The sequence below is a fragment of the Nicotiana tomentosiformis genome, chromosome 4 (genome assembly GCF_000390325.3).
Source record: "Nicotiana tomentosiformis chromosome 4, ASM39032v3, whole genome shotgun sequence".
Lineage (NCBI taxonomy): Eukaryota > Viridiplantae > Streptophyta > Magnoliopsida > Solanales > Solanaceae > Nicotiana > Nicotiana tomentosiformis.
In genome coordinates this window covers 84,890,110-84,962,198 of record NC_090815.1, presented here as the reverse complement: position 1 = coordinate 84,962,198, position 72,089 = coordinate 84,890,110, and the positions used below count along the sequence as shown (strand labels likewise).

At 39.5% G+C, this 72,089-nt stretch overlaps 1 protein-coding gene and 1 long non-coding RNA gene across 12 annotated transcripts; both read right to left on the bottom strand.

Moving 5' to 3' along the window:
• Positions 1 to 2,040: 2,040 nt before the first annotated feature.
• LOC104094880 (probable GTP-binding protein OBGM, mitochondrial) lies at positions 2,041 to 8,069 on the bottom strand. Of its 11 annotated transcripts, XM_070199959.1 has the most exons (7): positions 7,912 to 8,052; positions 6,618 to 6,691; positions 6,088 to 6,326; positions 5,155 to 5,363; positions 4,943 to 5,051; positions 3,251 to 3,322; positions 2,212 to 2,318 (listed from the first exon to the last, which is right to left on the bottom strand). In XM_070199959.1, the coding sequence occupies exons 4-6, from the start codon at positions 5,278 to 5,280 to the stop codon at positions 3,255 to 3,257; spliced, it is 303 nt and encodes a 100-aa protein (XP_070056060.1). In that variant the 5' UTR covers positions 5,281 to 5,363; positions 6,088 to 6,326; positions 6,618 to 6,691; positions 7,912 to 8,052; the 3' UTR covers positions 2,212 to 2,318; positions 3,251 to 3,254. The 11 variants fall into 11 exon arrangements, with proteins under 11 accessions (XP_070056052.1, XP_070056060.1, XP_070056059.1 ...); XM_070199951.1 differs by lacking the exon at positions 6,618 to 6,691 and having other exon boundaries at positions 2,041 to 2,318; positions 6,088 to 6,427; positions 7,912 to 8,014; XM_070199958.1 differs by lacking the exon at positions 6,618 to 6,691 and having other exon boundaries at positions 7,912 to 8,069.
• Positions 8,070 to 17,294: 9,225 nt separating this feature from the next.
• Positions 17,295 to 56,817, bottom strand: LOC138910655 (uncharacterized). The gene is made up of 3 exons (XR_011415798.1): positions 56,607 to 56,817; positions 17,932 to 18,090; positions 17,295 to 17,659 (listed from the first exon to the last, which is right to left on the bottom strand). It is a non-coding gene; the product is annotated as an uncharacterized lncRNA (long non-coding RNA).
• Between the last annotated feature and the right edge of the window lie 15,272 nt (positions 56,818 to 72,089).

Sequence of the window (72,089 nt, the reverse complement as noted above, 5' to 3'; positions counted from 1 at the left end):
TATCGTTCGGGTTTACACATGAAAACTTATAAGCTTTCATAAATGTGTATCATCAATCTCTAAATCGAGACATGGATTACATCAACTAACTATTACTTCGCCAATGTACATTATTATTATTATTATCCAATTTACCAAGCATATTGACCCAGAAAGGATCTCGCCTTTTAATAAATCAAAAGACACAGACTAATATATGATCTATTTAAAACTTTATTAAAACTGAATAAATAATTATTTTATAATAAATACTATATCTAAACCAAATCCATGATTAATAGTATATATCCCAACAAAAAAATATTACTTTATGGAACGATTGATTTGGTGTGGTAGCGTCGTTATCTTATCCTTTTCTCTCATCGTGTCCTTCTATATTATTAAATAATTCTATTTTATTATTTTCCCTACCTTTTTATATAATAATTCTATCTTGTAGCTTACTTTTTCCTTGTAATATTACAATTTTATTCTTCATACTGTTGATACATGACATCATGAAATAACGGCAAACAAAACAATTTATCCAAACATTACATATATCAAAACGATATAATACAATACAATACAATATATTGTGAAACGATACATAACAACCAATCCAAATAAACTGTTAGTAGTTCGGGTCAGTCAATTAAGATATTTCTAAGCGGAAAAGTTCGACTTCACTTCATCTAATTATGAGCACTCTTACTATATATAGTACTAACAAATATGGCTGGGAAAGGGTTATGATCTATAGCTTTCAATATATACTCGAACTAACAGAATACACCTAAGGATCCACGTAGCTTACGCAAGCAATGTAGAAATCACAATACGATGAATAATAACCACAGGATGATAGAGTAATATGTATATTCTTTATGAATAGTTGGCTCATTGTAATCAAATTAGATATACACTGTGCAAGCTGTTTCCAATATTAACACTATTACTCAATGAAGGATGTCAGAAATGAAGTTTTTGTCATTTCTGCTTAGTAAATTAAATGCGAATTTGTACTTTCTCAAATTAACTTTTGTGTGATATAAAAAATAAAAATAAAAAAGATATTCGTTTTTCTAAAGGAAAAAAAAATCATTAAAGCCAAAGCTATCATGTTTTTATTTCAAAAAAAAATTATTTTAAGTAATTAAAGTAAGGAGCCTTAATTTAAGGGTAAGATGACTAAATTGATTTAAACGGTAATTGTTTTCGGGCATTTGTATTACTAAGGTAAATGTTCTTATTTTACGTTATTTATATTGAAAACAAAATTAGTAGCCAAACATCTGATCTCAACCTAATAATACGTAGTTACATATACAAGGGTGCATAAAGCTACCGCGCGAGAGTTCATGTGCCCCTTTGGCCCAAGCAAATCTTTACCCTTGCATGCTAAGAAAATTAATAATGTTAACGGTGTATAATTTTTGAATAAAAATAACTAGCGAATGCATATTATATATATAACTGTGTATATTCAATGTATAATCAATGTATACCGACTATAAAAAGTAAATATAAAAAATTTGGCCGGCTATTTGTGTAACAATCCCGAAAAAGAAAAATGTTACAGTTCTCATTTAATTGGTTGCAAGATTGGGTCCATTTGAAACTTGTTCAGCTGGAATGCTATGAAAAAAATGAATCATTTAAGTGTCTCTCTCTATGTTGATGATAAAATTGTTCTATTTCTCATAATTTAGGGGTATTTTTTTATCCCTTATCCTTTGTGTATTTTTTTAACCTTTACCCTTTAGAAAAGTATGAGATAGACAAATCCCCTCTAGAAAAGACAGCACGGGAACATGAGTCGTGATTTATTTGCAAATTCCACAAATGAATAGTTAAATGTATCGTGTTTAGATGATTGATGAACCAAAAGTACAATCATCCATGGCCGGTATAGCAGAGAGACTAAAGCAAATTAATTTTCGCGTCCAATATAGCACTTAGTTTTAATATATAACCAAGTATAAAAATTTAATGAGCAGATGGAAAATATATAAATTAAGGTGCGAAAGAAATAGAGTAAGAGACTTCACAGGCAATTAATAAAGACACAAACAAACTTATATAGTATATTGACAACAAACAGAAAAGCCACGTCACAGCAGCAACACACAAACCTAAGAACTGATCATGATCTGTTCCATGGTTGTAGTTTTATTGTTATTAATTACAATAACTTTTAGAAAACACATTTAATACAGAGACACAATGCAGTTTTTGGAGTGGGATTATCTTAACAATTGCAAGGGTCACAGGTGCAGTTTGATCCACACTTGCACCCATTTCCTCCTTCTGCTGCTTTCTCTCCTGATTCCACAAAGCTGCAATATATATTTCAAGTAATCTTTTTTAGTATTGTAGTCTGAGTTTAATTTAATTAATTCTATACACTAAGCAACAGGGACAGACGGTAGAAGCCACAAGTTTGGTCTAACCTAATAGTTTTTGTTCAAACCATGGGCGCATTTATAGGAGAGATTTATGGGGCAAGTGAACTCATGGTCTCTCATCAAAATTAGATATTTTCTAAAATTAGTATAATATTAACTGTTGACACTCATGCTCCAAGAAGGTTGAATGGTACACTTGGCTAAATGTTGAGTTATTTACCAAGAGGAAGAAGGATCAATTCCCGCTTAATACATTTATTCCTCCTTATTCCCATGTACTGAAAATCCTAGATCCGCCTATGACTCAAATAATGTATTTGTGTCAAGAAATTTATTAAATATATACACATGTTAAAAGGTATTAATATTTGAAATCATCATTCTAAAATCCAAATGTCATCAAGTTGATATTGTGGCTCTGCTAAGCAGATAACTTTGTAGGTGTTTGGACATAAACATTGTAATTTTTGAAAAAAGTAGTATTTGGAGTTAAATTGAAAAATTATATTTGAAATTTGAAATTATGTTTGGACATGTATTTCACTTGAAAAAATATTGTAATTTTGTGAGTGGGAAAAAAAATTCTGAAAATTTTGATTTTGAAAAACTCATTTTCGAAAAATTTTCAAAAACTAGCAAAATTTCATGGACATAAACATTTTTGATTTATGGACAAACGGGGCCTTAAAGAAGATGCAGATAAATGAAATCAATGCATTGAGAATAAGTTAAGCAATCTACAATAACATGTTAAATTATAAGCTAAAACCTCCTAATTTCAAATTTTAATAACTTTTTCGACCTTATTTTCACCTCAAACTACTAATATATCTAAACCAAAGGAAAAATAAAATTAGACGTACTTGTTCATGGGAGCAACACCCTCAATGGTGGTAAAGGTAGTGGACTTCTCCAAGTCTGGGTACATCCCACATCTACAATATCATAAAAACACAAGTCACAATTTTTTTTTACTATAACTTTAATCAAGTATTATACATACGAGGCGACTCATCGGTATTTCAAATATTAAAGTTTAGATACTGAGAAGTAAATCAGTATTTGCAGATGAACTTTAGTATTTGCCATATTGACACAAAATCTATATTCAAAACACTTACCCTCCGCCACTGCCGCATTTGCAGCCAGATCCACAGCCACAGTTTCCTCCGCAGCAAGACATGTTTAATTTTCTTAATTTGTTGTTGGGAGATTTGTTGAAAAAGAAAGTTTAATCACTAAAGTAAGTTCTTGTTGTAGTTGTGTTGAAAAGTGAATCATAGGGTGGGGTTTTTTTATAGAGGGAAAAGGAGGACAAAATAGGTAACTGTTTGCGTGACAAGTTGACAAAATCATGGTAGAATTTGTAAATAAGTGTTTAATAATGTCTGAAATATCTCTTTAGAGGAGAAAGGCATGAAGCTAGTTGCCATTGAGTTTATTTTATTTTTTTAGTCTTAATCTTAATTAAGGAAATGAGAATTGATCATCCTACAATAGTTGACATTTCTAAGGTATTGATTAAATTATGTAAAGGATAAAGTAAACGTGCATCCCTTAATTAATTTTGGATGCAATAACTATTAATTAGTCCTTTAGCTACGTTTAGGAATAAATATGACTTTCAACATAGTAATGTTTGGGATTCAGTTAGGTACCCTTATATGTTCTTTTATGTTCGTTAAGTACCGCTAATGTTGAAGAGCATTTTAGTTATTTTAACTAAAATTATAAGGATTTATAGGAATTCGGATTATCTTTTTAAGGTGAAATTTTCAACTCTCAACAACGACATAATCTAGGATTTATAGACTTTTCTCCCTCTAACATATTAAAAACATTATCCAATTGGTATCTTTTTTTGGGAAACTTGTCCAAAGTGACTTTTTAACATATTTTTATCTGATGCTATTTGCGTTTGAATAGGATAAAACAATTATTTTATTCGATTGAATAATTGCTCAAAGGCATCGACAAGAACATATCAATTTTCCGTCTCAATCATTCCAAAGTATTGCGTTTTAGAGATTTTAGAGTCTTGAAATTTACGCAAAAAATAACCAGAGGGAAAGCGTCTTTGTTATATTCTTCAATATCATCTCATTTGATAGTAGTATGAGCTTAACAAAGAGTTTCTAGATTTTAACGATTACATAAACTTAAACGAATTATTAATTTGACATAATTACTCAGTGATTGCTATTACGATCAAATACTTAAAAAATATAACAAAGTGACCTTGCTACTTCAGCTATTTGTCGCTTCGATCCAATAACAAAAATACTTACAAGAGCTTGAACACAAAATAGTATGCATTAAAAAGAGGGGTAAAAGACTCTTGAGATGACTATGAGATACCCATAATAGATTTCCTTACATCAATGAAGCGATGCGGCGTGAGGGTAATTGTTTCAGGAGTGAAGTCCAAGGGGAACACACAAAGATGGAGGATGGCAGAAGTGAAGTGAAATTATGAAAAGATGGAAGATGAGAGTCAACTAGTTACATATTGCCTCCCCACCACCCATGAGGTATGAACTGATTAGAGAACATACCGTCAGGTGTGCCACGGCGATCATGTCGACTACGACGAATACTGGTACAACCGCTGCCACCATCACCTCCTTTGGCCCATATGCGAAAGCGATCAATCATTCTCCTTTCCTGTAAGGAAACTTGTATAAACGGACAAATGGATACTGGGATATAAGAGTATGTATATCTAAAGCAGTAATTGTAGAGGGAGAGAAGTGGAAGCATGAAGAACCTGTAGAGGAGCAAGCTTTGTTTTCTTGTGAACAATGTCTGAGAAAGAATAAGTTTGGGTTAACCATGGAGACCGCAAGCATCTTTGCAAAGTCGTTAAGTAGAGGACCTTCTGGCTAAATGACATATCCCTGTTTTACTCTGTAATCGTCCAAGTTTCCGAGGTTCCACACTATGAAAAAGTCAGTTCTGGTTCTATGATTTCGTCACCTGCTAGCATGAGCGACAGCAAAATGCAAGAAATATCTAAAATTTATGCAAGTGATAGATTTAACCTCCAATCAAGATAATAAAGAGAAACTCAAGGCAGCTCAGCTTAGGTATTCAAAGAAGATAAAATAATCCATCTCCATTCAAAAAAGAAAGGGGGGTGGGGGGGTGGGGGTGGATGCAACACACATGAAATTTGGCAAAAATGAATGTCTTCATCGAATAAACTATTTCTGTAACTTTTTCAAGAAGCCAAATCGAAACTAAATATAATTAGCAAATGAGTGATAGACACCCTGATACTTTGGTGTGAGAGCCGCTAAATATGCAGTTCCTAATGAATATATGACAACAAACTGCATAAAATGTAGACTGTTCAAGCCAGAGCATAGGAAAGATCTTCTAAACCATTCTAGAGCTAAGTGTTCCGTCTTCCATTTATGTAGAAAATATTTATGCCATAGTTATTAACTTTAAAGTAGTCAATTCAATTGCATGAATAATTCAACAATACTCATTTTGCTTTTATTTAGTTTTACACAGAAGAACCCATGTTGTTTCTAAACCACATGGACATGGGGAACCTAGAATATTAAGAGAAGATCCCAATTTCTTTCGAGAATTTCATCAAACATGTACCAAACAATGATGTTTTAACTAAGGAGTAGGTATTAACAATACCAAATTAAAAGCGGCAAAAAGAATGGACATAAACAAAAGTTACCTTCACTTAAAAACATGGATTATCCACCCAGTTCAGCACGAGTTGGAACTACAGGTACAAGAAAATTCCCAAAAGGAGAATCAAAGATCCTAAAATTGCCAGTGCAGCCGTCTTGTTGTGCTTGAGCTAGTGCTGAATTCTTAGCCTGTTGTAGCCTGAGATTAGTGAAGCTGCTTGTTTGTTCTGCAATCACCACGCTAGAGGTTGTTGCTTTTCTCTTAGGTGGTGGAATGATAGCCCTGCGTGGAGGTTCACCGTCAATTTTCCTTCGCTTCGGTTCAAAAGACATGCTCCTCGCTTCTGTCAAATCTTAGCCCTACCAGGTCTCTAAATTTTGGGGCTAAGTGCACCAATAGCCATTTTTAGAGCTGGTATTTAAAACATATTATTCAGTATTTAAAGTAGCCACTTCTAGGGCTGTTATTTAAAACATATCTAATATTAAAAGTTTGGTCAGAGCATAAATTACGCATAGCGGGAGTTTAGTGCACCGGACTACCCTTTTTTTAGTTAGAGAATAAATTACGCACAGATGCTGCTTTTTCGTCTTCTTGCTACTCTGCAAGTTCTTATTCTTCTCCCAATTGCAGTAGTTGAACGCAATCTGATTACAGCAGCTAACTTATATGAGCTCAAAGCATAATTGGTCTACTGTTTGCTTCTATTCATCATGGTCTATTAATCAATTGTATTTATGATTTAACTTTTATGCAATAGGGAAAGGAACTGTATTTTATTTTAAAGAATAAGCAGACAATTAGCAACCAATAATATGTCTTTCAAATTTACTATATATGTAGCCTCCAAAGATAGTCACAGTTTCAAGGACTTTCAGGCAACCCGTCCCATTGGCATTCGAAATCAGCTTCAAAAAACTTTCATCTTTCTTTCCATTTCAGATAAAACATTATCATCTAAGTAAGTTAAAATATTCATCACAAGCCTCTTGAATCCAACTTCCCTCAAAAATAACATTTCTAACAATGGATTCTCTTTTAAAACAATAAAATCAGATTTTGCAGGTTCTTTGGACAGAGTTTTAACATCACAACTATCGAAAATAAGCAAGCAACAATTCCTCCATTTAGCAGTGCAAACCAGAATCTTGTAGCCAAAGAAAAAAAAATTCAGCCTAAAGAAGAAAATGTTCGACTCTTAAGACGCACAAGAACAGAGACTTGCAAAAAATAAACCCATTTCTCCTGCACAACCATCTACATTCAGACTACCTTCTATTCCATTTTCATGGGTTGATGTAATTTTCTTTTTCAACTAAGAATATTCAGCAGCTACAGATAGTAAGCGAGGGCACAATTTGACAGCTAATGTAACTCGAAAATTGAAGCGCGACAACAGTTGATCAAGACACAAGTCAGCACCAATTAAAGCTTTCCCACACATCATTTTCGGTCAATGTAGAACAATTCAACGTCAAAAGACTCCCTATCACAGTCCTGGCTCAAGAAAGCTGACCAAGCAGCCCATATAGTACCTAGAAACCCCAAACTTACTCCTAATCAACTCCTAATAGCGCTCGGTTACTCAAGACTTCACCGGAAAATAAAATCCTCTCTCAGACAATTCAATCGAACAGGTTGCAGGCGGAACTTTAACCAAGCTCTTTGAATACAGTAAATAATTGAACTACACTCCCAACTTAATGGAATTATAGTTTAAATGATCATACTTGCATATCAATCAGCCAACAACAACTGCACAGTTTGTGCTCTCAACTCCACATAAAAGAACCATAGAAAAAGAAAACAAAAGTACTACAAGGGAGAGGAAGAGAAGAGGAGAAGAGAGAACTAGATAAAAGCATACCTGATCTCATGAGAATGATGGTTGGAGAAGAAATAATTTTTTTTTTTTGGCGCTGGCAGGTTGCGCAGCAACTGCGTTTTTGTGTCCCTTTATGTGACTTGTGTGTGCGGGTGTGTTGTGTGAGGTGTTGAGTGAGTGTGAAGTGCGTTTGTGTTGTGTGTTAGTGACGTAAGAGAGTGAAGTTGATAATTCCTCCCTTTGAAAAACGACTTCATATGCGAAATCGAAATCTTTGATTAATAATAAAGGAGTATATTTGATTGTATTTAAAAAGCCTAACAAGAAGAGGAAATTATCAATATTACGAAAAAGTATAACGGAGAAGAAGGGGAATGTAAATAATAATAAATAATGAGTTTAACAAGTTATTTACTAATTTTATAAGATCTATTTGTATAAGATGTCGGGTGAATACCTTATATATATTAAGTTGCGCATCAAAATCGCAGAATGACTTTATTACTAGTCCTTTCTTTGTTCATTATCACCTAGAATAATCAAATAAAAATGCGTAAGTTCTTTTTCTGAAACCAAATTATCCAAATTTGTTAGGCAGGCTAGGAAGGTGCGGGCTATAACTTTTTCAGTAGACATAAAAGGTAAGGAATAAAGCAATGGGTTATACGGGTGATCGCATTTATTTGTGCAATTGTGTCATGAAGAAATAATGTAACTCTAGTCAAAATGATGGTGTGACGTCAACAACCAATAAATAAATAAATTATATTATGAATGAATTCCAAAAAAATCTCTTTCAACCACCAGCAAATAAGTAATGAAAAACTGATCTATATTGTACCAAAGCATTGCTGAGATGTGAAGCAATAAAGTTAAATCAATGATTTAATGTAGTGTTATATAAATACTATTAATACTTTGTGTGTAACATTTTAGTAACTGGCCAGCATTAACATTGCGGAGTGTCAGGCGCGATCGCGTAGGCCGTTTTGGGCGGCAGAATGCTTTTTCTTCGCAATCGCGAGTCTTTGGACCGCGATTACGATAGGTGACGTCTGGGCAGTGTATAAGTTAGCAAATCGGGAATTTGCTCATTTTTATCTCTTTTCTCTAATTGGAGCCGATTTAGGGGCGATTTTCGAGAGGCATTTTCATTATCTATCACAAGGTGAGTGATTCTCACTCATTGTGAGTTAAATATATGGATTGTATATGGATTTGAACATGAAATTTTTTAGAAATTGCGATATTTTGGAAGTAAACCTAGAAATGATATTTTTGCGTTTTGACCACGAAATTGAAAATGAAATTGGGAATAAATTATATAATTGAGTTTGTGGTGTTATGGGTAGTATTTATGTTCAAGAATGTTTGGAATCCGGGAGAGTGGGCCTGAGGGTTGACTTTGTTGACTTTTCGTGTAGAGTTGGAAATTATTTCTAATTGTCAAATTACGAGTCTTTGAGCATATTTTAATTGGTTTGCATGTTATTTTGACTAGTTTTAGATCGTTTGGCATTGGTTTGAGGTGTTAGAGAGGCATTGGAGCCGGTTATCGAATTTCGAAGCGAGGTAAGTCTCTTGTCTAACCTTGTGGGGAGAATTTACCCCATAGATGCTATATTTGTTATATGCTACATGTTATGGGAGTTACGCATGTATTAGGTGATGAGTGTTTGTGCGTATGCTAGAATTCCTTATTATGTTCGGGTAGTTTAAGATGCACGCCATATTTTAATTGTATTAATTGAATTGTTCTTGCGTGTTTATATGCTTTAATTATTGTTTTTAGCTTGAGACTGGACTTGTATATAGTATCGAACCTTGCTATTTTAGATACTTGTAGAGTTACTTAATTAGTCGCAAAAATTATACTTCTTTTTATGGGTTTCTCCCACGTTATGCGTATTCGTCCGAAAATTTCTTGAATTACATAACTCACACGTATATTCGTGAGTGGGGCTAGTGACCCGTCAAAGTTTCATATTCTTATGGGATCGGGCTGAACGCCTCAACAGTATTTTTATGGGATCGGGTTGAACCCCTTAACAGTATTCTTATGGGATCGGGTTGTTCGCCTCGACAGTATTATGTGACACACTCTTATGGGATCAGGTCATTTATCTCGGTAGTATCATGTAATATATTCTTATGGGATCAGGCCATACGCCACAGCATGATATTGTATCACTATCGGGTCGTTCGCCTCGACAGAATCGTGTGTAATTCTTGATAAGGAGTCTGTGTACTTATGGATGTGACATTTAATTCTGTATTGATCATTATATATTCAATGAGAGGTAGTATTCGGTATTTGAGGACTTAGTATTTACTCTTCTGTTGAGGATCGTGTTATACATATACATCTGTTTTGTTGCTTTTACTTGCTATGCTTCGTACATGTCTACTTTCATTGTACTTGATTATTGGATTACTAGTAAGTGTCGATATCGATCCCTCGTTATTACTTCTCAGAGGTTAGGCTAGATACTTATGAAAGTACAAGAGGGAAAGTGAATTGTAACCTATTTAAAAATCTTAGTTGACTATGTAGGAAATTAGTCGACTAGACTTTATACAGTGATTGATCGCAACAGAAATAAACAGAGGAGACAGAAAAGTAAAGGAGGCACAATATTTTTTATACTGGTTTAGTACCGGTGTGGTAACTACATCCAATTCCCTTGGGTCACAAGGGTTCTCTTAGATCTTTAGTAAGTGTTTATAACAGTGATGGTTTTAGTACGTTCACCACCAACGATATACAACAATAATGTTTCTTTCTAATATTGACACAACTCTCATTTTATTTTCTAACTCTTCCTATCTTTTGCGACACTTGTACACTCAAGAATACAGTATTTGTACTAAGAATTAGAAAGGCGTAGAAACAGATGATGTAGTTGAGTGTCTTTGGATGTCTTCTAATTCTTCATTATAGCTCGATGAGTCTTCTGTTTCCTTGTCTTCTGAGATTGTATGGCAGTAATTATTGGAGACCTTTCCTTGTGAGGCATATACATCTAAGAGTGAGACCCAAGGGTAGCCTCATGAATCTAGCTTGAAAGGGTAGCTAGATTCATCCTTAATCTTGAAGAATTACTTCCTCCATTTTTCCTTGATTAGAGCTTCCGCAGATTGATCTAGATTTGGTCTCTAGACGTGATTAGCTCTCTTTCTGTTCTTGCGGGCTTGAGGAGCTTTGACAAGGTTGATTGATTGATTGATTCTTTTTCCATGTGAAGCAAAGTTCAAAATACATAGCCGTTAAGTATGATCTTTTTTCCTTTCATCAACGTCGTTGCTCTCCAAATCTGCATACAATGAGATGTCATTAGTCAAGGCTTCTTTAGATTATTGAACATTATTAAAATTCTAAACTTAACAATCTCCCCCTTTTTGATGATGACAATAATCTAAAAAGAGTTCGACTAATTTAGGGGGTACTTTCCTTTTCCGAGTGTACTTTTTCTCTCCCCATGTCTTGGAGCTCTTCCTTGTCTTCCTTGTTTGTTGCTCCCCCTGTCTTTGTACTCTTTTTTCTTCTCCCCCTTTGACATCAATCAAAAAGAGCAAGAAGAACAATAGCTAATAATAGTACTAGTTAAGCAGGCAAACAATATATACAACTAGCAGTTATGCTGGGCATAGTCGACTGACATGCACATCTAGACACAACCAAAAGAAACAATTTTAATATCCACCATATAAAATAAAAAATAAAAAGATTGTCTAAATATCCCAGACACTTAATTACTTCCAAGGAAATACTTAAGGGTATTGATCACTTTGGTGTAGAAACTGTCATAGGAGGTATCAATATCTTTGGTGACTTTGGTCATCTTCTCAGTTACATCCTGCATAGCCTTGATTCCTTGCCTCTTTGTGGCTTGGATAATGATCCTTAGCCGAGCCACATCTGCTCCAGTTTCTTTGGTTACTGCCTTAATCTTGTCCACCTGTTCCTGTATAGAGGTTAGCAATTCCTTGATGTTTGCAATGTTTTGCTGTATTAGCAGCAGCTGATCTGAGGAAGAAGATTTGCTGGCTTCAGATTTAATCCCTCCAGAGATGAGGGATGAATTCAGGTGCTTTGTCTTTCTTAAACCATGTTCCCTCAAGCAAGGTATATCCCATCATGGCAAAGGCAGTTTTGTCATATATGCTGGAGATGGTTTTAGGAGTATAGAGAGACAGATCCACTTTCATAACTTTCAAGAGATTAATAAACCATAGGGCAAATTGTTCGTAGAAGATGAAACATCCATGATCCTTTCAAGCATGTACTGACGTACCAGGGAAAACCAATTAATGGCCTTCCCATTTACCAAACAGTACAAAACAAACACATCTCTGAGAGACAGAGTACTAAGTGAACCAGTACGGGGTAGCAAAGTGGTAGCAATAATGTGGTCTAGTACACAGTGTTCAAATTTCAAGTTTTTTGAACCAATATCAGGGGGGTTTCAGACAACACACTTTTGTCTTCCTCAAACGACACTTCAAAATTATCTGGCCAAGAATGTTGCACAAAAAAACTATACCCAACAAATTTTGTTGCAAAGATTTTCTCAAACTAATAAGCGTCAAGAATAATACGAGTTCCTAAAACCATAGATTCTAGATCATCTTTATCATTCACAAACAGATTTGCGTAAAACATACGCACATGCTTTTCATAGACAGTATCACCAACAGTAGCAAATACAGAGACAAGTTTTTGAGTTTCAAACATAGAGATAACATCACAGTGAGAGTTTTGCATAGATTTCAAACTTACAATGTGACCAAAAGCAATCAACTTTCCTTTGAAAGCAATAAACCTAGCTTTCTCTTCGGGGCCATAGAAATTCATCTTGTCTTCCGGATCAAACTATATACATTCATTTTCCCCTCTTTTCTGAGAAGATAGTTTGAGGATGGAATCCATTGGATGTTTCCCGCCCTCTTTTGGGAGATGAGAATATCTTCTTGAGAATCACTGAAATCATCCTCAGTCAATAGATTATTTGTGCTTTCTGAGGATTCTACAATAACAGGATCATCAGTTTGAAGGTTGTTCTTGAAGAGATGGCTTCTTCTGGGCATGGAGGAGGAATGAGAGGGTTTGGTTTTAGACATAAGTAAAAGAGAACAGAAAGATAGAGACTGATTTTCTTTGAGAGAATGGGAGATATGATCGAGGGGGAAGGGGTTAAAAATGAGTTTGAATGGACGCCTCGATTCTTGGAGAGACGTGTGAAGAGCAACTGAAAAGTTGCCTTCTGCAAGCTCGCCGTCAGTTCACAATTAAAGCATGTACAGACTAATCAAGTACTAAAATATTATTTTGCAAAAATTACGAAGAATATTATAGAAAACACTTAGCACAGTTATATGGGAATTGTACAAATACCAATTTTGTTACGAAGGAAACAAAATCTTTCTTCAAGCAATAGTTTTGTAAAAATATCCGCTAACTAATTTTTAGTATTGACAAATTCTTACATAATATCACCTTTGGCAACATGATCACATATAAAATGATGCTTAATCTCAATATGCTTAGCCCTAGAATGATGCACAAAATTTTTTGATAGACAAATAACACTAGTGTTATCACACATAATAGGAACGCAGTTAAGGCGTAAATCATAATCTAATAGTTGATGCATAATCCATAGGAATTATGTGCAGTAGTTGCCTACAGTCAAATATCCTGCTTCAGTAATAGATATGGCTACACAACTTTATTTCTTGTTGTGCCAAGATATAAGAGATTTTCCAAGTAATTGGCACATTCCACTCGTGCTTTTCCTGTCAATTTTATCTCCTGCAAAATCTGCATCTGAAAAACCTTTGAGATTAAAGATATCTAAACTTCCGTACCATAATTCATAGTCGACTATCCCTATCAAATATCTGATAATACATTTAACAGCAGTCAGGAGGGACTCTTTGGGAGCTAACTGATATCTTGTACATTTGCAAACAGTAAACATAATATCTGGTCGACTAGCTGTAAGATAGAGTAGAGAACCCATCATACCTCGATACATTGTTTCATCGACACTCTTACCATCTTTATCTTTATCCAAGGTAGTTGACAAACTCATAGGAGTTCCTATGGCCTTTGCATTAGACATGCCATATTTTTTTATTGAGCTCTTTTGTGTACTTTATTTGACTAATGAAAATCCCTTTTTGTACTTGCTTGATTTGAAGCCCAAGGAAGAAAGTTAATTTTCCCATCAAACTCATTTCAAATTCTACTTTCATGATGTTTGAAAAGTCCTTGCATAAAACAGGATTAGTGTTGCCAAATATATTATCATTTACGTAGATTTGTACAATTAAATTACCTTGAGACGATCGTTTGATAAAAAGAGTAGTATCAATATTACCTCTGTCAAACCCATGTTCGACTAAGAATGAGCTCAGCCTTTCATACCAAGCTCTAGGAGCTTGCTTTAGACCGTACCGTGCTTTGGACAGTTTGTAGACATGATTTGGAAAGGATTCATTTACAAATCCTAGAGGTTGCTTAACAAATACTTCCTCAAAGTTGAACCCATTTAAGAAAGTATTTTTCACATCCATCTGATATAGTCTGAAACATTTGTGAGCAGCATAGGCTAATAGAATGTGAATAGATTCTAACCTGACAACATGGGCGAAGGTCTCCTCGTAATCAATTCCTTCTTTCTATGAATAGCCTTGAGCGGACAATCTAGCTTTATTTCGTACTACTTGTCCATATTCATTAAACTTATTTCTGTACACCCATTTTGTTCCAACAATGGATGTATTTGGTGGTTTAGGAATGAGTTCCCATACCTTGTTTTCTCAAATTGATCAAGATCTTCCTTCATTGCAGCTATCCAGCTTTTGTCCCCAAGGGCCTCATCCACTTTTTTTGGTTCGAACTGGGATATGACAGCAATATTTGATGTCTTTTTTTAGAGATCTTCTAGTTTTCATTCCTTCCTGAGGGTCTCCAATAATGTACTTATGTGGATATCCAGTCTCACTTTTTCATTAATTTGGAACAACTGATACTGGCTTCTTTTCAACAGGATTTGACTGATCAACTGTAGAAGGTTCCTGATTTTCTATAGGACTGTTAGTCGATTGATCTTGTTGATCAGCCACCTCATCATGAGTGTTTTCACATGTATTGATAAACTTTGGAACTATGAAAATTTTCTCATCTTCAGGAAGTTTCTCATTCCTTAAGCGAGGGTTAGTGTTCACAAAAATAACATGTATGGACTCTTCAATAGAAAGAGTACGCTTATTAAAAACTCTATATGCCCTACTAGAGGGAGAGTATCCGAGAAAAATACATTCATCGCTTTTGGGATCAAACTTACCAAGATTGTCTTTTTCATTGCTGTGAATGAAGCATTTGCAGCCAAAAGGATGAAAATAAATGATGTTAGGTCTTTTACCTCTCCATAGTTCATATGGAGTCTTCTTGAGAATAGGTCAAATTAAGCATTTGTTGATGATGTGACATGTTGTGCTTATAGCTTCTTCCTAGAAGTGGTGTGGAAGTGAATTTTCCACAATCATAGTTCTTGTCATATCTTGCAATGTTCTATTTTTGCGTTCTACCATTTCATTTTGTTGCGGTGATCTTAGAGATGAAAAATTATGAGAGATCCCTTGATCATTGCAGAAGTTTTCAAATGCTTAGCTTTCAAATTCTCCTCCATGATCACTTCTTATGGAAGATATGTAGTAACCTTTTTCCCGTTGCACCTTCTTGCAGAAGACTTCAAAGTTACTTAATGCCTCATCGTTATGACTTAGAAAGATAACCCAAGTAAATTGAGAAAACTCATCTACTATAACAAAGGCATATTTTCTACCACCTATGCTAGTAGTTCTAGTTGGACCAAAAAGGTCCATATGCAGGAGTTGAAGAGGTTTTGTAGTAGAAACACTGTTTTTAACCTTAAAAGAGGACCTGGTTTATTTTCCTAGTTGACATGCATCACAGATTTGATCTTTTGAAAAATCTAGTTTTGGAAGACCAATGACAAGATCATTTTTGGAAAGTTTATGAATAGTATGCATACTGGCATGACCAAGTTTTCTATGTCATACCCAAGGATCATCAATCTAGAGGCTAGACAAATTTGATTACCAAGATTATCTATGTTACTGATGGTATAGACATTCATGTCTCTATTTCCAGAAAGAATAACTTTATCTGATTCGTCTTCAATAAACCAACCATGCTTTTTAAAATGAACCTCATAGTCATTGTCACATAGTTGACTGATACTGAAAAAGTTGTAGCCAAGTTCATCAACCAGGTATACCTCGTCTACATCACATGTTGAGTTGAGGGGAACTCTTCCAACTCCAATTATATTTCCTTTTGATTTGTCTCCAAAAGTGACTATTCCTCTATCTAGTTTGGTGATAGTTTTGAACAGTTATTTGTCACCAGTCATATGTCTGGAACACGCGCTATCAAGGTACCATTTTTCTTTTCGATTCTTCTTGCGGTGTTCCTGCAAAAACAAAAGATTACTTATTTTTAGGTACCTAAGCCTGCTTGGGTCCTGAATGGTTAGTGTTCTGCGTATTAGCTTGACTAGAGGGCTTGGGTTGCCAGATCCATCTCCTGTTATTCTTAAACCTTCAATGATTAGAGGTATAACCGAGTTTTCTGCAATAAAAGTAGGAGGGGTTATTAGAATTTTCAAAGACTTTTTCTTCTCTGATTCTAAGCCTGCAGTGGTTAGTGTTGTGACCATTTCAGTCAAGAGGAACTAAAGGAGGTTGAATAAAAGTTGAAAAAGGCCTTTGTTGAGTTCTATCAGAAACTTCGCAGCCTAAATCAGTACAGGTTCTAACTCTAAGATACAGTTTGGATTCCCTTTCTATATCAAAGAAATGTCCATGTTATCTAAACCAAAATTAAATCAGTTAAGATGGTTCTCTTGTTTTAGTGAATTTATATTCCATAAAATTACTAACTAAAGGAGGATCGCAAACCTGTCCTCATGTTATTTTTTGACTCTCAGAAAAGGTAGAAAAAAGAAGTAGCAACACACAATATCATCTATCGGGAAATCTGCAATCCAATAAGCATAAACTTGCAGAAAATTGATCTCAAATCATCTTAAATCTTGTAAAAAGAAACTGAGTCACATTTGAATTCAGTTCTGAGATCCACAAAGAATCCATTCAAATCATAAGCTCAAGACATGAATATATTGAATCAAGTATAATAGTAAATTCACTACAATTGGCTAAATTTTTTTAGCATTACTGAATTTTTTTAAATAAGTAGAATGTTTTAAACTTACTTTGTATCCATAACAATGATTTGTCGACATTTATTGTCGTGGACGCCAGCGATCTTTATGGCACTGCAACTTGTAATAATTGTAACGATGTCTGTTATAGGGGTATTGTAAATATTATTTTGCGATACAACATATATAAGACCTAAAATAATATGATATAATGATATTGTTGTATTACCTGTTACAGTTTACACAAAATATTACTTACCAAACTCAGCATTTCATAGTTATTGGTCCAGATTCGCCAAAGATACTATGTTTAATCTCGTTGGAGCTGGCAATGGCGGATCGTCCATGTTGTCTTTTTTTATTCGCTCAACAATTATAAATCTATCCAGAACCCATTCAAATCTATTGACAAGAATTCCATACGTTAAAGGTGCTCTAACTTTTGCAGTTGATATCAGATATGTGCAGAAGGGAGTGAGCTTATTTTAATATTTTTCTATGTCATCCCCGTACAAAGCAACAACAACTTGTTCTTCCTGCAGTTGTTATTGTAATCAGTTAAATAGTCTACAATATTTAACTGAATATATTTTATTTTTCGAGTATATATAAATCCTATTGCACAATTCAAAATAAAGTGCCAAATCACAATTTGTTTTTCAATGTCAAGATAACTTTATTTTCTTCATTTCATCTAAAAGGAAAATTTTTGTCTTCTTTCATATTTTATGTAATATTTATTGTAGAAAAAATGAGAGTATTTATATAATATTGGAATAGGAACTACGCATTGTAGCGGCTAGATTACAGTCTCATCTTGCACAATCGCAATTTGAAATCTGGTTCTCCCATCCTTACTCTGCCTTACTCTAGCTTTCTCAATAACCTGGACCTTACAGGTCCACTCATTAGTTTATGGAGTTATGTCACTAATATTAAGTCTATACTCCATACTTTGTAGTAGTCACTGCCAGGGAGGAAAAGAGTAAAAAATGATATGATTAGTATGTTGAACAGTAAACATGTAAAGAATTATAAAACAGGAAAAGAGCAAAGCAATACTTGGCCGCGCTATATCAACTTTGCAAAATAGCTTTTTGAATGATTTCATCGTAAACTACATTATATGTAGAGTGGTCATCATGGTTAGCAGCTATTGGTGGTCGGATTAGCATTTTCACACAATTTGAGCTCTCTTCTCTTGATAAAGCAACATAAAGTTGATCATGCGAAAAAATAGGTTCTCGCAAATAAATTCCAACAAAGTCTAATGTTTGACCTTGTGCTTTGTTTATAGTTATACCAAAACATAACCGTATAGGAAATTGGGTCCTCTTAAATGGAATAGGAAATTTTCCATCTTGAGATGATAATAATGGTATTCTTAGTATAAACACATGCGTATCTTTAAAATCACCTGATGAAATTTTAGCACTTTTAACATGTGTTTTAAAGTCGCAGCAAGTCAACCGTGTACCATTACATAAGCCCTCACATGGATTTAAATTTCTTAATAATATAATCGGATAATTCTCTTTCAAAAATAAATTATACGGTGGCAAACCAGCGGGATTAAAAGTATGCAATAGGTCCTCAAATTGTACTTGATCATTAGGTTCATTGGTTTCATCAATACCAACAAAATCCTTTAGTGTCCCTTGAAATCGATCTATAAGCATATCGTTCATTTCATTGACGAAATCATTTTTCATTGTCAGAATAACGCGAGAACTTGAGTAAGACGATGCCGAAAAGAATGTGTGCATATTTGGGTATGTTACTGTGAATAATCTTTCTAATGATTCTCTTTCAGTGGTAAATGGAATAGTTAAAGTATCTGGTATGTCAATTTTATTTGTAGAGTTTATTTTTTATTGTCCATTTCCAATTCTCATTAAATAATCACAGAATGGAGAATCTACCTTTGCTTTCATATTTTCAGATAATGGCAATCTTTCAAGTTCTTCCCAAATATCAGAGTATAATAAACTTTCATTAATAAAATCTTCTTTCTTCCCATTATGAACAACGGGAAGCGTTTGTCTAAAGTCACCTCCAAACACCACTACTTTTCCACCAAAAAGTGTATTTGCACCCATAAGGTATTTTGAGAGCAAATCAAAAGCTCGAATTGTTCTTTTATACTTCATCCCATACAATCAATTTTTCTTCTCGAATTAAGCATGCAAGTGCGCTTTTGTTTTCTAATGTTGCAACTGAAATTATCATCAATCTATTTTGGGATTTTGAACCGTGAATGTGCAGTTCGTCCACCATGAAAAATGGAAGCTGCTACACCAGAAGTAGTCGTTGCCAATGCTATAAATCCTTTAGACTGTATAGTTGTAAGTAAAGTACGAAATAAGAATATTTTTCTGTTCCTCTTGGACCATCAATGAAAAATGCTCCTTCTCTACATGAGAATATTCTTTCAATAATTGTATTATATGCTTTAAGTTGGTCTCTATTTAACTTCTTCTATAATGATATGTCTTGTTCACTGACAATAATCATCCTCTCAAAATGAACTACCTTTGCTTCCTTTGCAATTGTCGAAGGCCTGATTATTTCTTGAACAATTTTGTATTCATTTATGTCAGCATCCATAGAATGCAATATCTCATTAATATGGTTCAAAACTTGAAACCGGATCTCATTTCTTCCAATGTTGGCTGGTAGCTTATGATCTTCAGACATTGGTTCCTTAAATCGTTCCCACAATTCTCTTGGATTCACAGGATTATAATATACTAATAATGTAGCGAACAAGCATCTTAAACTGTGTGGCATTTGATAACTTGTTGCTTCTGACATGCATTCAATCAAACTGTTATCACATTGTAACATTCCTCGTTTTTCAACAGATTTTCTAAAGGTATTACATGGTTCTCCATTGACATATCATAAATCTTTATATGATTTTGGACCTCTAACGTTCATTAATAACAACCTGAGATAGTACTGCTCGCCTTCTATCGGATAACATGTCACAACACGACCAATTGTACATCTTTTTTGTCGGCATGTCCAGGTTCGATCCTTAGCAGACCATACAAAATATTCAGGAAATTCCTGATATAACAACTTTAGTTCTTTAGCATCCTTGTCTATTCTATTCATGTAAAAGAATTCTGTTAGCATAGTTCGTTTATTCATTGGATTATTTACAATAGTACGTATATCTGCAATGCTTTTAAATGAAATAAATTATTGTCCTTCAAGATGAATCTGAAGAGAACATACACTCGGCTATATTCCACTAATAGAAAAACCAAACAAGCGCCATGTAGCTTTTAATGCGACACCTGTCACAACCCAAAATCCGCTATAGGTCGTGATGACGCCTAACGCCGCCGTTAGGCAAGCCAACAGTGATCGATCAACTTAATTACTCGTTTTTATTACTTTAAAATCATAATTTCTATTAATTAAATAGTATGAAATAGAATTTACAGGGTAAAATGATAATAATTATGTGAAGTACCATACCAACCATCCAGTAGAAGCCCCCAAAACCTGGTGTCACAAGTGCATAAGCATCAACTAGGAAATATAATAAAATACAACATCTGTTTGGAATACAAGTTAGACAGGAGATTATAAATAACTCTGATGGAGACTCTGTATGTTGCGGATCTTAACATGGAATGCCGCTCACGGTAAAGTCCCCGCAATAGTCGCGCCTTTGCGCCCAAAAGACCACCAGACATATATGTACCTGCACAATAAGTACAACAAGTGCAACATGAGTACATAAATCAATGCATACCTAGTAAGTATCTAGCCTAACCACAGAGAAGTAGTGACGAGGGATCGACATCGACACTTACTAGTGGTCCAATAAATCAAATACAGTAAGAAGTAAACAGATGTGAGGCAGCATAAATAAACGAAATAACAAGTATAAATGCGTGGTATAATCCTCCTCTCAATAATAAAATCACGCTCTCAGTTAGTAGTTACCTCCTCAATCGGAGTATATATATAATGGACCTCACCAGATACGTCATCAAAGTTAAAATCAGAAAAACTCACAGATACACTAGCTTTTTGTTAAATAATACGCACGATTCCATAAGAGTATTTTATAGAAATGTCAAGGCGTACTGCCCAATCCCATCATAATATGTGCACTGCCGAGATTCGAACGACATGAACCATAGATAAATCTATTATATTATCGAGGCGAATGACCCGCTCCCATGAAAGGGTGATACATAATCCTGCCGAGGCGAACGACCCGATCCTATCATAATGTGCGCACTGCCTAGGGTCGAACGGCACAAAACATAGATGTATCTATTATATTGCCGAGGTGAATGGCCCGATCTCATTAGAATAAGAAGCTTTAATGGGTCCTTGACCCAGTTCACCAATAAACGTGCGAGTTATGAACTTTAAGGATGCTTTTCGATGAAAACGCATAACGCGGGAGTAATTTGTAAAGGAGCACAATTATTCCGCGGCTAAATCAAGTAGCTCACCACATCTCTACAATAGCGAGTCTATCACCCTATGCAAGTCTAGTCTCAAGTCGTAACGTGAAATAAAGGAATTTAAACGAGCAAAGATAACTCAAATAGTACAATTAGAGCATGGCGTGAGCCTAAGTCTACCCGGACATAATCGGGAATTCTAGCATATGCACGGACATTCGTCACCTCGTACGTGCGTAGCTCCTACAATATGTAGCACATAAGAATATAACACATATGGGGTAATTTTCCCCTCACACGGTTAGATAAGAGATTACCTCGTTCGAAAGTTCCATAACCGGCTCCAACGCCACTCAAACACCTTAATCCGATGTCCGTCTCTCCAAAACTAGTCAAAAGTGTGCAAACCAATCAAAATATACCCCAATACGTATAATTTAACAATTTATAATGATTCCCAACTTCGCTCAAAAGCTAACAAAGTCAGCCCTCAAGCTCACGCGCCCGAATTCCGAAAATATTCGAAGATAAACCTTACCCTTAACATTACGAACTCAAATACATAATTTATTCCTAATTCCATTTCCAAAATCGTGGTCAAAAACCAAAATTATAAATTCTAGGTCTTCTACCAAAATACCACAATTTTCCTACATTTTCCTCCTTAAATTCACATATAAACCTTACATTTAGTTCACAACAAGTGGGGAATTACTTACCTTGTGTTGCATGATGAAAATTCCTCAAGAATGCCCAAGAACTGAGCTCCTAAAATCCCAAATGAAAATGACGAAATGACCAAATTCGATCCCTTATGTTCTGCCCAGTTTTCGCTTCTGCGGACAAAATCTTCGCATCTGCGAAGTCGCTTCCGCGACCACAAATGCGCATCTGCGAAGTCCACTGGTCAACAGTCCCATCGCACCTGCAGACTCCTTCCCGCTTCTGTGCAACCGCCGGTGCGAAACCATAGCCGCCTCTGTGCTCCAGCTCGCTTATGCGACCACTCTGTCATTTCTGCGAAGCCGCAGAATCGTTCCATTTTTCCTTCTGTGAAGCCTTCCCCAGCCAGCTTTCCTCACTTTTGCGGTGCGATCCTCGCTTCTGCGATGTCCTTTCTGCGACCCAGCTTCCGCAGAAGCGATCGCACTAGTAACAAGAAAAATCCCAGCATTTCCTTATCCCAAAAATCGATCCGTTAACTATCCGGAATCCACCCGAGGCCCTCGGGACCTTAATCAAATATACCAACATGTCCCAAAATGCATTAAAAACTTAGTCGAAGCCTCAAATCATGCCAAATAATGTTGAAATTACGAATCGTGCCTCGAATCAACTTATAAATTTTCAAATTTCCAAATTCTATATCTTGTGCCGAAACATACTAAATCAATCCGAAATGACTTCAAATTTTACGCACAAGTCATAAATCACGGTACGAACCTATTCCAACGCTCAGAACCTCAAACGGACATCGATAACGTCAAAATCCACTTCAAACCAAACTTATGAAATTCTTAAACCTTCAAAAAGCCAACCTTCTATAATAAGTGCCGAAATGCTTCTGAACCACCCGATACTCAACCCGAACATACGCCCAAGTCCGAAATCACCATACAAACCTATTGGGACCTTCAAATCCCGATTCCGAGGTCGTTTACTCAAAAGTCAAACCTTAGTCAATTCTTCCATTTAAAAGCTTCCGAAATTAGAATTTTCTTTCCAAATCAACTCCGAACTTCCCGAAATTCAATTCCGACCACATGTACAAGTCATAATACCTGAAGTGAAGCAACTCAAGACATCAAACTGTCGGACGACATGTAAGAGCTCAAAACAACCGGTCGAGTCATTACATTCTTCCCCACTTAAACACACGCTCGTCCTCGAACGTGCTAAGGACTGTTCCTGAGTTGTCCAAAATCACTGTTTAATACCTCGTGCACCTACCTGTTCCACCACAACCCAGTTGAACACATTAGCTCGAGCCAGACTGAAGATCCTCCCCTTTATTAGTCAATAAGCCTTAGAACCAAATTCCAGCTTCCGAATTTCTCTACAAGACATGATTCTAACATACGAACACCGTACCAGTCACTACACATTGTACCAAAACATGATCATGCACCCATGCTAACATCACACAACGCGCCGCATAACTCATTTGCCCAAGGCAACCTCATCCAAGCACAACAGCTAAAATTTCACTAACCCGAAGCCCGTAGTATACCTCATAACACATATAAGCCATATTCCAACTCTCACGATACTGCCACGATAGAAGATATGTGTAGTAACTCAGAACCACCTAACCAAATCAATAAATCATAGAGTCTATCCTCCTTACAGGAACCATTACCTCATTCTGAACCGAATAACAATATTTGCTCTTTAATATACCCTTCATAACTCCGATCGCACTGATCCCGGGTCCAATAACCTCGTCCCACCCAGTACAAGCTACTCAGGCAGTAAGACATCTCAATCACTGCCAAAAATCTCATATGATGCCCTCAATGCGCCAACTAGCTACAAACTCGAATGTGATACATAAGGAAACACGAACTCTGGGAAAGAACTACCCAGCCCGCGTAACGAATAAAATGACCGAACAGATGCTATGAACCTTTCTCAAAGAATGAGAAACCAAATACACAGGAATAGATATAGGGAACCGTACTCAACATCTCATTGTTGCGGCATGCAACCCGATCCACACATGATACCATTGTGGTGTGCAACCCGATCCAAACATGATATCGTTGCGACGTGCAACCCAATCCAAACAACGTACCCGTGGCGGCGTGCCACCCGATACACACATAGAAATAAATAAGTAAATACACATCAAGCCATAATTCTTATACCTATGAAATACCGAATATCGACCACAAGCACGCCAAGTGCGAAAATACCACCCTGGGGAGATGGATAGCGCCATACGTTACAAAACCTAAGCACGGCTAAGGTGAAATTAATGACCTGCATCTCGAGAGCCATCCTGCTCATATAATACCACAAGCTACACGGGACCACAACACATGTGCGAATAATCAAGTTGTCTCAATCCGGAACAAACTCCCACATTTCACAACCAAAGGACTAGAGCGCTTTCCCGGCATAAACTCTCACATTAGCGACAGTACTAGAATCTCCATTCTTGGTTTCAATCTCTAACAATCAAGTGACTAATAGGTCACACTTATACAATTTTCCTGTGGGATACGCTCCCACGACCTTCCGCACCAGGTAGCAAGGTCTGCACCTCCATACCACCAACACTACTATATCTGTAAAGCCAACCAAGAGTCCGCAAATCAATACACAAAGCCTCTTACACAGGACATCATTCTCAGGTGACACTAAAGAAAATGCCAGCTTACTCTGAACATCTGAATTCTTCCCTGCTAATCCGAGCTTATGACATTCTTGTCAATACCGAACCGCAACCTTGATCCTCAACTTCTAATTCCCATGCCGCTCATTGCACCTATCGCGCCGCTACGCGAGAGTACTAGAATTCCTCATAACCCATGAACTACTAGTAGAATAAACACTTCATTGGCTAGAATCCCTTTTACTCAACTCATTTCAGAAGAACCATTGCAATACGCAACTAAATTCCCATAACCGTAGAGAATACAAACCTCGAGTCATGGTCTAAACCGTCATAACTATTCCAGGATCTATATACACATAACAAGGCCATTAGAATCAAATACCTCCCCAAATCAATAAAATTACAGCGGCTGTCAAGCCCGAACGTACCGCCACATATCATATGTATAACACTAGCACGCCGAAGGAACTGATCATTGCCTCAATCACGTTGATTCAAACCATTACCAACCGACCCAACACTCTGTTATCACATGAACACTCCCAAAGAAGCAACCAGATGAATTCCTTTCCTTGTACATCACATCCACAAGAAGCATAAACTCTGAGTCTTCCCAAAACCTGTACCTGAATCGATAAGGCGAAGTATAGCACATATTCATCAAGTTCTTTGCTCGAATTACCCCTGATGTTTTTTTTCTTAGTCATAATAACCCACCATCGCACCGATAACCATTAAAAGCACAAGCAGACAACCACGCGATCCAATCATAGACAGTGGGCTCCCCCACTTAGCCTTAAGCTACCATCACATAATATAGAACCCACAAAGATTCCAACCTCTCATTTACCATGATCTCGCACTATCAACCCGCAAGATCTCTCAAAACCTCTTGTTAGACTCTTCATAAAACATCCCAAATTATCAGCCACAATCGCGTACTCGATCTCCAGCCGGGTAGTAAGTATAATTCTTCGTAGAAAGTTCATCAACATCACGCAACCGCCAACCTGTTCACAGGAGCTAACCCACCTATGAAAATTCCATACCGACATCTTCAAATGACGCTGCATTGGGTACAACTACCGCGAATTCAGTAAACCCTCTGAAGCCCATACTCGTCCGCCAGCTGTAAAAGTCGATTCATTCCCTATAGACATCAACTGAAAGTCCGACAATACATTCCAAACTCGAAGTCACGTTGCATCCAAAAATGATAATCAAGTCTTCACACCCCTTTTCATTTCAAGCGAACTCCTCTTTGCCATATTCAATCTCCCTCGTTACAGTAGCCTCCATTCTAAATAAAATTCGTAGACCAAATCACCTTCCATTACGATTCCCAATCACCCTAAACGTCCTCAAAGTACGTGGCTATCCTACCACAGAATCCATACGCTACTCTACCACTCTCATTTCGGTTAGCCCATCTCCTTAGGCAACTTCTCAACCTCTGCTGTGTATACTTGACCTGCTAATAATTCAATCACTGCGAGACACCTCCCACCATGTCCCTCCTCATCCTTAGCTACCCAAAGGTTGCATCAAATAAAAATCCATCTATGTAGCACCTGGACTAATAGATTGCTACCAAGTCTAAGCCTCCTCAAAGATCATCTCTCTGTCGAGCCATCAACATTCGAAACATCGATTCGATTCTGAAACCACTACACACCACCATCTCTGACAACTATTTCTTAGACACTATTTCACCACACCCTGCCCCAAAGGGAAATCAAAGAAGACCATAACACCGGCGAACCTTAATGCATTCAAACAAGGACGACGACACCGCATCACAATGAAAACTCCACCACGCTCAAAAATATCAAGTCTCGTTACTCCATCAACCAAAGTCTGAACATCCATAGTCCTATTGCCTTTCCTCTGCTGGAATTAAATGCTGAACCTATAAATCATGCATTGAGAAATCCTCATTTCAAGTCACTCACTGCCTCGACACATAAACAAGCACCCTACCATTACACCAACACCGTGCGATAACAACGCATGAACATCATAGCAATCTGTGCATAGTCTCAGAACCATCGGAAATATAGATACTGAGCTGAAACGACAGAACATCCTTCTACAAGGAGACAATAATAGCCTGCCCGAACACGCAGGGAAAAATATCTGGCACCACGTCTGCAGTACCACTATAAATCCTCGATGCCCAAGTGATAACAAGCTCTTCACGTCACATAAGATTGAGTAGGAAGGAAATAAGAGTATAAGCCTCAAAAGAATCAAATCGCACGATGAGGAATCAAGAAGGGATGTGCTCCTAACAACCTCATAGCCTCTCGAAGATAAGTACAGGCGTCTGCGTACCGAACCGTCAGACTCTACTAGACTTGCTCATGACTTGTGAGACCTAAGTTAACCTAACACTCTGATACCAAGCTGTCACGACCCAAAATCTAATATAGGTCGGGATGACGCCTAACGCCGCCGTCAGGCAAGCCAACGGCGATCGATCAACTTAGTTACTCATTTTTATTATTTTGAAATCATAATTTCCATTAATTAAATATTATGAAATAAAATTTACAGGGTAAAATGATAATAATTACGTGAACTACCATACCAACCATCCAGTAGAAGCCCCCAAAACCCGATGTCACAAATGCATGAGCATCAACTAGGAAATATAATAAAATACAACATCTGTCTGGAATACAAGTTAGATAGGGAAATATAAGTAACTCTGATGGAGACTCTGTATGCAGCAGATCATAACATGGAATTCAGCTCACAGTAAAGTCCCCGAAGTAGCCGCTCCTTTGCGCCCAAAATACCACCAGACATATATGTACCTGCACAATAAGTGCAACAATTGCAGCATGAGTATGTAAATCAACGCGTACCCAGTAAGTATCTAGCCTAACCCCAAAGAAGTACAAATGAGGGTTGACATCGACACTTTTTAGTGGTCCAATAAATCAAATACAGTAAGAAGTAAATAGATGTGAGGTAGCATAAATAAATGAAATAACAGGTATAAATACGTGGTACAATCCTCCTCTCAACAATAAACTCGTGCTTTCAGTTAGTAGTTACCTCCTCAATCGGAGTATATATATAATGGACCTCACCAGATAGGTCGTCACAGTTCAAATCAAGAAGATTCACAGATACACTAGCTTTTTGTCAAATAATACGCACGATTCCATAAGAGTATTTTATAGAAATGTGGAGGCATACGACCCGATCCCATCATAATATGTGCACTGTCGAGGGTCGAATGACACGAACCATAGATACATCTATTATATTGCCGAGGCGAATTGCCCGCTCGTATGAGAGTGTGATACATAATCCTGTCGAAGAGAACGACCCGATCCCATCATAATGTGCGCACTGCCGAGGGTCGAACTAAATGAACCATAGATGTATCTATTATACTACTGAGGCGAACGACCCGATCCCATTAGAATAAGAAGCTTTAATAGGTCCTTGACCTCGTTCACGAACAAACGTGCGAGTTATGAACTTTAAGGAAGCTTTTCGATGAAAACGCATAACACGTGAGAAATTCCTAATGGGAGCATAATTATTCCGCGGCTAAATCAAGTAGCTTGTCACATCTCTACAATAGCGAGTCTATCACCCTATGTAAGTCCAATCTCAAGTCATAATGCGAAATAAAGGAATTTAAACGAGCAAAGATAACTCAAATAGTACAATTATAGCATGGCGTGAGCCTAAGTCTACCCGGACATAATCAAGAATTCTAGCATACACAGGGACACTCGTCACCTCATACGTGCTTAGCTCCCACAACATGTAGCACATAAGAATATAACACATACGGGGTAATTTCCCTCTCACAAGGTAAGACATGAGACTTACCTCGCTCCGAAGTTCCATAACTGGCTCCAACGCCAATCAAACACCTCAAACCGATGCCCGTCTCTCCAAAACTAGTCAAACAATGTGCAAACCAATCAAAATATAACCCAATAAGTATAATTTAACAATTTTCCCCAACTTCGCTTAAAATCCAACAAAGTCAACCATCGGGCACATGCGCCCGGATTCCAAAAATATTCGAAGATAGACCTTACCCATAACATTACGAACTCAAATATATAATTTATTCCTAATTCCATTTCCAAAATCATGGTCAAAATCCAAAATTATCAATTCTAGGTCTTCTACCAAAATCCCACAATTTTCCTTACCTTGTGTTGCATGATGAAAACTCCTCAAAATCACCCAAGAACCGAGCTCCAAAAATCTTAAATAAAAATGACGAAATGACCAAGTTCGATCCCTTATGTTCTACCTAGTTTTCGCTTATGCGGATAAAATCTTTGCATCTGCGAAGTCGCTTCTACGACCACAAATGCCCATCTACAAAGTCCACTAGTCAGCAGTCCCATTGCACATGCGGACTCCTTCCCGCTTCTATGCAACCGTCGGTGTGAAGCCATAGCCGCCTCTGCGCTCTAGCTCTCTTATGCGACCACTCTATCACTTTTGTGAAGCCGCAGAAGCGTTCCATTTTCCACTTCTGTGAAGCTTCCCCATATAGCCTTCCTCGCTTTTGTGATGTCACTTCTACGACCCAGCTTCCGCAGAAGCGATCGCACCAGCAACCAGAAAATCCCAGCATTGACTTAGTACAAAAATCGATCCGTTAACCATCCTGAATTCACCTGAGGCACTCGAGACCTTAACCAAATATACCAACACGTCCCAAAATGCAATACGAACTTAGTTGAGGCCTCAAATCATGCCAAACAACGTTGAAATTACGAATCGTGCCTCGAATCAACTTATAAATTTTCAAATTTCAAAATTCTGTATCTTGTGCTGAAATGTACCAAATCAATTTGGAATGACTTCAAATTTTATGCACAAGTCACAAATCATGATACGAACCTATTCCAAGGCTCGGAACCTCAAAAGGACATCGTTAACATCAAAATACACTTCAAACTAAACTTATGAAATTCTTAAACCTTCAAAATGTCAACCTTTCATAATAGCGCGGAAATGCTTCTGGACCACCCGATACTCAACCCGAACATATGCCTAAGTCCAAAATTACCATATGAACCTATTGGGATCTTCAAATCCCAATTCTGAGGTCGTTTACTCAAAAGTCAAACCTTAGTCAATTCTTCTAACTTAAAGCTTCCGAAATTATAATTTTTTTTCCAAATCAACTTCGAACTTCCCGAAATTCAATTCCGACCACACGTACAAGTCATAATATCTGAAGTGAAACTACTCAAGGCCTCAAACCATCGGACGACGCACTAGATCTCAAAACGACCGATTGGGTCGTTACAACTCCCATCTAGCAGATTGATATTCCTTTATTTCATCTATTCCTACATTTGTTGCATTGGTATGCATATAAAATGCAATCTCATCATGTCCTTTACATATATACTTGTAAAGATACTTAACGACCTTAATATCAGAGCATACTTCAACATTCATATGATAATCAAATTTACCAAGCAAAAAAGGGTTGTATGGAACAACCCAAGAGTTGTCCAAAAACTGTTCTCTTATTAAAATCTTTACTCCTGTATTTCGTCTTTTGTAAATTGGATAAGAATTAACTCCTTTTGAAGTGTGATTAGAAAAGCTTTTTGGGTATTTAAACTTACAACTGTCGTCTGTTTTCATACAAGAATTTGTAGGGTTAAGATTACCACAAGGACCATGTATCATGTGTCGAATAACGAGTGAGTATAAATCCGATTCTATATCTTCATCAGGTATTTCAGCACTAATAATATTGTCGTAATCTTCTAGCGTTAGCAACTTGTATTCATTAGGATAACCGATTTTAATTCTTCTATTTTTGCTCTAAACACTCGGCTAATGAGATCAAGTCTATTTTGTGCTTCATCCACTGATGCTAAATGTTCCTTTATTTCTAGCCAAGATGGATTACATGTCATGGTCATAAGTAAATCAGGTTTACCAAAGTGCCGAACTAGCGCGATAGCATCCATATACTGTTGACACATATCTATAGGCCCACCAATAAAAGAATTTGAAAGAAATTTATTTTTCCCGATATTTGAAGCGTCTCTTTCACCAAATTTCAAAATATCAATGAGTCCCTGCAATACACCTGTTCTGAATAAATCCTGATTAAACCAAATAAAATCCAACCTTTATGTTTCAAGTTTTATATATTCGTCGACCGTATATTGTTGAAATATTCTTCTAGTGTGTAAGATTTCATCTTCTTCATCTTCTCTCATTTGAGGTTCTAACAATAATATTCACGGACATACACTGTTTTCCTTTTTCGCTTTCCTTTCTGTAGAATTTCAGCCTCCATTTCAAGATATCTGTCAAGAGAGCAAACATTTCTTATATTTGATTTCTCTTCATTTTCAAAAGTTCTGGGATATCTAGAAATGTTTTTTGTCCTATAAATCTTCTTAATACCACAATGCCACCCACTTTGACCATACGGAAAAAACAACGGGTATTGTAAAGCATCATAACATCCATAGTTTCACGACCCAAAATCCTAACCTGTCGTGATGGCTCCTAACATGGTACTAGAAAAGCAGATTTCTCCTAAATCTTTCCAACACTTTTAGAAAGAATGAATTTAAAGCAGTTTTAGTAGTAAAAGTTCGCATAGCCGGTATCGAAAACCCAAAATAAAATGCGGAATTCCCAACTATCGAAGTGTCATAGAGTACATGAGCATCTATATATCACAAGTCTGAAAAATACGGTCTATAATATTTTGAGACAAAATACAATAATCAAGAAGGTAAGTAAGGAGAGACAAGGTCTGCGAAACACCAGCAGCTACCTCAGAATCTCCGGATAATCAACTGTGCGAAGAAATCAACACCCATTGTGTCCGGGAACACCTGGATCTGCACACAAAGTGCAGGGTGTAGTATGAGGACAACCAACTCAGCAAGTAACAATAATAAATAAAGAACTGAAAGTAGTGACGAGCTTCACAGTTAAGTCCAATTACAGTAATTTCCAACATAACAAGGTAGGCATGCTTTCAAGTTCAACATTTAAGGCCAAAATAGTAATTTCATGTCATGTTCAACTGAAATATTTTATAATATCTCTCAAAAAAATTTAAAACAGTGATATATGATAGCTGAAGTGCAAGAATAATGAAATTAAATGCATCCTCTCTGGACCATAGTTACTCAGCCCTTCCACTAACTCAGCACTCAGCACCCGCACTCAGTAGGTACCTGCGCTCACTAGGGGTGTGTACAAGCTCCGGAGGGGCTCCTTTAGCCCAAGCGCTATAATCCGCACGGACAACTCACATTCTGCACAGGCAACTTACGTGCTATAGTATCAATAGCTGGATCCGCACGGACAACTCACGTGCTGCACAGACAACTCACGTGCTATAGTATAATATTTGGATCCGCACGGACAACTCACGTGTTGCACGGACAACTCACGTGCTATAGTATAATATATCACAATCAGGCCTTCGGACCCACTCAGTCATAAATCTCTCTAGTCTCTCGGGCTCTCAATAACCATGAAACTCAACCCAAACAACAATGATATGATGCATCAAAAATGAACAATAGAGACTGAGATAAAATAAATAAGTAACTTGTGACTGAGTAAAAAAATAACAATTTAGCAGAGAGTTCAACATGTACACGGCCTTTGTGGGTCCTACAGTGCCAACACATAATCCAAACATGATTTGTGGTTCAATTTTCCTACTACAAGAAGAATGTACAGATAACAACAGATTATTCAACTACACAGTTCCATGGAATTTGACCAAGTCACAATTCCTACGGTACACACCTACACGCACGTCACCTAGAAAGTGTGTCACCTCAAAACCGATCACATAACAAAAAATTCGGGGTTTCATACCCTCAGTACCAAATTTAGAGCTGTTACTTACCTCATACTGTGTAATTCTTTATTCTATGCCTTTGCCTCGCGAATCGGTCCCCAAATGCCTCGAATCCAGTCACAAATAATTCGATTCAGTCAATATAAATTATAGGAATTAATTCCATATGAAAATACTAATTTTCCAACAAAATCCGAAATTGCACTCAAAAATCACCTGTGGGGCCCACGTCTCGAAACCCAACAAAAGTTACAAAATATGAACGCCCATTCAACCACGAGTCCAACCATACCAATTTTACCAAATTCCGACATCAACTCGACCTCCAAATCTTAATTTCTTATTTTCAAATCCCTAGGCCCAAATCCTCTAATTTCATCTCAAAAACACGTAATCTAGTCGAAATACTCAAGGATAATCCAATATTATTGACTAACAATGATCACAAGTGACTTACCTCAAGTTTTCCGTGAATTCCCTTTCAAAATCGCCCCAAAACCGTGCTTGAAAGTCCAAAAATGAGAAAAACTCTCGGACCCTTCGTTTATATCCTGCCCAGGCATTTTTCGCATCTGAGATGCACTTAGCCGCATCTGCGATCTCGCAGATGCGAGGGCCTTCATGCTTCTGCGGTCTGAGGCGCTTCTGCGGACTCGCTTATGTGATGAGGCTTGGCCCTTCCCTTTTCCGCTTCTGCGATAAGGAGTGCGCATCTGTGGTCACTGCCCTTCCTAGTCCAGGACGCATCTACGACCATTTTGTCCCTTTTGCGGTCGCGCACCTGCGACCATTTCCATCGCAGGTGCGATTACATCAGAACTGGAAAAATTTCGGAATTACTCCAAGTCCAAATTTGGTCCGTTTAAGCATCCGAAACTCACCCGAGGCCCCCAGGACCTCAACCAAATACACTAATCAGTCCTAAAACATCACACGAACTTATTTGAAGCCTCAAATCACATCAAACAGCGCTAAAACCACGAATCATACCCCAATTCAAACTTAATGAAACTAAGAACTTTCAACCTCTACATTCAACGCCGAAACCTATCAAATGAAGTCCGATTGACCTCAAATTTTGTACACAAGTCATAAATGACATAACGAACCTATTCCAATTTCAGATTCGGATTCCGGCCCCGATATCAAAAAGTCAACTCCCCGGTCAAACTTCCAACTTAAATTTTTATTTTTGCCATTTCAAGCCTAATTTAGCTACGAGATTCCAAATAATTTTTCGGACACGCTCATAAGTCCAAAATCACCATACAGAGCTATTGGAATGATCAAAACTCTATTCCAGGGTTGTTTACACATAAGTCGACATCCGGTCACTATTTTAACTTAAGCTTTAAACCTTGGAACCAAGTGTTCCAATTCATTCCAAAACCTCACCGGACCCGAACCAATCACCCTGCCAAGTCACATAACAACTGTAAAGCATAATTTGAGTAGTAAATGGGGGAACGAGGTTGTAATACTCAAAATGACCGGCCGGGTCGTTACATTCTTCCCCTCTTAAACAAACGTTCGTTCTCGAACTGGTTTAGAATTTTACCTGGAGTCTCAAATAGGTGTGGATATTTGCTCTGTATCTCTCGCTCAATCTCCCAGGTAGCTTCTGCGATTGATTGGCCTCTCTATTATACTTTCACTGAAGCTATGTTCTTCGATCTCAACTTTCGACCCTGTCGGTCTAATATAGCCACCGGCTCAATATCATAAGTCAAATTACCATCCAACTGCACTGTGCTGAAATCCAGAACATGAGACGGATCCCCAACATACTTCCAGAGCATAGATACATGAAACACTGGATAAACACTCGATAGACTAGGTGGCAATTCAAGTTCATAAGCCATCTCTCTAATCTTCTTAAGTACCTCAAACGGCCCAATGTACCGAGGGCTCAACTTTCCCTTCTTCCAGAACCTCAACGCACCTTTCATGGGTGAAATCTTGAGCAAAACCTTATACCCAACCATGGAAGCAACATCACGGACCTTCCGGTCGGCATAACTCTTCTGTCTAGACTGCGCCGTGCGAAGCCGCTCCTGAATCAATTTAACCTTCTCCAAAGCATCTTGATCCAAATTAGTACCCAATAGCCTAGTCTCACCCGGCTCAAACCAACCCACCAGAGACCGACATCGTCTCCCATATAAATCCTCATACAGAGCCATCTGAATGCTCGATTGGTAACTGTTATTGTAAGCAAACTCTGCCAGTGGCAGAAATTGATCCCAAGAACCCCCAAAATTAAGGACACAAGCGCGTAGCATATCCTCCAAAATTTGAATAGTGCACTCGGACTGTCCGTCCATTTGAGGGTGAAATGTTGTACTCAGTTGAACTTGTGTACCTAATTCTCGCTACACTGCTCTCCAAAACTGTGATGTGAACTATGTGCCCCGATCTGAAATGATGTACACTGGTACACCGTGTAGTCGAACAACCTCGCATATATAAATCTCAGCCAACAGCTCCGAAGAATAAGTAATACCAACTGGAATAAAATACGCGGACTTGGTCAGCCTATCCACAATCATCCAAATAGCATCGAACCTCTTCTGCGTTCTTGGAAGCCCAATAATAAAATCCATAGTAATTCATTCCCATTTCCACTCTGAAATTTCTAGCTTCTGAAGTAATCCGCCCGGTCTCTGGTGCTCGTACTTCACCTGCTAGCAATTTAGGCACCGAGCTACATATTCCACTATGTCGTTCTTCATCATCCTCCACCAATAGTGTTGTCTCAAGTCCTGATACATCTTTGCAGCACCCGTATGAATGGAGTACCGCGAACTGTGAGCCTCCTAGAGAATCAACTCACACAAACTATCTACATTGGGTACACATAGCCTACCCTATATCTATAATACACCCTCATCTCCAATAGTGACTTCCTTGGCATCATCGTGTTGAACTGTGTCCTTAAGGACAAGCAGATGGGGGTCATCATACTGGCGCTCTCTGATACGATCATAAAGAGAAGACTGAGAAATCACACAAGCCAAAACTCGGCTCGGCTCGGATCGAAAACATCCAATCTAACAAACTGGTTGTCCAAGGCCTGAACATCCAAGGCTAACGGCCTTTCTGCTACCGGTAAGTATGCTAAGCTGCTCAAACTCTCCGCCTTACGACTCAAGGCATCGGCCAACACATTGGCCTTTCTGGGATGATAGAGAATGGTGATATCATAATCCTTAAGCAACTCCAACTACCTTCGCTGCAGCAAATTAAGATCTTTTTATTTAAACAGATGTTGTAGACTCCGGTGATCAGTATAAACCTCACAATGGACACCGTACAAATAATGCTGCCAAATCTTCAAGGCATGGACTATAGATGCTAACTCAAGGTCGTGGACCAGATAATTCTTCTCATGTACCTTTAATTTTCTGGATGTATAAGCAATCACCCTTCCGTCTTGCATCAGAAATGCGTCGAGACCAACATGCGATACATCACAATACACAGTATAAGACCCTGAACCTGTAGGCAACACCAATACTGGGGCTGTAGTCAAAGCTGTCTTGAGCTTCTGAAAGCTCTCTTCAGACTCATCTGACCACCTGAACGGAGCACCTTTCTGGGTCAAATTAGTCATAGGCGTCACAATAAACGAGAAACCCTCCACGAAGCGACGATAATAACCGGCCAAGCCGAGAAAACTCTAAATCTCAGTAGCTGAAGATGGACTGTGCCAACTCTGAACTGCCTCTATCTTCTTTGGATCCACCGTAATTCCTTCACTGGACACTATGCGTCCCAAGAATGCCATCGAACTAAGCCAGAACTCATACTTAGAGAATTTGGCATAAAGCCTCTCCTCTCTAAGCCTCTGTAATACAATACCCAAGTGTTGTACATGCTCCTTCTAGCTACGTGAGTATACCAAGATATTATCAATAAATACTACGACAAATAAATCAAGATATGGATGGAATATACTATTCATCAAGTGCATAAATGCTGCTGGGGCATTGTTCAACCCAAAAGATATCACGAAAAATTCATAGTGACCATAGCGGGTCCTAAATGCCGTCTTTAGAATATTCGAGTCCCGAATTTTAAACTGGTGATACATGGATCTCAGATCAATTTTGGAGAATACCTTCGCTCCCTGAAGCTGGTCAAATAAATCATCAATACGCGGTAAATGATACTTATTCTTGATTGTAACTTTGTTCAACTGCCTGTAGTCGATACACATACGTATAGTACCATCTTTCTTTTTCACAAATAGAACCGGTGCACCCCAAGGCGACACACTAGACCTAATAAACCCCTTATCAAGAAGTTCCTGAAGTTTCTCTTTCAATTATTTTAACTCAGCTGGTGCCATACGATATGGAGGAATAGAAATGGGCTGAGTGCCCGACACCAAGTCAATATCGAAATCAATATCCCTGTCGGGTGGCATACACAACAGGTCTGCAGGAAATACATCCGAAAAGTCTCGCACTACCGGTACTGAATCAATGGTAGGAGTATCTGCATCAACATCTCTCACAAAGGCCAAATATGACAAACACCCCTTTCCAACCATACGTTGGGCCTTCGAATAAGAAATTACCCTGTTGGGAACATAATCTAGAGACCCTCTCCATTCGACCTTCGACAAACCCGGCATCGCCAATGTTACGATTTTTGTGTGACAGTCCAGAATAGCATGACATGGAGACAACCAATCCATACCCAAGATTACATCAAAATCAACCATACTAAGCAATAAGAGATCAACTCTAGTCTCCAGTCCCCCAATAGTTACCACACATGACCAATACACACAATCCACAATAATAGTATCGCCCACCGGCATAGATACATGAATAAGTGAAGCTAAGGACCCACGGGGCATATCCAGATGATGAGTAAAGTACTATGATACATACGAATAAGTAAAACCAGGGTCAAATAATATAGAAGCTTCCATGTGGAACACTGATACAATACCTGTGATTACTGCATCTGAAGCAACGCCATCTGGCCTGGCAGGAAAGGCATAGAATCGGGCCTGACCACCACTTGATCGGCCTCCCCCTATTAGGCGACCCCTAACTAGCTGAGCTCTACCCCGAGCTGGCTGGGCAGGTGGTGTAACTATTGGTGCTGGTACCGTCGATTGAGAACTCTACTGTGGAGCCCCACTCAACATCCTATGACAATCTCTCTTGAAATGACCAAATTCTCCGCACTCGAAACAACCCTTCCTCTGATGGAACTGCTGCTCTTGATAACCCGAGGAATTATTTGTAGAAGCCTGAGCGGATGAGGCATGGTGAGAACTTTGCACTGGTAGTGCACTAAATAAAGACTGGCCTGAGTGAGCACTGTAAGAACCGTGGCTAGCTGATGCACAACGATGAGCTGGACGAGTCGTCTGAGCGGGCATATAAGGGCGACCCCTACTGTGGTAGGACTGTCTCCAAGAAGGTACCCCACTGAAACTGCCCGAACCTGGAGGCCTCTTGGTCTCTCTCTCACCACACTCCTGGCTATGGACCACCTCTATCTGCCGATCAATGTCAACCACCTCGTCAAAAGTGGCACCAGATACCCTCTCCCTAGTCATAAGCAACTGCAACTGATACATGAGGACATCAATAAACCTCTTAATCCTCTCCCTATCAGTGGGAACCAACCAAACTGCATGATGAGCCAACTCAGAAAACCTCATCTCGTACTGGGTCACAAATATGCCATCCTGCCGAAGCTTCTCAATTTGTCTGCACAGCTCCACTCTACGAGACTGCAGTACGAACTTCTCCAAAAAGATAATATAGAACTCTTTCCATGTAAGTGGTACTGCACCGACTGGCCTGCGCCTCTTGTAAGCCTCCCACCATCTGAAGGCAACCCCAGAAAACTAAAAAGTAGTGAATGAGACCCCAATGGTCTCCAGAATACCCGTTGTCCGAAGTATCCGCTGGCACTTATCCAGTAAACCCTCACCATTATCTGACTCAGCACAGGCAACAGGGGTATGAGTACCTCCCCCAGCCTGAGAAGTGGATGGTTCGGCCTGAGCCGAAACCACCTGAGCAAGGCCAGTGCAAACTGTCAATATCTGGGACAAAGCCTCCTGAAGGCCTGGAATTACAATAGGCACAGCTGGTGCCAAAGCTGGTCACGCCGGCTTGATGTTGCCCAAATTCACACCACTGATTGGGATTGTGAAGCGGTCGATGCAATTATAATTTCCCAACATTGAGTCGGGGTCGATTCCTCAAAGATCTTATATTGAATTAGGTATGTACTTAGACTAAGTGTATGACGTGCCTAAAATGCACTTCCACAAACTATGTTTTGATTCTTTCTACTTCTAAAATTTATGCTATTGTTTGTAAATGTAAAGTTATAGAACGATATTTTTGTTGTTGTTGTTTTTTCAAGTTTATAAAAGATCTAGGGATGTGACTTCCACCTAGGTAGTTACCTAATGGGTTGTAGGCTTTAGGGCATCTTTCATTGGTCGGGGTGTAATATAGAAATCAACACGTGATTACCCACTCGATACCTCTCGGTAGTTATAGTGGTTTTGCCTAATTTGGCTTTCTCAAGTCCAAATGGGTAATTCACAAAATCGTTGATATATGCTCAAGTCGGGTCTTACTATCTCTAGATTCAACCCTTTAATTGGGGCTATCAGTTTCTTGAGTTCACTCCAATTTCTTGTTAGCCAAGTATTCCTAGACTTAGTCTCTCTTTCTTAAGTAGAGACTAAGTCAATTAGGCATGAATCAATGTATGGAACCATTAATTCCTAAATTCAAGCAAGAACTAGGCTAAATATCATACACCCAACCTTACACAAGCCCTAAATCAATTACCCATTAGGTACCCATACTAGGGTTGGGTCACAACCTTAGCTAGGGATTTAGCTACTCATAGGCAAAAATGAAGAAACTAAGATTAAACTCATAATAGATGATAAAGGGATGAAAATCCAATGTTAAAATGATAAACTAATACAAAGTTTCCCAAAACAGTATAGGAAAATCGGCTATCTACTTTCTGGAGTTCAAAACTTAACCTAAATTTGATTAAAAAAACTATTTATACAAAGCTGAAATTATCGAACAAAATTGCCCCTGCGGAGGTTCTGCGGCAGCACAATTCTATGTGTGGTCCGCACTTTGAAGCTGGGCTTGACAGTATGGACTTCTGCGGCCGCACAATTCTGGGTTGTGGCCGCACGTCTTCATATTCTGCGGCCCGCGCATTTCTGAGTGCGGCCGCACTCTTGAATTTGAGCTTGACAGGAGGGACTTCTGCGGACCGCACATTTCTAAGTGCAACCGAACTCTTGAATTCTGTGGCCGCACAATAATAGTGCAGTCCGCACTTCTTCATGGACTCAGAACTCCATCTCTCTGAACCTTATCTTTTGCGACCGCACAATAATTTTGCGGTCCTCACTTTGCAAAGGAATTATGTCAGAGGTCCTTCATAGTCTGCGGCTGCACTTAATATTGTGCGGTCCGCACTTTTCTCTTTTTGCTTGGTTTTTGTCCTTGTCAAAAAATATTCCTTCTTGAGTTGAATTTCATCGTTTTGGCTCTTTTTCCAATGCTCCTGCAAGTAAGTACATTTTATCATTTTTCGGGAATACCTTTAAGCATGTTTGAGCTAAAACTAAAGTAAAAGAGTGAAAATAAGTAGTCAAGATCCCTACTTATCAATTCCCCCAAACTTAAGCTTTTGCTTGTCCTCAAGCAAATAAGATAATTCCCACCTCCACAAGAAAAGAGCTATTTCAGCTGGCCTACGTTGCATCAAACACACATCAATTGGGACTAACAATTACCCATACACTCATGAATTATCTACAAGGCCATGTGTTTGAATGTTAAAGCACAAATAGCTCTAATGTGACACTTGAGCATCAAGAGTTGACTTTACTCATCAAGGAAGTTCGCACTTTCATGTAGGTTACTGTGGATCCCTAACTCCTCCTCCTATACTCTCCGTAAGCTCATCTCACTCAAGAATATAGCACTCAATTCAATGATTCGTGAAAGGTTCGCTCATCACTCTCAAAAGAATATCATAAGAACAGCTCTAAGTACCATATGCTTGCCCCTCATATAAATCACCACTAATGTAAGCTTACTCACCTTGAAATCACGTAGGGCTTTTTCGGCGTGTAATGAAGGCTTTGGGGTTAAGGAGGGAAACGTTAGAATGGAACGGGTTCATCTTTCCTTTAGCACTCCATTTTCTCTTTTTGGCTCATACTTTGCCGACTCTTTGAGTCATTTTCTTTTTCCTTAGGGGAACTAGAGAGACTTGACATCACTCTTTCTTGGTCATGATATTCATATTCGCCTTTTTTGTTTTCTCCACACTTTGCACTTTTGCTTTATTTTGAATCCTTTCAACCCTTCAAATTATTCACTTTCTTTTTGTGTTTTTCTTTTGTTCTTTCTTTCTTTTTCTTTGCCTTTCCTTTTCTTTATTTCTTTTCTCATCTTGTGTCTTGCTACCACTTTCAAACTCCTCATCTCTCCCCCAAACTTATGTTTTCACCATTTGTTTCTCGTGAGTGCTAAGGAAAGCTCGGGTGCCAAGAGATGGTCACTATAGGACGAGTAAAGGCTTGTAACATGGTTATCGAATGAAAAAAGCTTTAGGCTCAAAAGGGTTGACTAAGGATAACATCATTGCTGGGCCATGGAAGGTTTCAAAACGGGTTAAGGAGAGCCTACAATCACTTCTCAAGCCAAGCAAACTTAGAATTTTGCCTAGAAACACATTTGGGGCAAGTTCTAAACCATTCGCACGGGTACTTGGACTTGTAACAAAATATCTCACCTCTGACACAACCGGATTGTCAAAGAGGATAGAGTCGAGGGCCCACAACAACCTTATTCAAGATTGAAGATCGCTAATGGTTCGACTAAACCACCCGATGATTGCCTAAGTCAAGACAAGAGTCACTAACAAGAGATATTTCTTTCCAAGAGCTTATTTTTAACCATAAGTGTGTAGTTAAGCGTGTTGGTACCAAGTGAAGCATGCTTGACCCTTTTGTATTCATTAACACTACTGTTTCTACCTAAACATCAAAAACGGACTCAATCCCTTAAGAAGGTTGTCACGTCATCCATCGTTGGGAAGAGCCACCAAGTTCACACAAAACCCACCTTTGGAAAGAACCGTGGCATTAAGAAAACCAAAGGTTTATTACTCACTTAAACATAAAAAGAAGCTACCGAATCAAAAAGAAGCTATTAATATAAATAAGAAGCTAGACTACTGAGAAAATAAAATAAAGAAGCTATGAAATAAACTACTGAAAGTAAGACAAATGAATATACAAACCGAGGGGAATAGAATATATACATCAAAAGAGAGGGAGGAATATATACATAATGAAAGAAAAAATAAAGATAAAAGAAAAAATAATATTAAAGTTATTACAGGCCAATGTCATCAAATCAAACCAACCAAAATAGACCACCCCCTGAATAAAAATAAGCATTGTCCTCAATGCTTAGCAAAATCAAAATAAGTGAGGGTAGAGAGTAAAGAAAACTCCCTATGTGGTCTCAGGTTCCATGGCAGCATCACCACCCTCAAGCTTCTCCAACTGGATCTCATCATCCTCTGCCCGGGGAACAACGAGATTGGTGAACATCTGAAGCACCTCCTCGGCAGTACGGGTTGCAAGGTCTGGCTCGTCAGACTGGCCAGCTGGTGCCTCTGCTGATGGTGATGCTGGGTCTGCTGGTACTGATGGATCTGTCTCCATCAGTATGTCAAATGGTAAATCACCAGCTACTGCAATATTTGTCACCTCTTTTCTCAATCTCTCCACTGATTTCTTCGAGGCCTGGGATTTCCTCATCTTCTTCGCCTGTTTGCCCAACTCCTCAATAGCTCTCCCATGTGCCACCAGTGTATCCACAATGGTCTTCTGGTTATCCAGGATCTTCTTCAATGTTTCCTCCACTGACAGAGGAACCTGTGGTGCTGCTGGTGTAGAAGACTGTGATGCAACAACACTGGATATGTCAGACAGCTTTGAAGTAGTTGTCTGCATCCAGCTGTTGAGACTCGCCAATGTCTGGGAGACTCGTAGCGCAGTGAGTGGATATGTGGATGAGGCAGGAACTGGTACTGATGCTGATGGTCTAGAAGATGAAAGTGGTGCCATATCAGCTGTCTCGGTGGAAGGACCGGCTGCTGTGGAAGGCGTGGGAGCTGTAGATGGCTCTGCAGCAGAATCTATAACCATCACCGATGTCTCATCAGACTGGCCAACAGTGGTAGTTTCCTTATCCTTGAACTTTGGGTTTCCCAGACCTTGCAAGGAGTACCATGAAAAGGGCTTCTTGGCCCGCACTTTTGTATCAAACCTCCTCGGCTCCACCTTTGCATCTGTGAAATGTTCTGTGAGGGTGTTGGGATATGGGTAGGAGCTTTCACCTTTTTGGACAACCACTGACATGTTGGCCGACATGATGGCACCCACATTGATTGGGTGCTTGTCCATAATAGATGCCACCAAAATTGCTCGAGGAATAGTAAGATTGTTCTCATTCTGGCTTGAGTCAATACGGCTGCACAAAAACGTTTTCCACCCCTTTGCTTCAAAGTTGAGGGTAGCCCGTGCAATGGGAACCCCCGCTGTGATCCACGGTGGTAGTGGTCCTGTGTTGGCAACATCTCTGCTAGCCAAGGGCGAGCTGCATCACCCATAGCAAGCTTCTCCAAGTACTGGATTGCCTCTACCTCCTCGAACCCTAAGTAAGTGTTCAGAGTGATTTGGTCAAATATGACTTTCAAGTTCCTCACCTTGGTCACTTTGGTACCCTTCTTGATGTGTACCACATTGGCATAGAACTCCCGTACCAAATGCTCCTTGGCATCTATAACACTCTGGGTGAACCACATTTTCCACCCCTTGTGCTCACTAAACTGTCTAAGCACATTTGGATTGTATCGATCCAAATCCTTCAATAAGAACTGTCGCTCAAGTGTGAGCGATCTCTGGGGCCACCATTCTCTGAACTGTGTGAAGGCTGTCAAGCTCACAAACCTATCTTCCCATGCCTCCTTCTTCTTCGACCTCTCTAGGCCACTCAATCTAGTATCACCTCCCCTACCATCATCAGGAACATCATCATCATCTACTACAACTGGTGCAGTGGGAGTGTGTGTAGAGGAAGACCCTGAACCCTGGCTACCGGCATCGGATCCCTCAAAAGAACTTGTTGTGGTGGAGGGTTCGTTACGCAGTTGGTATCTCCCAGTGAATTGTGGTGGTTGGGACTGGGCCTTAGGTTGTACCTCCACTGAGTAACCCTCGGAGGCTTCCCTATATGGGATATACGAGCTTGATTCTAAGGGATCTGCGGCCCTACCTCTCCCAGTGGTTTGCTTCTTGGCTATTGCTTTCGTCTGTACTGCGAGAGGTTGAGTACCCTTGCCTCGGCCTCGGGAGGGTTCACCCCTCCCTTTAGAAGTATCACATCTACCTCTTGATCGAACCATTGTCTGCAATACAAAGCAACATGAGTCAGTTAAAGTCCAGAAGCAGTGTGTTAACAGTTGCAAGAGAAACAGTATGCATAGGTGAAAGTGCGGTCCGCACAATATTGAGTGCAGCCACAGACTGCCTTGTGCGGACCGCATAATTTCAAAGTGCGGTCGCACATTCTGATGTAGGGACCGTAAAATTTTGAATGTGGCCACACAAAACTAGGTTCAGACTACTGGTTCTATGAAGTTCCAAAGTGTGTTCGCATACATTTTTCAGCGGACCGCACAATTTTCTGTGGTCTGTACAATTTTGAGTGCGGTCACGCATTTCATGCTTAACATTTTGCCCTAATTGAGAATCTGCGGACCGCACAATTTCATGTACGGCCGCACAATTTGAACTCAAACGGCACTGACTTTAGGATTTTCACAGTTTTGCACAATTTAGACATGGTATTTGCAAAATAAATATGATGAATGATCTACCCAGTCCATAATGAGCACACATGACATTACCCACACAATTTCAAGCACACATGGAGAACATTTGATATTTTAGGCCTAAAAATAACTATACTAATTAAGAACAAAAACTAAAAAATTGAAAAATCTAAACATGAATTGAACATACCAGTGATGTAGGATGCATGTAAGAATCTACACTAATGAAATGAATGTGGAGTGTGAGGTACTTTGTGTGCACTGTGCTTGCTTAGGTCTCAAAAGTTCAGAGTGTGTAAAGTTGTGAATAGTGCAATGAGGTCCTATTTATAGGTTGACCAAAGTCGGTCAAAATTGAAGCTGAGTGTGGTCCGCACTCTTTACCTGAACCTTGCTGAAGTTCTGCGGTCCGCACGATAGTTAGTGCGGCCGCAAAAATTTGTGCGCTCTGCACAATTTTGTGTGCGGCCGCAGAATGGCCTTTTCTCTGCAATTCAAAACTTCAGAGAGTTGGATTTTTGGGTCTCCAGTTGTGTGGCCGCAGATTCTTCTCTGCTGTGGCATACAAAATTGTGCGGTCCACATTTTTTCAACACTTGAAATGGCTAGATGTTGCTCATTGAGGAAGGAGTCATTAATCTCAAGGCTGTCATGTGGCCTCCCCTCCTCCTCCAAATGAGACAAGTAGTCTGCCACTTGATTTTCACTACCCTTGCAGTCTTGAATCTCTAGATCAAACTCTTGCAATAGAAGCACCCACAGCATTAACCTTGCCTTTGAATCCTTTTTGTTCATTAAGTACCGAAGCGCTGCATGATCGGTATGGACAATCACCTTTGTACCCATCAAGTGCGGGCGGAACTTCTCCATAGCAAAGACAATAGCAAGTAGCTCTTTTTTGGTCACTGTGTAATTGACTTGGGCATCATTCATGGTCTTGCTAGCATAGTAGACCGGATGGAAGATTTTGTTGATACGTTGCCCCAAAACTGCTCCAATCGCCACATCATTTGCATCACACATGAGCTCGAAAGGCAAGCTCCAATCCGGTGTGGTGATAATAGGAGTAGTACTTAATTGGAAATTGAGCAATTCGAATGCCATAATACAGTCCTCGTTGAAATGGAACTTGGAATCCTTCTCTAACAGTTTACACAAGAGGTTCACCACTTTGGAAAAATCCTTGATGAATCGGCGATAGAACCCCGTATGACCCAAGAATCTCCCCACTCCCTTCATGGATGTTGGGGGTGGGAGTTTAGAGATCACCTATATTTTGTCCTTGTCGACCTCAATACCATGCTTTGAAATTTTGTGGCCGAGGATAATGCCTTCCTAGACCATGAAGTGACATTTCTCCCAATTCAAAACCAAGTTTGTGTCCTCACATCTTTCCAAGACCTTATCCAAGTTGTTCAAGTAATCATCAAAAGAATTTCCGACCACGGAAAAGTCATCCATGAAGACCTTAAGAAAATCCTCCACCATGTCGGTGAAGATGGCCATCATACACCGTTGAAAAGTCGCTGGTGCATTGTATAACCCAAATGGCATTCGCGAGAATGTGAAAGTACCATAGGGACAAGTGAAAGTAGTCTTCTCTTGGTCATCCGGAGCAATAATAATTTGATTGTAGCTGGAATATCCATCAAGGAAACAATAGAAAGATCGACCGGCCAACCTATCAAGCATTTGGTCAAGAAATGGGAGTGGGAAATGATCTTTCCGAGTGACTTTGTTGAGCTTCCAATAGTCCATACATACTCTCCACCCGGTCACCGTTCTTGTGGGTATCAACTCGTTCTTGTCATTTGTGACCACAGTCATGCCCTCTTCTTTAGGACACATTGCACCGGAGAAGTCCACGAGCTATCGGAAATGGGGTAAACAACCCCGGCATCCAACCATTTTATGATCTCCTTCTTCACAACCTCTTGCATTGCTTCATTTAATCTTCTTTAATGTTTAACGGAGGGTTCAGCATCCTCCTCCAAAATAATCTTGTGCATGCAGAAGGCGGGGATTATACCCTGAATATCCGCCAATGTCTATCTGATAGCTTTCTTTCTCTTTTGTAGCACCGCCAAAGTAGCATCTACATGCACATTAGGCAATCAAGAGGAAAGAATAACCGGTAAAGTATAACATGGGCCAAAGAATTCATACCTGAGATGTGGAGGCAATGGCTTTAACTCCAAAGTGGGAGGCTCCTCGATTGAGGGCTTTGTTGGAGGAGTCTTCCGGTTTTCAAGATCTAAGGACAATTTGCGGGGTTCATATGTGTACGACCCCATTCCTTGCAATGAATTCACACATTCCACATAGCCATCCTTCTCATCATCATCATGATTAAGCAATATGGCCTCCAAAGTATCATCAACATTCATCATGGCACTAGCATCATCAACAATCACCTCGGTCACTAAGTCCACAAACGAACAAACTTCATTGCTATTCGGTTGCCTCATAGATTTGCACACATGTAAAACCACCTTTTCATCACCCACCCGGAAGGTGAGATCACCGGCTTCCACATCAACAAGATCCTTCCATTAGCAAGGAAAGGTCTACCCAAGATAATAGGCACCTCATAGTCCACTTCGTAATCAAGAATCACAAAGTCCGTCGGGAGGATGAACTTATCAACACGAACCAACACATCATCAATAATACCCAATGGTCTCTTCATATTACGATTCGCCATTTGTAACCTCATATATGTGGGTCTTGGTTGCCCAATTCCCAAAGTTTTGAACACCGAGTAGGGCATCAAGTTGATACTCGCCCCTAGATCACATAGAGCTTTGGCAAAGTCGGCGCTCCCAATAGTGCAAGGGATTGTGAAAGCGCCAGGATCTTCCAACTTTGGATCCATTGAGTACACAATAGCACTCACTTGATGTGTCATCTTGATAGTCTCACAATTCATTGATCTTTTCTTTGTCACCAAATCCTTCATGAACTTTGCATAGCCGGGCATTTGTTCCAATGCCTCAAGTAATGATACAGTAATAGATAAGATCTTTATCATGTCAATAAACTTCTTGAATTGGTTCTCGCTATTTGTCTTGGCGAGCCTTTGAGGGTATGAAGGAGGAGGCCTTGGCATTGGTGCCTTGGCCTTTGGCACTACCGTTTTCGGTATGTCAATCACGTGTTCCCTAGACGGGTTCACTTCTTCTTGAGTCTCTTCCACATTTTTATCAATATCAATTCTCACTTCTTCATTAGCTTGAACCACATTGCTTGGAATTTTAACTTCTTGAATCATTACATCATCATCCACAATTCTTATTTGGTTTGAGGTTGTTGCCTCCCCACCTTTTTCACTCTTTGTGGTTACAGCCATGGCATGTCCTATGTTGTTCCCACCCTTCGGGTTCACCACCGTGTCACTAGGTAGTTCCCCCTTAGGACGAGTGTTTAAAGCTTGCAAGATTTGACCTAATTGAACCTCCAAGTTGCGGATTGAAGTGTTGTGAGAGGCTAGTTGAGCATCAGAGTCAGCATTTTTCTCCATCAATTTTTTGAACATATTTTCAATCCGTCCCATCTCATTATTGGAAGAGCTAGAACCGTGAGACGGATAAGGAGGTGGGTTGCTTGGTTGTTGATACATCAAGGGCCTTTGAAAGCCCTACCCTAGATTCCCTTGGTTATTATTCCAACCCCCTTGGTTGTTGCCTCCGCAATATCCTTGATTGTTGCCACCCCAATTGCCTTGGTTGTCTTGATTATTCCAATTGCCTTGATTATTGTTATTGTTCCAATTACCTTGATTGTTGTTACCACCACTCCAATTGCCCTGGTGGTTTTGATTGTTCCAATTTCCTTGATTTTCTTGAGATCGCCATTGTTGTTGATTCGGGCCTTGAGAGTTGTTTCTTTGCCCTTGGTAGTTGTTCACATATTGCACTTCTTCCTATTGCTCATTGTATGATTCGTCTTGGTCAAACCCATTATCATCTTGCAAAAATTGTTCCACACGGTTTTGCACTTGTTGACCCTTTTGCCTTTGCTTGTTCACCATCATGTTAACACCTTCCATTGTATTTACTTGCTTAGGACCTTGAACTTGTTGAAGTTGAGATTTGGCTCATTGATTCATTGTTGTGGTCAACTCGGCAATTGCTTGCCCATGATCATGTAATTCTTTGTGTAGGTGAATCACATTTGGATCACCTTGAGGAACATTAGCTCTACTTTGCCATGCCGATGAAGTATCGGCCATTTCATCTAAAATCTCACAAGCTTCAGCATATGGTGTTGTCATGAAATTCCCACCGGCAAGTTGGTTGACCACGCATTGATTGGTACTATTGATCCCCCTGTAGAAGGTTTGTTGAATCATAGCCTCAGTCATGTCATTATTCAGGCACTCTTTCACCATAGTACGGTACCACTCCCAAATCTCGTGCAAAGGCTCATTGGGTTCTTGCTTGAATGCTAGAATCTCATCTCGAAGAGTAGCCATATTCCCGAGAGAAAAGAACTTGGCAATGAATTTTTCCGCCAATTCATCCCATGTATGGATAGAATGGTTTGGCAATCTTTCTAACCAATCCAAGGCTTTCCCCCGTAGAGAGCAGGGAAATAGCCTCAACCTTAGAGCATCCTCGGAGACGTTGGTCTGTTTACTCCCCCAACAAGTGTCTACAAACCTCCTCAAGCGTTTGTATGCATTTTGACTTGGAGCCCCGGTGAAGAATTCTTGTTGCTCTAGCAATGTGAGAAATGGGGCGGGACTATGGCACTTGCGTATCCTTCGTTTGGCAACACTCGGTGTGGAGCCGCTCTTGGTTGTGCTGGGGTAGGGATGGTAATATTGTCATGAGGCGGTCGGCCTCGCCTATTTTCTTGAGGTTCAAGAGGAACCTCATCACCTTGGTCATCGTCCACTTCCTCCCCCCAAAGGCAAGTTTCCGAGAGGATCATTGTTGAGAGCCATTTTTGTACCTATAATCGATTCACAAAAAGGTTAGTAACTCGGAAGTAAAAGAAGACAAGTCATACAAAAAACCAAATATATAGCTAAATCCGCTTTTAGCTCCCCGGCAACAGCGCCAAAAAATGATGTTGCCCAAATTCACACCACTGATTGGGATTGTGAAGCGGTCGATGCAATTATAATTATCCAACTTGGAGTCGGGGTCGATTCCTCAGAGAGCTTATATTGAATTAGGTATATACTTAGACTAAGTGTATGACGTGCCTAAAATGCACTTCCACAAACTGTGTTTCGATTCTTTCTACTTCTAAAATTTATGCTATTATTTGTAAATGTAAAGCTATAGAACGATATTTTTGGTGTTGTTGTTTTTCAAGTTTATAAAAAATATAGAGCTGTGACTTCCACCACCTAGGTGGTTACCTAACGGGTTGTGAGCTTTAGGGCATGCTTCGTTGGTCGGGGTATAATATAGCAATCAACACGCGATTACCCACTCGATACCTCTCGGTAGTTAGAGTGATTTTGCCCAATTTGGCTTTCTCAAGTCCAAATGGGTAATTCACAAAATCTTTGATATATGCTCAAGTCAGGTCTTACTATCTCTAGATTCAACCCTTTAATTAGGGCTATCAATTTCTTGAGTTCACTTTAATTTCTTGTTAGTCAAGTTTTCCTAGACTTAGTCTCTCTTTCTCAGGTAGAGACTAAGTCAATTAGGCATGAATCAATGTTTGCAACCATTAATTCCTAAATTCAAGCAAGAACTAGGCTAAATATCATACATCCAACCTTACACAAGCCCTAAATCAAACACCCATTAGGTACCCACACTAGGGTTGGGTCACAACCCTAGCTAGGGATTTAGCTACTCATAGGCAAAAATGAAGAAACTAAGGAAGAAAATAAGATTAAACTCATAATAGATGATAAAGGGATGAAAATCCAATATTAAAATGATAAACTAATATAAAGTTTCCCAAAGCAGTATAGGAAAATCGGCTATCTACTTTCTGGAGTTCAAAACATAACCTAAATTTGACAAAAAGAACTATTTATACAAAGCTGAAATTATCGGACAAAATTGCCCCTGCGGAGGTTCTGCGGCCGCACAATTCTGTGTGCAGTCCGCACTTTAAAGCTGGGCTTGATAGTATGGACTTCTGCGGCTGCACAATTCTGGGTTGCGTCCGCACGTCTTCATATTCTGCGAACCGCACATTTTTGAGTACGGCCGCACTCTTGAATTTGAGCTTGACAGGAGGGACTTCTACGGACCGCACATTTCTAAGTGCAGCCGCACTCTTGAATTCTGTGGCCGCATAATAATAGTGCGGTCCGCACTTCTTCATGGACTCAGAACTCCATCTCTCTGAACCTCATCTTCTGCGGCCGCTCAATAATTGTGCGGTCCTCACTTTGCAAAGGAATTCTGCCAGAGGTCCTTCATAGTCTACGGCCGCACTCAATATTGTGCGGTCCCTACTTTGCTCCTTTTTCTTGGTTTTAGTCCTTGCCCAAAAATACTCCTTCTTGAGTTGAATTTCATCGTTTTGGCTCTTTTTCCAATGCTCCTGCAAGTAAGAACATTTTATCAATTTTAGGAATACCTTTAAGCATTTTTGAGCTAAAACAAAAGTAAAAGAGTGCAAATAAGTAGTCAAAATCCCTACTTATCACGGCTCAACTATATCTGGAATCTGCTCCTGAACTGGAACAACAGGTGGTGCTACAAGTGCTGCTCCAACTGTTGTACGAGCTACACCTCGACCTCTACCTCGTCCCTGGCCTCTCGCGGTCCTAACTGGTGGCACTAGTGGCTAACCGTCCGATCTGGTAGTACGTGTCCTCACCATCTGTGAGAGAATAGAATAACAGAAATTTAGTTTTCTGAATCAACAAATTCGCACGACAGAATACAAGAAAGTGAAATTTTTTCTAAGGGTTCGGCAGCCTCTCGAAGATAAGTACAGACGTCTCCGTACCGATCCGCAAGACTCTACTAAACCTGCTCAAGAATCGTGAGACCTATATAACCTAGGCTCTGATACCAACTTGTCACGACCCAAAATCCTAACCTGTTTTGATGGCGCGTAACATGGTACTAGGCAAGCCGATTTCTCCCAAATCTTTCCAACACTTTTAGCAAGAATGAATTTAAAGAAGTTTTAGTAGTAAAAGTTCGCATAACCGGGATAGAAAATCCAAAATAAAATGCGAAATTCCTAACTATTAGGGTGTCACAGAGTACATGAGCATCTATACATCACAAGTCTGGAAAACACGATCTATAATAATTTGAGACCAAATACAGTAATCAAGAAGGTAAGAAAGGAGAGACAAGGTCTGCAAAACACCGACAGCAACCTCGAAATCTCTGGATAATCAACTGTGCGAAGAAATCAACACCCACTGTGTCTGGGAACACCTGGATCTGCACACGAAGTGCATGGTGTAGTATGAGTACAACCAACTCAGCAAGTAACAATACTAAATAAATAACTGAAAGTAGTGACGAGCTTCACAGCTGAGTCCAATTACAGTAATTTCCAACATAACAAGGTAGGCATGCTTTCAAGTTCAACATTTAAGGCCAAAACAGTAATTTCATATCATGTTCAACTGAAACATTTTATAATATCTCTCAGAAATTTTCAAAACAGTGATATATGACAGCTGAAGTGCAATAATAATAAAATCAAATGCATCCTCTCAGGACCACAGTCACTCAGTCCTTCCACTAGCTTAGCACTCGCACTCAGTAGGTACCTGCGCTCACTGGGGGTGTGTACAGACTACGGAGGGGCTCCTTCAGCCCAAGCACTATAATCCGCACGGACAACTCACGTGCTGCATGGATAACTCACGTGCTATAGTATCAATATTTGGATCCGCACGGACAACTCACGTGCTGCACGGATAACTCACGTGCTATAGTATAGTATCTGGATCCGCACAGACAACTCACGTGCTGCACGGATAACTCACGTGCTATAGTATAGTATCTGGATCCGCACGGACAACTCACGTGTTATAGTACAATATATGGATCCGCACGGACAACTCACGTGCTGCACGGATAACTCACGTGCTATAGTATAATATCTCACAATCAGGCCATCGGCCCCACTCAGTCATAAATCTCTCCAGTCTCTCGGGCTCTCAATAATCATGAAAATCAGCCCAAACAACAATGATATGATGCACCAATAATGAATAATAGAGACTGAGATAAAATAAACAAGTAAACTGTGACTGAGTACAAAACAATAATTTAGAAGATAGTTCAACATGTACACGACCTATGTGGGTCCCTACAGTGCCAACACATAATCTAAACATGATTTGTGGTTCAATTTTCCTAATACATGGAGAATGTATAGATAACAACAGATTATTCAACTAAACAATTTCATGGAATTTGATCAAGTCACAATTTCTACGGTGCACGCCCATACGCCCATCATCTAGCAAGTGTGTCACCTTAAAACCGATCACATAACACAAAATCCGGGGTTTCATACCCTCGGTACCAAATTTAGAACTGTTACTTACTTTAAACTGTGTAATTCTTTATTCTGCTATGCCTTTGCCTCGTAAATTGGTCTCCAAATGCCTCGAATCTAGTCACAAATATTTCGATTCAGTCAATACAAATTATAGGAATTAATTCCATATGAAAATACTAATTTTCCAACAAAATCCAAAATTGCACTCAAAAATCACTTGTGGAGCCCACGTCTCGGAACCCAACAAAAGTTACAAAATATGAACGCCCATTCAACCACGAGTCCAACCATACCAATTTTACCAAATTCCGACATCAACTCGACCTCCAAATATTAATTTCTTATTTTCAAATCCCTAGGCCCAAATCCTCTAATTTCATCTCAAAAACACGTAATCTAGTTGAAATACTCAAGGATAATCCAATATTATTGACAAACAATGATCACAAGTGACTTACCTCAAGTTTCCTGTAAATTCCCTCTATAAATCGTCCCAAAACCATGCTTGAAAGTCCAAAAATGAGAAAAACTCTCGGACCCTTCGTTTATATTCTGCCCAGGCATTTTTCGCATCTGTGGTCCGCAGATGCGAGGGCCTTCACGCTTCTGCGGTCTTAGGCACTTCTGCGGACAGCAGTCCGCTTCTGCGGACTCGCTTCTGCGATGAGGCTTGGCCCTTCCCTTTTCCTCTTCTGCGATCGCGAAGCCACAGGTGCGACTCCGCTTCTGCGGTAAGGAGTACGCATCTGCAGCCACTGCCATTCCTAGTCCAGACCGCATCTGCGACCATTTCGTCACTTTTGCAGTCGTGCACCTACAACCATTTCCATCGCAGGTGCGATTGCATCAGGAGTGGAAAAATTCTAGAATTTCTCCAAGTCCATATTTGTTCGGTTTAACCATCCGAAACTTACCCGAGGCCCCCAGGACCTTAACTAAATACACCAATCAGTCCTAAAACATCATACGAACTTAGTCAAAGCCTCAAATCACATCAAACAATACTAAATCCACGAATCATACCCCAATTCAAGCTTAATAAAACTAAGAACTTTTAACTTCTACATTCAACGCCAAAACCTATAAAATCAAGTCTGATTGACCTCAAATTTTGCACACAAGTCATAAATGACATAACAGACCTATTTCAATTTTCAGAATCGGATTCCGGCCCGATATTAAAAATTCAACTCCCCGATCAAACTTCCAACTTAAATTTCTATTTTCGCTATTTCAAGCCTAATTTAGCTACGGGCTTCCAAATAATTTTTCGGACATGCTCCTAAGTCCAAAATTACTATACAGAGCTATTGGAATCATCAAACCTCTATTTCGGGGTCGTTTACACATAAGTCGACATCCGGTCACTATTTTAACTTAAGCTTTAAACCTTGGAACTAAGTATTCCAATTCATTTCAAAACATCACCGGACCCGAATCAATCACCCCGGCAAGTCATATAACAATTGTAAAGCATAAATTGAGCAGTAAATGAGGGAACGGGGTTGTAATACTCAAAACGACCGGCCGGATCATTACATATAGTAATAATTTACTCTTTGTATACTATTGTTGTGAGTATAGATTTGAACGTGCGGCGCACAAATAGCACTACCATCATTTCCTTCAACCCATATTGCTGTAATCTCAGTTGAGGTAGTCTGATTATATACTCGTTAGTCCAAACCTGAGTCACTTTTAAGAGCAATATACAAGTCCTCGAGGTTAAAAATGTCTACCAGAGATCGTAGAAAGATAGAATATGGATTGATTGATAAAATGTCCATCAGTTCCTTCACTATTGTTTCATGGACTTTACTGGAACAAGCCATTTTGAACGTTAATTCATTACTATTATCGTAGAAGTACAGTTGTAGGTTTTTTGATTTTCCATATCGTGGATACAAACTATCCATCAAATGATACATTTGTCCTTGAACTTTAAAAGTATATACACCATGTTTTCTTTTAGCTAGATCTTTATCATACTTTGCACCGAGCGATGTAAATGCAAAGAGGTTATTATACGTTCTTATGTACGTTCGGAAGTGTTTGCACTCTTTACTATTTCCAAAATATAGATTTTGTAATTTCAGTGGCATCTTATGAGAAGTTAATTTGACTGTGTCGTTGTCACAACAAAATCCAGGAGGTTTATATTCAAATTTTTTTGCACGAAAAAATTTACAATTGGAAACTTTTTTAAGTGCAACATAAGTTGATCGTCGATGACAGATGTTCGGAGGGAATTCTATAGTTCTCCTACGGCCTGTATATTTGAAATAACATCAGACACAAAGTATACCAAACCGCGAAGGATGTCTTGGTAGGGTCAGAGAACCAAAACCAACCTCTATACATAGCTAGCTCAGATATTATATTTTGTTGTCTATTAGATTCAGTTCATGTTGAACCTAAAGCCAAGAAGTTAGTTGTTAAAGATGTCCAAATATTAGCCGACATTGTGCCGAATAATGCGAGACTGTACACACTCACCTTTTTCGTAGGTGTAAAATGGATGCTCTATAGAGTTTATAGAACATACATAAATGGATACCATTCTAGTTGGGTTATGAGGAGTTGTATATTTAATAAGTCTACGTCTTTTTGATTCCTGGTATTTGAATTTACGTTGTAATGACAAAACTTGCTATTCATCTGCTGTCATGTTTTTGTATTTTTCACGTCGTCTAATATTCCTATTCGCATGGGAAAGAGACTTTTTATTTTGTTTTGCATGATCCATCACAGTAAAAATGTATCTCTTTGACAGATGTCGTTCAAACTATCATCAAACCTTCAGTGGCATAATGGACCCCATTTAGTAGGCAAATTAAGAAGAAAGTAGATATTTTCACAGGAGAGTACTAATCTCCAAAATAACACACAAGCACAGTAATGAATAAAATTATTTAGTATAACCATTAGAATACACAGTCTTATTAACTTGAGGTTCCTTATGTTTTTAACCGTGAACTAAAACTAAAAAAAATTTAGAAAGGCAAAAATCAGAAAACACAAAGAAAAGGGAAAGGGACCAAGGAAAGTAGAAAGAATAACTAAACATGTCATTATGAGTTTCACAATGGAGTAAGTGTAATTTGATCATATATGCGAATTTTTTAGTTAAGATAAACGGTTAAAGTTTCAAAGATCCTCCAAAAGAATAGTTCTCTAAAAGTTAAATACTTCCAAAAATATTATAATTTTTTTCAGTATTACTAACCTATCAGATGAAATTAAAATAAACTTATTGACAAAGAAAAGTAAAAATGGATTGTTAATATTATTGTTGATGAGTTTTCTGTTATTTTCTTCACTTCCAAACACACACGGAGAGAGACGTGCAACAAGAATTTAAAACTTTCTCATCTTGTTCCTCCATATTATGCTTTTGGCAGGTTTACGTAACACAAAAAATTCACAACGACAGAGAAAGGTAATAGAGGAGACAAACTTACCAGGTTGAGATGAGAAAATATGGAAGCCTCAAAGCAGAGAGAAATAGAGGATGTTCTGGGGCTTTTTGAAGAGTACACCTCCGACTTTTTAGTTTCCATGTTAATCTTATTTTTCAAGATCTATCCTTGACTGTGTGTAAAATCAATCTCTGCAATGATGCAAGGAGACATTTGTCACTTAATAAAGAGTTGGGTGGTGATATACTTTTTTAACCACTGTAGAAAATTATTGTACTTTTGTTCCAAATGAGCGTCTGCATAAGTTGAGATCTTTTTATCTCCTATTTTTGTTGAGTTGGAACTTTGAGCTTTTTAGGGGTTGTATGTGGGCAATAGGGCAAGTCACGTTGTAGCTTTTTTCTATTCTGTCAATCACAATTAATGCTTTCGGACTTTACATCTTCTTCTTTTCTTTTTGTTTCTTAAATACTTATCTTTTTCTTGAGTCAAGGACAAGATTTTAAAAGATAAGATTTATAGGACATAAAAGGAATTAACTGAAAATTATAAGGATAAATGTAGAACTTTAACAAATTAAGATCTACTACTGTGAGGACGACAAAACTCTTTCTTTTGTTACTTATTAATATTACTAGTCGCAGTAAGCCCATGTTGAGCCCGGGCCCAAATTCAAGGCTGAAAAGTAATACATATGATTAAAAAGAATAATTTGCATTATGTTTTTAATTTTTCACCAAATATCTTATTTTTCCTGATAAAAAACAATCGTGTGTACTCAAATTATAACCAAGATAAATTTCAAATCCACCGGTACGTTTTCAGTCTCGTATTCCTTGTGAATCGCGAATTGATATATCATGTGTCATATTTTAGAGATTTGCTTAGAACTCGTATCAACACAACAAAGAACCAAATCTAATTCCCTTACGTTTGAACTCACATGGCTTAAGTTTGTTGATTGCTACCTTTAAAATGCAAGGTTCTATTTTTATTTAGAGGTAAGATTAACATGGACATCTAGCGGACATAATCAATATAAATCTGGGGGTTCATATTTTTACTTAAAGGTAACAATATCCCATATATTTATGATCAAAATATCTTGTTGATGTTGTATAGATCTTCGCTTTTGGATATTTTATAACGATTCGGCCGGTCGTTTTGAGAATATAAGTCTCATTCGGCAGCATAAGTCCCTGAGCAGCTTTGTATTATGTGTATTTACTTGTGTGCGTGGTTGAATTCAGTTACCGGATGATTCGGAGTGATTTGGGACACTTAGTCTATAAAACGGAAGCTTAAACCTTAGGATTTTGACCGTAGTCGGAACAATGTGAAGATGACTCTGGAATGGAGTTTTGTCTGTTTCGTTAGCTCCGTTGGGTTATTTTAGACTTAGAGGCATGTCCGGATTGTGTTTTGGAGATCTGTAGCTCATTTAGGCTTGAAATGGTGAAAGTTGAAATTTTTTGAGATTCTGACATGTAGTGAAATTTTTTATATCGGGGTCGGAATCCGATTCCGGAAGTTGGAGTAGGTCTGTAATGTTGAATATGACTTGTGTGAAGAATTTGGGGTCAATCGAACGTGGTTTCATAGGTTTCGTCATCGGTTGTAGAAATTTGAAGTTTCATGTTCATTAAGTTTGAATTGGAGGGTGATTCGTATTTTTAGCATTGTTTGATGTGATTTGAGTGCTCGACTAAGTCCGTATGTTGATTTAGGAATATTTGGTATGTTTGGTTGAGGTCCCGGGGGCCTCGGGTGTGTTTCGGATGCTTAACGGATTGAGTTTTGGACTTATGCAATTGCTGAAGCTATCTGAGTTCTAGTGTTCTCGCACCTGCGGTGGGGAGACCGCAGGTGCGGGATCGCAAGTGCGGAGAGGCAAGCGCAGAAGCGGAGAGGAGAGGAGATGCCTGGGGTTACAGGTGAGAAGGAGGTGCCGCATCTGCGATGCCCGCAGAAACGCTCAACGACCCACAGGAATGGAAGGAGACCACAGAAGCGGACATGGGTCCGCAGGTGCGCACACGCAGGTGAGACCCTTTGATCGCAAAAGTGGACGCTGAGTTTTTCAGTGGAATCCGCACATGCGATGGGAATTCTGCAGGTGCGGTGACGCAGGTGCGATTCTTGGCCCGCAGGTGCGAAATCGCTGGGCAGAAAAAGCGCTAAGTGCGAGGGTTTGATTTCATTTTCCATTTTTGGACCTAGAGAGCTTGGATTGAGGCGCAATTTCGAGGGATTTTCAGAAAGACCTTGTGGGTAACGATTCTTAACTCTTTTATGGTTATATCTCATTAATCTATAGTTGATTCCACCCTTTAATTAAGGATTTGAGTTAGAAATTGGGTAAAAATTGTAGATACTTCCTAAACTAAGTTTTTGAGATTTGAAAGGCGATTTGAGGTCGGATTTGAGAAATTCTTGTATGGTTGGGCTTGTGAGTGAATGGGTGTTCGTATTTTATGACTTTTACCCGATTCTGGGACGTGGGCCCGGGGAGACCTTTTGGGGCGATTTTCTAAATTCTTGCTTCAGCTTTGATTTCATTAATTAGATTAGTTTCTTATAGTTATATTTATAGTATGTAATTGATTTTAGCTAGCTTTGGGCCATTCGGAGTCGGATATTCCTGAAAAAGGCATCGTTACCGATTGATTGAGCTTAGTTCGAGGTAAGTATCTTGCCTAACCTTGTGTGGGGGAACTACCCCTTAGGATTTGAGTCTTCTATGCTAATTGTAGTCAGTGTACGTGAGGTGACGAGTATGTGCTCGGACTTATTTGTGGATAATTGGCCTTTTAGGGTTCTTAGGCCCTTGTATTCACTGAATATACAGTTGTTCTTGTTATGATTACGCTTCTTAATTATTAGTTTCACCCCTACCTACTTAATTAGAATTAATTGCTTCATGATTCACTCTTATTGCTTATTTGATTCATATGTGCCTTAACTGAAATTGTTACCTTTCTATTTTCATGTTATCCTTTCCCTAACTGCTTATCTTTATTTGAAATCATTATTATCTATTCTGTAATTTTTTAGCCTTAATTGAGGTTATGGTTATTTTTCTACTGCTTCTTCTTAGCTGAATTTGTTGTATCTATTTCCTAATTTTTCCAACCTTAGAAGAAGTTAGATATCCTATATTTTAGTTGACTTGTCCTTATTTGGAATTATTCGACTTGTGTTAGCTCCCTCGTTGTCGAACTGTATATTGTTGACCGTTGTTACATCGTATTTCCTTTCTTGTTAATCTATTCTCATTATGACTAGCATTCCCGATTGTGGCTACTCCTTGTGAATTAGTTCCTCCATTTCTTTGAGTTCTGGAATCTTTGAGTTAACTTATTTATCGTACCCTTGTATTATTGTCATTGTTGTTTTTGTAGTTGTTGTTGTGATGCACGAGGTTTTTGCCGTGCGGTTGTTATTGTGATGCGTGAGGTTTCTGCCATGCGGTTGTTGTTATGGGGTTGCACGAGGTTTCTGTCGTGCTATTGTTACTATTGATATTTGCACATGCGGCGTGACAAGGCGGGATATATATATGGGTTGCGCATGTGGCGAGACAAGGTGGGAACATTATTATACATGTGTGGCGAGACAAGGCGGGCATTTATTTTACTATTGCACACGTGGCGAGACAAGGTGGGTTGTGTCAGGGATTGATTTGTGATGACTTATGATGGCCTGGGGCATTCTTGTTGTTGTTACTTGTGTAGTGGTACACTTACCTGTGTGAGCTTTATCTTGTGGAAAGTTGTGTGAAAACATTCTACGTGTTGTCCATTTCTTTTCCTGTACTTACTAGCTGGCATGAACTTTGTTAGGACACTTGCACAAGCATACACGTAGTTGAGCACTCTTATCGGTTAAGGAGTTTTCTTGATATTGTTGAGTATAGATGAACACCCGTGTTTACTTGCCTCCGATGTGGGAATGGCTATATTTGGCACGTGAGTCGTCAGTGCGGTTATGAGGTGTAATGAGGGCACAGGATACCAAGTATTAGGGTTCAGGTATAGGAACCTGTGAGTTGTGAATAGTATGAGGTTCGGTACCTCATGGAGTTTATTGACTAAAACTCGGTGTGAAAGCTGTCGTATTGTTGAGTTGTTATTTTTCCTTTCTTTATCTGTGATTATCGGACTTAGGCTGTATTTCCGTTTATTCTTCTATGTCATTATTATGGTGTTCTGCTGATAGTTGTTGTTTTCTTTCCTTATTGCAATTATCGTATTAATTGCCACTTCGCGTAGTCTTTATGTAGATTTTATACTATTTTGTTTCTATACTTATACTTGTTTAGGTTATTTAGGCCAGTAGGTATCTTGACTGTTACTCGTCACTACTCCACTGAAGTTAGTCTTGATACTTGTTGGGTACCGCCGTGGTATACTCATACTACACTTCTGCATATTTTTGTGCAGATCCAGGTATTTCTAAGTCAGTTGATCATTAGCCAGCTGTGCGGACTGTTGTTGTGGAGACTCAAGGTAAACCTGTTACTGCATTCGCAGGCTTCAGAGTCACCTTGTGATTTGTATTCATACTGTTACTTTATTTCCAACAGATGTATTTAGAAAGAATTATAGCAAACTCTGTAGAGCTTATGACTTGTACTACCGGTTTTGGGAATTGTAAGTTTTATAGAGATTTCCATTTCAAAAAATTGTTAGATGTTATTTAATTATTGTTGTTATTTAGTAAATGTTAGGCTTACCTAGTCCCTAAAACTAGGTACCATCACGATACCCAACTGAGGGAAAATTAGGTCATGACAAGTTGGTATCGGAGCTCCAGGTTCATAGGTGCTACGAGTCATATGCGAGTGTAGTAGAGTCTTGCGGATCGGTAGAGAGATGTTTGTACTTATCTTCGAGAGGCTACGTAACTATTAAGACAGTTTCACTTTCTCTATTCCTATCGTGCGAGTTCATTGGTCTAGAAGTTTGAACTATTATCATTCCATTCTCTCACAGATGGTGAGGACATGAGCTACAGTTGCTGATGACGTTACCCCCGGAACAGATGTCGCTAGGGGCAGAGGCAGAGGCCGGCGAGGAGCACGTGCTGCAGCTAGGGAACCTACCAGAGCAGCAGTTGAGGAGCCACCAGTAGTTCCAATTGGGGGCAGGTACCGTAGGCCCCTGCTATTACCCCCGGACTTCAGGAGACCTTAGCAAAGTTCCTAAGCATGTTTGGTATATTGGCTCAAGCGGGGTTGATTCCGGTTATACCAGCTATTTCACAGACCGGGGAAGGGACTCAGACTCCCGCCGCCTATACTCCAGAGCAGTGAGTTCATGTTATTCAGGTTCTAGGTGTCATGGTGACACAGCCTATGGTCCCAGTTCAGCTCGTGGTTAGGGCAGCAGCATCTGAGGAAGAACAGCTTAGATTTGAGAGGTACAAGAAGTACCACCCTCCTACCTTCAGTGTATTGGCGACAAATGATGCCCAGGCTTTTCTGGAGGAGTGTCACCGCATTCTCCGTACTATGGGTATTGTGAAGATGAGCGAGGTTGCTTTTACTATATTCCAGCTCAGGGGAGCGGCTTATCAGTGGTGGCGGGCGTATGAGTTAGGTAGCCCGGCCGAGTCAGCTTCACTTACATTGGTTTAGTTTTCAGAGATGTTCCTGAGAGAGTTTGTACCTCAATCCCTTCGAGATGCATGGCGCGCGGAGTTTGAGCAGCTGCGCTAAGGTATTATGTCAGTGTTAGAGTATGCCGTTAGATTCAGTGATTTGGCCAGACATGCACCTCATTTGGTCGCTACAGTTAGAGAGCGTGTCTGTAGATTCATTAAGGGGCTCAGGCATGATATTTGGTTCGGCATGGCTCGGGAGTTAGAGTCGGATATTTCGTTTCAGCAAGTAGTAGGGATCGCTCACCGAGTAGAGGGCATATGAGATCGGGAGAGAGAAGACAGGTGAGGCCATGAGAGAGAGGACATGCGAGGTCAGGAGAGAGAGGACAGGGAGGCGAGGAGGACTCATAGACCGGAGAGATCTACTAATCCTTATTTTGGAGGCAAGGTACGACATGGTAGAGGTTTTATGGGTCAGCCAGTTCAGTTTGCACTTCAGGCTTCGCACAGTATTTTAGGTGCTCATGGGTCTTAGAGTATCCATACCGCACAGTTCCCATAGCCACGTCAACAGAGAGGTTACTTCGAGTGTTGTGATTTTATTGGCAGAATTGAGTTAGTGGAATATTTCAATTGGTATGATGTGTATTCGGCTTGTGATTCAGAGTTGAGGGTGAGACCCACGTGATTCCATGAGATTTGATATGTTTGAGCCGGGCTGTGTGCCGCGGTGGAGGTTATATCAGGATGAGATCCTTGTGATTTTTTCATATACTCTGGTTTTCCTTTTAAATTGATTCGTAGGATGATACTAATAGAGAGTTGTGCTTATGGGGCTTGTTTGATATTTCTCTTATGTGTTTCTCTTTACATAATCAGTCATTTTTGTATTGTGCTTATTTGAGTTTTAGCTTACGGAGTGTGTGCCCGGTGGCGTTAGATGTGACTTGTTGATTCGGGTGTATAGTTATGAGGTCTTCGTGCTTCTTGCATAATTGTTAGTGTTGTGGAGGTTTGAAACGGGTCTCTAACGGATATGAGGCTAATTATCGGTGCTGGTTTTGGTTATGGGCAACTATTGTGATCAGAAATGTTATTATGGGCCTATGTGTGGTGTGTCATGTTGGGTGGTCGTACCTTGTGGGTGTAGGCATGAGTTGTTATAGCTGGTTGAGACTGATACCGGGTATGGATTTAGAATCGGGTCTTTTGGAGATAAATAGAAGATGAGATTTTCGACTCTAAGGCTTATTGGTGAAAGTAGAAAGGGTGAATTACAGTTGAGATAGTGTCGTCAGGTTTATTTGGATTGGGGTGACATGGGGTCACACGCGGGTGTATGTTGGATATGTGATTTCAGTGATTTGAAGACTTCGAGGCAGTTCTTGGCACGTTCGAGGACGAACGTTTGTTTAAGAGGTGAAGGATGTAACGACCCGGCCGGTCATTTTGAGAATTTAAGTCCCGTTCGGCAGCATAAGGCCCTGAGCAGCTTCATATTATTTGTATTGACTTGCATGCGTGGTTGAATTCAGTTATCGGATGATTCGGAGTGCTTTGGGACACTTAGTCCCTAAAACAGAAGCTTAAGCCTTAAGATTTTGATCGTAGTCGAAACTGTGTGAAGGCGACTCCAGAATGGAGTTTCGTTGGTTCCGTTAGCTCTGTTGGGTGATTTTGGACTTAGGGGCATGTCCGGATTGTGTTTTGAGGTATGTAGGTCATTTAGGCTTGAAATGGCGAAAGTCGAATTTTTTGGAGATTTTGACCAGCAGTTGACTTTTTGATATCGGGGTCGGAATCTGATTCCGGAAGTTGGAGTAGGTCCGTAATGTTGAATATGATGTGTGTGCAAATTTGGGGTCAATCGGACGTGGTTTGATAAGTTTCGGCATCGGTTGTAGAAATTTGAAGTTTCAAGTTCATTAAGTTTGAATTGGAGGGTGATTCGTGTTTTTAGCATTATTTGATGTGATTTGACTTCTCGACTAAGTCCGAATGGTGATTTAGGACTATTTGGTATGCTTGGTTGAGGTACCGGGGACCTCGGGTGTGTTTCGGATGCTTAACGGATTGAGTTTTGGACTTATGCAATCGCTAAGGCTATCTGAGTTCTGGTGTTTTCGCACCTGCGGTAGGGAGACCGCAGGTGAGGGATCGCAAGTGCAGAAAGGCAAGCGAAGAAGCGGAGAGGAGAGGAGCTGCCTGGGGTCACATGTGAGAAGGAGGTGTTGCATCTGCGATGCCGCAGAAGCGCTCAACGACCCGCAGAAGAGGACATGGGTCCGCAGGTGTGCACACGCAGGTGTGACCCTTTGATTGCAGAAGCAGACGCTGAGTGTTTAAGTAGAATCCACACCTGAGATGGGAATTCCGCAGGTGCGGTGACGCAGGTGCGATTTTTGGCCTGCAGGTGCGGAATTGCTAGGCAGAAAAAGGGCTAAGTGCGAGGGTTTGATTTCATTCTCCATTTTTGGACCTAGAGAGATCGGATTAAGGCAAAATTTGGAAGGATTTTCAGAGAAAACTTGTGGGTAATGATTCTTAACTCTTTTATGGTTATATCTCATTAATCTATAGTTGATTCCACCTTTTAATTAAGGATTTGAGTTGGAAATTGGGTAAAAATGGTAGAAACTTCCTAAACTAAGTTTTTGAGATTTGGAAGGTGATTTGAGGTCGGATTTGAGAAATTCTTGTATGGTTGGGCTCGTGAGTGAATGGGTGTTCGTATTTTGTGACTTTTACCCGATTTCGGGACGTGGGCCCGAGGAGACCTTTTGGGGTGATTTTCTAAATTCTTTCTTTAGCTTTGATTTCATTAATTAGATTAGTTTCTTATAGTTGTATTTATGGTATGTAATTGATTCTAGCTAGCTTTGGGCCATTTGGAGTTGGATATTCATGGAAAAGGCATCGTTACCGATTGATTGAGCTTAGTTCGAGGTAAGTATCTTGCCTAACCTTGTGTGGGGGAACTACCCCTTAGGATTTGAGTCTTCTATGCTAATTGTAGTCAGTGTACGCGAGGTGACGAGTACGTGCTCGGACTTATTTGTGGAAAATTGGCCTTTTAGGGTTCTTAGGCCCTTGTATTCACTGAATATACAGTTGTTCTTGTTATGATTACGCTTCTTAATTATTAGTTTCACCCCTACCTACTTAATTAGAATTAATTGCTTCATGATTCACTCTTATTGCTTATTTGATTCATATGTGCCTTAACTGAAATTGTTACCTTTCTATTTTCATGTTATCCTTTCCCTAACTGCTTATCTTTATTTGAAATTATTATTATCTATTCTGTAATTTTTTAGCCTTAATTGAGGTTATGGTTATTTTTCTACTGCTTCTTCTTAGCTGAATTTGTTGTATCTATTTCCTAATTTTTCCAACCTTAGAAGAAGTTAGATATCCTATATTTTAGTTGACTTGTCCTTATTTGGAATTATTCGACTTGTGTTAGCTCCCTCGTTGTCGAACTGTATATTATGAACCGTTGTTACATAGTATTTTCTTTCTTATTAAGCTATTCTTATTATGACTAACATTCACGATTGTGGCTACTCCTTGTGAATTAGTTCCTCCGTTTCTTTGAGTTCTGGAATCTTTGAGTTAACTTATTTATCGTACCCTTGTATTATTGACATTGTTGTTGTTGTAGTTGTTGTGATGCACGAGGTTTTTGCCGTGCGGTTATTGTTATTGTGATGCATGAGGTTTCTATCGTGCGGTTGTTGTTATGGGGTTGCACGAGGTTTCTGTCGTGCTATTATTACCATTGATATTTGCACATGCGGCGTGACAAGGCATATATATATATATATATATATATATATATATATATATATATATATATATATATATATATATATATATATATATATATGCGGGTTGTGCATGTGGCGAGACAAGGTGGGAATATTATTATGCACGTGTGGCGAGACAAGGCAGGCATTTATTTTACTATTGCACACGTGGCGAGACAAGGGGGTTGTGTCAGGGATTGATTTGTGATGACTTGTGATGGCCCAGGGGCATTCTTGTTGTTGATACTTGTGTAGTGGTACACTTACCTGTATGAGCTTTATCTTGTGAAAAATTGTGTGAAAACATTCTACGTGCTGTCCATTTCTTTTCCTGTACCTACTAGCTGGCATGAACTATGTTAGGACACTTGCACAAGCATACACATAGTTAAGCACTATTATCGGTTAAGAAATTTTATTGATATTGTTGAGTACAGATGAACACCTGTGTTTACTTGCCTCCTATGTGGGAATGGCTCTATTTGGCACGTGAGTCGTCAGTGAGGTTATGAGGTGTAATGAGGGCACAGGATGCCAAGTGTTAGGGTTCAGGTATTGGAACCTGTGAGTTGTGAATAGTATGGGGTTCGGTACCTCGTGGAGTTTATTGACTAAAACACGGTGTGAAAGTTGTCATATTGTTGAGTTGTTACTTGTACTTTCTTTATCTGTGATTATCGGACTTAGGCTATACTTCCGTTCATTCTTCTATGTCATTATTATGGTGTTCCGCTGATAGTTGTTGTTTTCCTTCCTTATTGCAATTACCGTATTAATTGCCACTTCGCGTAGTCTTTATGTAGATATCATACTCTATTGTTTCTATACTTATACTTGTTCAGGTTATTTAATCCAGTAGGTGTCTTGATTGTTCCTCATCACTACTCCACTGAGGTTAGTCTTGATGCTTGCTGGGTACCGCCGTGGTGTACTCATACTACACTTCTGCATATTTTTGTACAGATCCAGGTATTTCGAAGTCAGTTGATCATTAGCTAGTTGTGCGGACTGTTGCTGTGGAGACTCAAGGTAAACCTGCTGCTGCGTTTGCAGGCTTCGGAGTCACCTTCTGATTTGTATTAATATGGTTACTTTATTTCAAATAGTTGTATTTAGAAAAAATTATAGCAAACTCTGTAGAGCTTATGACTTGTACTACCGGTTTTTGGAATTGTAAGTTTTATAGAGATTTCCATATCAAAAATATTGTTAGATGTTTTTTAATCATTGTTGTTATTCAGTAAATGTTAAGCTTACCTAGTCCCTAAGACCAGGTGCCATCATGATACCTAACGAAGGGAAAATTGGGTCGTGAGAAGTTGGTATTAGAGCTCTAGGTTCATAGGTGCTACGAGTCATATGCGAGTTTAGTAGAGTCTTCAGGATCGGTACAGAGAAGTTTGTACTTATCTTCGAGAGGCTACGGAACTATTAGGACAGTTTTACTTCCTTCATTCCTATCGTTAGAGTTCATTGGTCTCGAAGTTTGAACTTTTATCATTCCATTCTCTCACGGATGGTGAGGGCACGAGCTGCAGTTGTTGATGACGTTACCCCGGGAGCAGATGTCGCTAGGGGCAGAGACAGAGGCCGACGAGGAGCACGTGCCGTAGCTAGGGCACCTACCAGAGCAGCAGTTGAGGAGCCGCCAGTAGTTCCAGTTTGGGGGCAGGTACCGGAGGCCCCTGCTATTACCCCCGGACTTCAGGAGACCTTAGCAAAGTTCCTGAGCATGTTTGGTACGTTGGCTCAGGTGGGGTTGATTCCGGTTGTATCAGCTATTTCACAGACCGGGGGAGGAGCTCAGACTCCCGCCGCCTACACTCCAGAGCAGCGAGTTCATGTTGGTCAGGTTCCAGGTGTCATGGCGACACAGCTTGTGGTCCCAGTTCAGCCCGTGGTTAGGGCAGCAGTTTCTGAGGAAGAACAGCTTAGATTTGAGAGGTACAAGAAGTACCACCCTCCTACCTTCAGTGGATTGGCGACAGATGATGCCCAGGGTTTTCTGGAGGAGTGTCACTACATTCTCCGTACTATGGGTATTGTGGAGACTAGAGGGGTTGATTTTACTATGTTCCAGCTCAGGGGAACGACTTATCAGTGGTGGCGGGCGTATGAGTTAGGTATCCCGGCCGAGTCAACTTCACTTACATTGGTTCAGTTTTCAGAGATGTTCCTGAGAGAGTTTGTACCTCAGTCCCTTCGAGATGCATGGTGCGTGGAGTTTGAGTAGCTGCGCCAGGGCACTATGTCAGTGTCAGAGTATGCCGTTAGATTCAGTGATTTGGCCAGACATGCACCTCCTTTGCTCGCTACAGTTAGAGAGCGTGTCTGTAGATTCATTGAGGGGCTGATGTATAATATTCGGTTTAGCATGGCTCGGGAGTTAGAGTCGGATGTTTTGTTTCATCAGGTAGTAGGGATCGCTCGTCGAGTATAGGGCATGTGGGATCGGGAGAGAGGAGACAGGCGGGGCTAGAAGAGAGAGAGAGGACAGGCTAGGTCAGGAGAGAGAGGACAGAGAGGTGAGGAGGCCTCGTAGATCGGAGAGATCTACTGGTCCTTATTTTGGAGGAAGGGTATGACATGGTAGAGGTTTTGTGGGTCAGCCTGTTCAGTTTGCACTTCAGCCTTCGCACAGTGTTTCAAGTGCTCATGGGTCTCAGAGTACCCTTACCGCACAGTTTCCATAGCCACGTCAGCAGAGGGGTTGCTTCGAGTGTGGTGATACTAGCCACAGGGTGAGAGATTGTCCTAGACTCCGGACAAGTATGTCACAGTGGAGTATTCAGGCGAGTAGAGGGCGCGAATAGAGGGGAAGGCCCGACCCATTGATGTGTTTCATATAGTAGGCTTGAGGCCACTGCACCAGATGATTTCATACATGTATGCCTTTGATTTGTTATAGAGGGGCACCATTCATATTTTGATTCGGTTCTGCTTATCGGGGGCGAGTTCCCCTATTTGTTGTCCCGCTTATGGGTAAGTTCATGACCTAGTATTATGTTTATATATTTTCCCCTATTGAGAGATTATATGAGTGATATTCATGTCTATCGTTGTTTTAATTCATTATTGAAAGTTATGAGACTAGAAATGAATTCATGTTGTCTATTATGGCAGGTTTGATGTGATTCGTGAGTAATTTGGTTACGATTTGTGATTTGATACTCTACCAGGGTGAGAGTTCAGTAAGTGTTGTGATTTTATTGGCAGAATTGAGTTAGTGGAAGATTTCAATTGGTATGATGTGTATTCGGCTTGTGATTCAGAGTTGAGGGTGAGACCCTCGCGATTCCATGAGATTTGATATGTTTGAGCCGAGCTGTGTGCCGCGGTGGAGGTTATATCAGGATGAGATCCTTGTGATTTGTTCATATACTTTGTTTTTTCCTTTTAAATTGATTCTTAGGATGGTACTGATAGAGAGTTGTGCATGTCGGGCTTGTTTGATATTTCTCTTATGTGTTTCTCTTTACATAGTCAGTCATTTTCGTCTTGTGCTTATTTGAGTTTTAGCTTACGGGGTGTGTGCCCGGTGGCGTTAGATGTGACTTGTTGATCCAGGTGTATAGTTATGAGGTCTTCGTGATTCTTGCATCATTGTCAGCATTGTGGAGGTTTGAAACGGGTCTCTAACAGATATGAGGCTAATTATCGGTGTTGGTTTTGGTTAGGGGCAACTATTGTGATCAGAAATGTTATTATAGGCCTATGTGTGGTGTGTCATGTTGGGTGGTTGTACCTTATGGGTGTAGGCATGAGTTGTTACAGCTGGTTGAGACTGATACCGGGTATGGATTTAGAATCGGGTTTTTTGGAGATGATTGGAAGGTGAGAATTTTGACTGTGAGGCTTATCGGTGTTGGTAGAAAGGATGAATTACAGTTGAGATGGTGTCGTCAGCTTTATGTGGATTGGGGTGACATGGGGTCACCCGCAGGTGTCTGTTGTGTATGTGCTTTCAGTGATTTAAAGACTTCAAAATGATTCTTGGCACGTTCGGGGACGAATGTTTGTTTAAGAGGGGAAGGATGTAACAACCCGACCGGTCGTTTTGAGAATTCAAGTCACGTTCAGTTGCATAAGGCCTGAGCAGCTTCGTATTATGTGTATAGACTTTCGTGCATGGTTGAATTCAGTTACCGGATGATTCGGAGTGATTTGGGACACTTAGTCCCTAAAACGAAAGCTTAAACCTTAGGATTTTGACCGTAGTCGGAACTGTGTGAAGACGACTCCGGAATGGAGTTTCGTCGGTTTCGTTAACTCCGTTGGGTGATTTTGGACTAGGGTCATGTCCGGATTGTGTTTTGGAGGTCTGTAGGTCATTTAGGCTTGAAATGGCAAAAGTCAAATTTTTAAAAGATTTTGACCGGTAGTGGATATTTTGATATCGCGGTCGGAATCCAATTCTGAAAGTTGGATTAGGTCCATAATGTTTAATATGACTTGTGTGCAAAATTCGGGGTCAATCGGACGTGGTTTGATAGGTTTTGGCAACAGTTGTAGAAATTTGAAGTTTCAAGTTCATTAAGTTTGAATTGGAGGGTGATTCGTGTTTTAGCATTGTTTGATGTGATTTGAGGGCTCGACAAAGTCCGTATGGTGATTTAGGACTAGTTGGTATGTTTGGTTGAGGCCCCAAGGGCCTTGGGTGTATTTTGGATGCTTAACAGATTGAGTTTTGGATTATGCAATTGCTGAAGCTATCTGAGTTCTGGTGTTTTCGCACCTGCGGTGGGGAGACTGCAGGTGCGGGATCGCAAGAGCGGAAAGGCAAGAACAAAATCAGAGAGGATAGGAGCTGCCTGGGGTCACAGCTGCGAAGGAGGTGCCGCATCTGCGATGCCCGCAAAAGCGCTCAACGACCCGCAGGAGCGGAAGAAGACCGCAGAGGTGGACATGGGTCCGCAAGTGCGCACACGCAGGTGCGACTCTTTGATCGCAGAAGAGGACGCTGAGTGTTTAAGTGGAATCCACACATGCGATGGGAATTCCACAGGTGCGGTGACGCAGGTGCGATTCTTGGCCTGCAAGTGTGAAATCGCTCGGCAGAAAATTTGCTAAGTGCGAGGGTTTGATTTCATTCTCCATTTTTGGACCTAGAGAGCTCCGATTGAGGTGAAATTTCGAGGGATTTTCAAAGAAAACTTGTGGGTAACAATTCTTAACTCTTTTATAGTTATATCTCATTAATCTATAGTTGATTCCACCCCTTAATTAAGGATTTGAGTTGGAAAGTGGGTAAAAATGGTAGAAACTGCCTAGACTAAGTTTTTGAGATTTGGAAGGCGGTTTGAGGTCGGATTTGAGAAATTCTTGTATGGTTGGGATCGTGAGTGAATGGGTGTTCGTATTTTGTGACTTTTACCTGATTCCGAGACGTGGGCCTGGAGAGACGTTTTGGGGCGATTTTCTAAATTCTTGCTTTAGCTTTGATTTCATTAATTAGATTAGTTTCTTATAGTTGTATTTATGGTATGTAATTGATTTTGGATAGATTTGGGCCATTCGGAGTCGGATATCCATGGAAAAGCCATCGTTACCGATTGATTGAGCTTGGTTCGAGGTAAGTATTTTGCCTAACCTTGTGTGGGGGAACTACTCCTTAGGATTTGAGTCTTTTATGCTAATTGTAGTCCGTGTATGCGAGGTGACGAGTACGTGCTCGGACTTATTTATGGAAAATTAGCCTTTTAGGGTTCTTAGGCCCTTGTATTCACTGAATATGCAGTTGTTCTTGTTATGATTAAGCTTCTTAATTAATAGTTTCACCCCTACCTGCTTAATTAGAATTAATTGCTGCATGATTCACTCTTATTGCTTATTTGATTCATATGTGCCTTAACTGAAATTGTTACCTTTCTATTGCCATGCTATCCTTTCCCTAACTGCTTATCTTTATTTAAAATTATTATTATCTCTTCTGTAATTATTTAGCCTTAATTGAGGTTATGGTTATCTTTCCGCGGCTTCTTCTTAGCTGAATTTGTTGTATCTCTTTCCTAATTTTCCCAACCTTAAAAGAAGTTAGATATCCTATATTTTAGTTGACTTGTCTTTATTTGGAATTATTCGACTTGTGTTAGCTCCCTCGTTGTCGAACTGT

Excerpts from the sequence above, each read along its gene's own strand:
- LOC104094880 (XM_070199958.1), bottom strand. The coding sequence starts at position 5,280 with ATGTCATTTAGCCAGAAGGTCCTCTACTTAACGACTTTGCAAAGATGC. Across the intron at positions 5,052-5,154 it reads CAAAGCTTGCTCCTCTACAG|GAAAGGAGAATGATTGATCG; the intron begins GTTCTTCATGCT and ends GTTTCCTTACAG. Across the intron at positions 3,323-4,942 it reads TCGCCGTGGCACACCTGACG|ATGTGGGATGTACCCAGACT; the intron begins GTATGTTCTCTA and ends ATGATATTGTAG.